The sequence below is a fragment of the Acomys russatus genome, chromosome 25 (assembly GCF_903995435.1).
Source record: "Acomys russatus chromosome 25, mAcoRus1.1, whole genome shotgun sequence".
In the NCBI taxonomy this organism is placed as follows: Eukaryota; Metazoa; Chordata; class Mammalia; order Rodentia; family Muridae; genus Acomys; species Acomys russatus.
The window spans coordinates 14,361,374-14,432,793 of NC_067161.1; the positions used below are offsets into that span (position 1 = coordinate 14,361,374).

General features: G+C 49.8%; 1 protein-coding gene across 1 annotated transcript; it reads left to right on the plus strand.

The window, feature by feature from the left end:
- Positions 1–22,440: 22,440 nt before the first annotated feature.
- Stc2 (stanniocalcin 2) lies at positions 22,441–33,221 on the plus strand. The gene is made up of 4 exons (XM_051167389.1): positions 22,441–23,019; positions 24,876–25,018; positions 27,255–27,466; positions 32,312–33,221. The coding sequence occupies exons 1-4, from the start codon at positions 22,869–22,871 to the stop codon at positions 32,697–32,699; spliced, it is 894 nt and encodes a 297-aa protein (XP_051023346.1). The 5' UTR covers positions 22,441–22,868; the 3' UTR covers positions 32,700–33,221.
- Positions 33,222–71,420: the final 38,199 nt, after the last annotated feature.

The window sequence follows — 71,420 nt, forward strand, 5'->3', positions numbered from 1 at the left end:
AAATAAGACAGAGGGCGATTAAGGAAGACACCTTACATATCTCTAGCCTCCGCCTATATGCATACACACACACACACACACACACGCCTATATGCACACACACACACGCCTATATGCATACACACACACGCCTATATGCATACACACACACACGCCTATATGCACACACACACACGCCTATATGCACACACACACACGCCTATATGCATACACACACACGCCTATATGCATACACACACACGCCTATATGCACACACACACACACACGCCTATATGCACACACACACACGCCTATATGCATACACACACACGCCTATATGCATACACACACACGCCTATATGCACACACACACACACACACGCCTATATGCATACACACACACGCCTATATGCATACACACACACACGCCTATATGCACACACACACACACGCCTATATGCATACACACACACACACCTATATGCATACACACACACACGCCTATATGCACACACACACACGCCTATATGCACACACACACACGCCTATATGCACACACACACGCCTATATGCATACACACACACGCCTATATGCACACACACACATGCCTATATGCATACACACACACACACCTATATGCATACACACACACACACACACACACCATTTTAAAACGTCCTGGATACATGGGTATTAGGAGTTGGGTGAGGCTGGGGGACCATATACAAAAAAGGATGTATAGGGCGGTACCTGTTCTGTGCTAACATATGTGCGGACTCATTCTTAAACTGGAAACACACACCCCCAAGTCTGCCAGGCTAACTTTCCTCCTCCCCAAGGACCCTTGGTACATTTGCACTGCGTTTGAAATAAGCACAGGAAATAAGGGTAATTTTTTAAAAGGTACTAGTCTGTAAGAAATTAAGACATCTGCAATGCCAACAAAGGTATTTCTGTACATCAGCCTATGTTTGAGGAGGTTGCTAAGGAACCATGTACTGCAAGTTTTGAGTACTCCCTGTTCCAGCTTACAAGGTAGAAAGAAGGTTGCATGCGTCTTCCAGGCTGACCAAGGCCACAGCTGGGAGGAACACTCCATAGGTACCAGTGATGCTGCCTCCCTTCTTCCCTTGCACACAAAGGAAATATTTGTCCCTGGGCACAGTGTCTGCACAGGGACAGATGGGTACAAAAGGATGAAGGCCCAAGGTAGCCAAGAGCCTCCAGAGAATGGGGGATGCCTAAGTAAGTTAATAGTCACCAATATTTACATGATACTAGGTGCCAAGCCCGGGTGCACAGTTGGTTAATTCTCATGGCCTGCCAAAAAGACAATGCTGCTATCACCCACCTTTTACAGACAAAAAATTTGTGCCTCAAAGAGTTAGGTAACTCGGGGACAGAGAGATGGTCCCATGTTTAAGAGCAGGTTCGGTTTCCGGGAGCCACATGACATCTTACTTTCTTCTATAACTTTCTTCTGACCTCTGGCACCAGGCACTCATGTAGTGTGCACACATATTTGAAGGCTAAACATCCACACACATAAATTCATTTCTAAAAAAAAGTGTCTTGCTGCAGACCCGATTGCCTGTCTGAGTTGGCCTATGAACCCAGACAACTCCAATGATTTCAAGCTAGTGGCCCAAGAGAGCCATTCTAGAGTCAGGCTAGTGGTCGAATAGGAGGAAAAGCAGTTTTTGTTGTCAAAGCAAAATAGAGACACTAGATGTCTTTTCTCAAAGCCAAATGCCAAGCAGAGATGGGGGAAGGTGACAGGTATGTACTGGAGCAGCATCAGGAGAGGAGAGCAAGGGTGAGGCACTGTCTCTCTAACTAGGATGCTGAGGTTTGTATGTGTCTGATTGAGGGAAGACATGGTGTGTGCCCATGTGTGTATGTGTATGTGGAGGCTTGTGCATGATTGCACAAACTTGTGAGTGTATTCACATGTGTGTGTGTGTGTGTGTGTGTGTACATGCCAGAAGTGAGCATGGGTGTGCAAGCATGGTAGACAGCCGCGCCCATAGAAACCTGACCATCCCAACAGTCCCCAAACAGTCTTATGTTTTCCCATTGGCAGCCCAACTTTCTTGCCAAAAGAATTCCTCATCGGAAATAAACAGCCTCCAGGGAGCAAATGTCCCCTCCTCTGTCTCCCCGTGCACCCACAGGGCCCCACAGACAGAAGGGCTTAGTCCAACTTGTTGACCAACTGACAGCAAGCTGGGCTGTGGCTCCTGCAATCGCCGGAGGTGCAGTTAGTGGCCACTCTCTGCTAGGCAGACAGCTCGCCTTTCACACATTCCTTGGAGACTTAAAAGAAGAGGGCTTGTTTATTCCCACTCTGTACAAACGCTCAGGGTGTGCGCGGCCACTGTCGTGGGCTTGCCAGTAGCAAAGGCAGCGCAGCAGTGGCCTGCCATGCTGGCACCAAGGGACACTACAGCTCCGTTTCTCCTCCGGCCAAGTTAGCCCACATGCATGCTCCTTTCTTCACGCAAGTGACACTCAGGGCCAGGATGCATTTGCCTAGCCTGTGAGAAGCCCTGGGTTCTATCCCCCAACACCACAAAAGGGAGAGAGGGAGGAGGGAGGGGGAAGGGGGAGGGAGGGAGGGATGTTGACCTAGTGTATTCATTCATGTGTGAAGTACCATGATTTTGCCTCTCTTGGCCTTCCTTCTACCTGTTCCAGCCTCTGTGCACTACAGCTCCACTCTTGACTTCTGAAATCAACCTTTTAGCTTCTACCTCTGAGCAGGAAGATGTCTCCACTCTCACGTTCACTGCAACGCTGTTTAAAGGAGCCGAGACACAGAGCCAACCTAAGTGTCTATTAACACGTGGATGGGTGAAGACAACATGGAGCTGTTGGAATTTTACCCAGCCGTAAAAATTAATAGAACCATCCTGTCATTTCTGGCAATACAGATGAGCCTGAAGGATGCCATGTTAAATGAGAGAAGCCAGACACAGGAAGACAGCCCACGCATTCTTGAGCCAGCCTCTCGCTGCTGTGATGATGGCCAAGTCTCAAGCCTGTCCTTCAAGTGGTTCAATTTATAACCCTCTGGGAAGATTCCTCTCTTAGAGATCTATTTGAAACCAAAGTACCCAAAAGTGAACTTTAATAAAACTCCTTAGTAAACGGCGGGGGGGTGGGGGGGGGCGGCTATCCTTACCCGGTCCTACTAACCTCAGAGATATTGCTAACACTAAAAGAACTCAGGGTAGCAATTGCATGCTTCCTTAGGGCAGCTCTGGGAGGCACTGTCTCACTGTGAGTGCGAAGGCATGGACCCAGAGCGACCTGTCCACAGGGAACAAGGCTGCATAGACACTGCATGCCCTGCAGGGAGAAGACCTTTGTGTAAGCCAAGGAGCCCTGGGGCCATTTCTAAGGCAATGGGGTAAGGTACAAGAAACAGCAAGTCACAGGAGTCACAAGTCTGTAAAGGATCCCAAAGAAAGACACCCATGCCCTATGACAGACACCTGAGGTTGATGAGGATCGGCCAGGGTTGGTTATTGAAGCCAAGGAAAGACTGTCGCACTCAAAGTCACTGAGGACTGATGTCATTTCTTCACAGACACATCCCTGGTGTCTGCTCAGGACCGGGCACTAGACTGCACATTTTCTAAAGGTAAAACAGGGGTGACAACAGCTACAGCAGTGAATGCCGTCTCCCATCACACTTCTGAGGTAAGGCCTGTCCACAGCCACCTAGGCCTCACTCATCCCACAGAAATCTGTGTGTACCAGCATTTTCATTTCAGAGATGAAGAATTCTGGGGGAATCAGTCCTACTACAAAACCAGGGACAGAGGAAGGACTAGAGCCCAGGCCTCTCACAAGCAGCCCATCTCTCACACAGGTACCACCCTAAGCAAGCGTTTGAAGCAGGGACACTTTCCAGAGCCTGATGGTCCTTGAACCGTATACTATAAAAGCTCCCATCTAAGTGGGGCGGCACAGCAGGCTGGAGTGGAGGCTTTTCTTACCAGGCAAATAGACCTGAGTCCCTGACCTCCGCCCCTCAGCCGTGCACAACCATAGCCTCAAGCCCAAGCACTTCCTGGGGCCTAGGTGCCAAACGAAAATGTTTTGAAGGCCAGGAGTACTAAGCTAGTGAGGCCAAGCTTTGACCTAGAGGAGTCCTGTGTGGGATGGAGCTAGGCCAGATGGGATTGGAGTTCCAAATGGATACTGGGGGGTTGGGGCAGAGGGGACTCTCCAGGGCCATGATTCGGACTAGGACAGACACAGAAAGTCCAGCCACCCACTCATCAGAGCTGATTTCAGAGATGTGTTCATATTCAGACCGAGTTTTCTGAGGCGGTGCTGTGAACTGACTCCCATCAAACTGCACAGCTCAAAGGTGGTGAACGTGGTGAACTTGATGTTCCACATATAAAAAAATAAATAGATAAATAAAGCCTTCCTTCACCAACTAACGCTCTCAGTTGCCAAAAGGATGAAGGGTGTAAATGGTAGAACCCTCTCTTGGTTCCAAACCCCATGGAGAAGCAAGAAGAGTGACGTAGACTGTGATAGGTGCTCGTGGGTTATGGTAGGTCCCTTTACAGCAGCCATTTTACAGACAGGGGGCTGAGCACAGGCAGAACTTGCAGAGCCAGGAGTGGCCGCAGGTGGCCAGGCTTCAGAGCCACATGCTCCATGTGGCAATGAGCTTCTCCACCTAGGCAGAGGTTGGCCATCTAGACACAGCAAAAGAGGTCCTCCACTGACTAGTTCACCCCACTGTTGGATCATGGATCATCTCTCTCTGCAGAGAGAGAGAGAGAGAGAGAGAGAGAGAAGAGAGAGAGAGAGAAAGGAGAGAGAGAGAGAGAGAAGAGGACGAGAGGGAGAGAGAGAGAGAGAGAGGAGAGAGAGAGAGAGAGAGAAGGAGAGAGAGAGAGAGAGAGAGAGAGAGATCCAGACAGCTGACTGGATTCTGCTCCCACGTGCATCCAGATGTTGGACATCACGTAAACAAGACAATGTGCCCGTGAGTAGAAGCCACTCAGGAATTAAAACCCTGTCACAGTAGACACACTGTCTCAGCCCACGGTTGTCATCTCTTGACTCATGTCCTGCCCAGAGCTGCCTGCTTAACTTACCAAACAGCTTGGCTTTTCAAGGCTTCCCAGCGATTGTCGCTGATCAGCTGTGTGCATGGGAGTGCTAGGGAGCATCCTCGGGGCTCTCACTCTCTGTCTAGCCTCAGCGCAAGGCCCAGGGACGCTTTTTATCACAAATAACAGAAACCACGCATATTTTAACTTCAACTCTAGGATTAAAGTAAATACATAATTTTGGCAAATTACTTGGAATTATGGGCTAGCAGCATCTGGTTCGGATATTCTCAACTAAGTTATTGGCACAGTCACTGCCACATTTTTAATTTTAACCAAAATGTTCTCGGAAACATGTGTTTTCTGTCCTGTTTGCATGTAATCGGTTGGAGATGGGGTCAGAGTTTAAACAGGGGGTTGAGCGGTCAGCTATGATACCTGGGTAATGCCTGTTGTCTGCAACGGCTGTGTCTTCCCAGGGCCAGCAGCCTTGGCTTTAGTTCCTGTGAAAGGCCTGCAGGTATTGTGTGCCAGTCCTCGTGGCCCCCCTCTCAATGCCAGAATCCCATCCTCGCCAACGGGTGCCCTTCCTCCAAACCTCTCCATCACTCTTCTAAAGACTCAAAATGCCTCCTCACCAGGTCTCATCCTAATCCACATCAAGGGCGGCCAGCTACTTTTATAAATACTTGTTTTAAAAATATCACAGTGGCTTCCTGCCGCTTTGAGTTCTGACTAGTTACGTGGGATTTTAGGCTCATAAATCTTTCAAACAGCTCGTATTTTATCTACAAAGTGTGCTCTCTTTTCTTTGTGGACCCTAAGTGTGACCACTCATGGAGAACATTTTGTTAATTATTTGACCTTTCCATTAAAAAAAAAAAAAAAAAAAAAAAAGATAAAATGAAAGGAATGTTCGTGTCATTTTGAAGTCCTTTGCAAAGCCATCCTCATGACTATTGGTCCCACCTTGTGTCCATTAATTGCCAGCCCGATGGAAAGGGCAGGGCTCATTCACTGAAAGGAGAAAGCACGAATATTTGTCAGTTCCCAGAATGTCCAGCAGAGGTTAGGTGCCCATCTTTAGAAGAAAATTCCGGGAAGGCCTTGGCTTTTCTTACAAACCAGAAGTTCTCCAGCGCATGGCAGAGACTTCCGAAGTAAATTTTCACTGTGGTCAACTGCACTGGGACTTAGGGAGCTGGCTGTACAGTTCTCAGGTTGGTTGCCTCTGCCCAGCACTGTCTACTGAGCTGGGTGGATTTTTATGGGCTTGTCTGGTTGGTTTTCCACTTGAAATAATTGGAGACACCGCGGGCTGGCCACTTAGGATGTAAGCCCTGGAACAATGGCAGGCAAGAGACCGAGATTCAGTTCCCAGCATGGCAACAGTCAAGCAGTGGCCCATCAGATGGGCCCGGGGAAGTTTAGGACCATTTGTCAGACCTGGACCATTCCCGCAGGCGAAAGAAAGCGCCTGAGATTGAATAGTCGATAGATAAACAACAGAAATAGTCTGTTCAGTTCCAGAGGTTGGAGATTCCAAGTTCTAGATTATCAGCAGATCCAGGGCCTATTGCCAGGATGTCACCTGTGACTGTGTCCTTATGCGTCACCAAGATGAGAGGCAAAAGGAAGAGCCACTGTCCTCCCACAGTGGAAGGGACAAAGAAAAGGAGTGAATGCTTTCCCTTAGTGTTGTTTGTTTGTTTGTTACTACGTGTATTTATGTACGTGTATTCACAATCATGACCATGTGTGCTCATGACCACAGAGCTTCTGTGACAAGCACCTGACGAGTGTGTGATTGATTTTCCAGAAGACATAGACAGACAAACAGAAACAGAAAGAGTCTTGAAAGAAACTGGTTCAAACAACTGTGAGGCTTTTGGGCCCAGCACACTGTAGGCCTCACCAACAGCTGGGCCTTCTAGCAAACGTCAGTGCTGCCATCTTGAAACAGTATTTCTTCTCCCCTGCCCGAGCCCCACCCACCCACCCCCGAGTGACCTCAGCTTTGCTCCCAAGGCCTGCAGGGGCCTCCCCCATTACTGAAGGTCACGGTCCTTGCTGAAAGTCAATTGACCACAGATGCTAACTGCAGCTGTAAAATACCTTCTCAGCAACCCTGAGATTCATGTGTGACTAAAGAGCTGAGCAAACGACAGAGGCCACTTAATACATAAAACTGACTGACATAGGAGGTGTCCAACAGGGATCAAGGAAGAACAGAAGAGGGACATGGGCTGTCCAGGAGAACCCTGAGTCATGGGAGTGCTGAAGGTAAAGTAGAAAGGGGTCCATACATAGGAAAGGCTGTGGGAAAGTGGGCCTGAGGGCGCAGGCTTGCAGAGGGATGGACTCTGGGCTCCCTCCCAAGGGCTTGTGGCCCGGTTGCCCCTCTGAAAGTTGTTAATCATTTCCCATCAGATAGGCAGCACCACATTCTGGTCCTCAGGGTGGCTTGGAAAGAACAGCACGTGGGCAGAAGCAGCTGCAGGAACTGAAGGAAAGAGCAGAGCCCAGAGGGCAAGGAAAGCATGAGAGGAAAGAGACACAGCTGGGGAGAGTTCGAGCCAGCTCGGTACAGACGGCAGAACAAGCAGAAGAGCCAGCTTAAGGGAAAGACAGAGAAATGGCTAAAAATACTGGGTACCCACAGAAGGCTGGGGATGACCTCAGAGATTTAAAAAAAAAAAAAAAAAGAGCCACCCCTGGAGGCTGCTCCCAGGCTCAAGAGAATCTAAGAGGTTACAGTCTGCTATCTGGGGAGATGGAGCCAAGGGGAAGGCCAGAGGCTAAGGTATCCAGAGCGGACGGGGTGGACCTGAGGCCAATGTATGTGGAAGTCCCGAACACCCAGGAAAATGGGGACATTGCACATGGGTGTGGCTAAAAGCTGAGGAGTTATTGCTGGAGATGAAAATGGCAGAAGGTTACAAGGACCATGACCGTGGAGCGGGAGGTGAGTAGGCAAAACACTGTTACTTTGGGGGCTAATGAAGGAGGGCTTTGGGGTTATCCATCCACAGCAATGAAGTTATGCAAATGGTTAGGCTCACTCCCATGCCTAGACCACACTGTTGAAGAAGAATCCAAGAAACGGAGCACAGACACGCAAGGAACAGTGTTCGGCCATAAATGGATGGAGTCCCATGTCCAGAGACAACATGGATGGAATAGTTGGCACTAAAGTGCGAGTAGCACGTCCTCTCACTTACAGCCCCTCTCGGTCCTTCGTCATGTACAACTCACTGTAGACACTGGTCCCTAATCAGGACAGCTTTATGGACAAGGCCAGAGGTCCAAACGACAAGGCTCCAAGCTCAGGCGGCATCAGGCTGAGCTACCAGAGGCCCCTAGGAACCACCTGGTTGCCAGGCAACAAGATGATGTGCCAGCAGGTTCGCCTTGGTTCGATGGATGGAACCCAAGGGGTAGGGCCTGATGTACCAACTCTCATCAGGAGAGGCAGTTAATGTAGTTCTCATGAGTCCTGGCTAGTTCCCACGCAGGGGAGGGGACCAGGGATGGTGTAAAAAGCCCCTGCCTGTCTTATTATGTGATAGAGACCTCTCTCTCCTCTCTCCCACTTCTTCCTTCCCTCTCCCTCGCTCTGTCCAACACCTTTGCCCCGCCCCACAGTATAAAGATCATCTATAATGCCATCCTCCACATTGCAAGGTGGCCTGGCTAGTTCTTGCCAAGTGAATGCCAGCATGACGCTCTAGAGTCTCCAGAACTACTTCAAGCCAAATAAACTTTATAAAATACCTTTTAAGGGCTGAAGAGATGGCTCAGAGGTTAAGAGCATTGCTTGCTCTTTCAAAGGTCCTGAGTTCAAAACCCAGCAACCACATGGTGGCTCACAACCATCCATAATGAAATCTGGTACCCTCTTTTGACCTGCAGGTGTACATGCAGGCAAAATATTGTATACATAATAAATAAATAAATCTTCTTAAAATACCTTTTATAAATATTCTTTATAAACTACCCTGCCCTCAGTATTTTGTTACAGTAAATAAAATAAACTAAAGCAGTGCTTCACAGAAAGGCTACTGCATGCTATAAAATGCCCTGTACCATGACACAGCAGATGAGGAGTTCTAAGGCTTATTGATGATCCACTGTGTCACTTGATTTCTCTTTTTTTTAATATAATGTTTTTAGTTAATTCTTTGAGAGTTACATACAATGTATTTGATCATACTCACCCTCCCACTTCTCCCTCTAACTCCACTCAGATCCATCCCCAAGCCTACCCGCCCAACTTTATGACTTTTTAAAATAACCCTTGGACTCCAGTTTGTGCAGCCCATATATCCATGGATATCAGGCACTAGAATGTGGTCAACCCATCAGCGGCTGTATCCTTAAAGAAAACTGACTATTCTGCCAGAAACTGCTTGGCGAGGGTGCGGAGAGGGGGCTCCACCTCCTGCCTCCACACAAGGATGCTGGCAAACCTGACCTCATACAGACATTCACAGCGCTCTGAGTCTGCGGGTGCGGCTTTCTGTCATGCCCAGAAGCCACTGTTCCGCTCTGGTCCTCCTGACCAGCCTCTGGCTTTGACACTCTTCAGCCCCCTCTTTAAGATGGTCCCTGAGCCTTGATGTAGGAGGATTACATCTGTGCCCCGTTTGTGACTGGGCATCCTACTAACACATACACTCTGCACTTTGACCAGTTGTGGGTTTCTGCACCACTGTGCACTCACTGCACAAAAGAAATTTCTCTAATGAGGCCTGAGAGCTGCAGTAATCTTTGGATACAGAGATCCAGATTTAAGGAACAGTTCGATGTTCTGCCCATTTGGCCAAATTATAATAGCAGGTTCACAGCTGGGTTTATGGAATTCCCAACCAAGAGTTTTTGGCCATCTTTAACTGTCTATGAAATGGGCCTTACATCCAATCGGAAAGTAGGTGGTTACCCTAAAATATTTGTGCCACTATTGAACCATGGACACATATCTTGCCACACCAAATCAATCATTTACTGTAATTCACAGGACTCACAGATTGATAAAACTATTGATAAATGCCCCACCCCCATCTTGATACCCAGCAGCCTGCATAGCACCCTCCAATGTAGGGAGCAGAGGAAGCCCTGAGTGAGTGAAGTCCCCAATAAATGTGTATTTTGACACGGGCGTGTCGGGGACTCAAAGTCCAACTGAACCATAGGACAGGTGCAGGAGGAATGGCAATGCTTTCCGCAGGAGTCCTAGTATGAGTGTTTATGGATGATGTACATGCAGAGACTGGCGACTGCAGCTTCCTGCTCCTGAATGCTCACAGTCTGAGACTGCTCACTTACAGAGATCTCCTACCAAGACGACTCAACCCCTACCCCTTGTGTTGGACCTAATAATCATCTCGAGGTTCCAGGTTGTGGCAGTAGTGTCAGCAGAACACCATCCGACCCCAACTTCACTGTACGGGTGTCTGTGAACCTGTCCTCTATTGTTTCACCGCCCCTAACCAGGGTTTGGAGACCCAAGCCGCACAGATCTTGGCAAATGGCACCTGGACAGAAGAAGCAGCCAGAATGGGAAAAGCTCCTCGGTTAGTACAACCTGACTTTCCAGTGTCCTCGCCCAACATGTCTTCAGCAAGAGGGTCTTACCATCAAGTTCTGGTGAGCAGCCAAGAGCCATGGCAACAGTCTGTATTGTTTGGTTGGGGGGGGGCGCAGTGGAAGAGGGTTTCTCTAGGACACCTCTGACCAACAAGTAGAGAGGAGGTATCCTACACGGGCGCTGAGATTTTTATTTGGCAACCTATGGCTTCCTGAGAGACCATTAGTCCCTGTGTAAGGAACACCAATTAAACCCTTTAAATGTACATGTGTGTATAAAGATTATATATGTGTGTGTGTGCATATATACATATATATGGCTTTTACAAACACCCTAGGTGTTAGTCACCCCACCCCCATCCTCTGTTCTGCTCTACCCTCCCACCCCTCCCCCCATTAACGCTCCTCCCCTTATTCCCCCTCCTCCCCTCACATCACCAGGGAACAATGAAGGGAAGGGGAAGAGAGACTATCTTAACTCTTAGCTGTCTGGCATCCAAACTGATAAGTTAAATCCAAAGAGCTAAGAGGGAGGAAGGGGAAGAAGCTGTGGTGGTCTGGAATGGCCCCCATAGGCGCATTTGTTTGAAGACTTAGACCCCAGTTGGTGGAACTGCTTGGGGAGAATTAGGAGGCGTGGTCTTATTGGAGGGGGCGGGGCTTGGTGAGGTTTCAAAAGACTCCTGCCATTCCTTGCAGATGTGAGCTCGAAGCTGTTCCCGCTGCCACACCTTTGCTCCGCCTTCATGGACTCTGGCCCTCTGAACATATCAGGCCAATTAAATACACCTTGTATACATTTCCTGGTCGTGGTGTCTTGTCCCAGCAACAGAGAATTAACTAAGACAGGGAGATTTGACATCAATAATACTCATGCATGCTTGCACTTTCTTTCCAGCCCTAAAACCTCTCACCACATATTAGAACCATCCACAGGCGTAACTGGCCTGAGCACAGACAGCATTCATGGCTCAGTATGCAAAGACTCCCTGCTATCTGTACCACCACCTCTGTCAAGCCCACGGAGCTCACTGTGACAGGTCTCAAGGCTGTTTCCACAATTCTCTCCTCATCCCGTCTGCATCTCTTACGTCTCTTTCTGCCTCTGCTCCTCAGGCCTGGCCCCTCCAGGCCCTTCTGTCTACCTCCCCTCTGATGAGCAGCTTGTAGAAAAGTGTTTGAAGAGGGACCAGAGGACACAAGGAGGGCTCAGGGACCAAACCTTAGACTCTCTTCCGCCCTCTGGCTGGTCACCTCCACTGTCCCCTCAGGGAAACCCAAGGAGAGTAGCAATAAGGAAAGCTACCCAAGATGCAGCAGTGCCTCAGAGATGGCTGTCCTCCTAAGCGCATCCTCATGGGGTAGGAATCCAAGTTCCCTGAGTGTGGGACGCATTTTATTGGAGCCCCAAGGATGATTCAGGGGGCAATGACACATGCTTCCTATTTAAGAGTTTGGGGTTTAATTTCAGGGTCACCTTCTATTTATGGAAAAAGATGCTAGATTCCATGTGTGGTCACGGTATAAAGTTTCCTGCTAGAATACACTTTCTAAGTGAAAAATTGGAGCCGAGTTAAGGGCAAGTAAGAAGTAAGTAGCTGTCTTGGTGAGGTGGGAGTGTGCTAGGACTACGGGGGTGGCAATGTGCGATTGAAGGCTGACCGCCTGTGATAGAGCCATCCTGTAGATGGGCACCTGTTCATGGAGCCCAGATTAAACTCACACACCTATTAGATTCAGTAAGCACCTATTGGGTGAGAGCCTGCAGGGCCCAGGACTGTAAAAGTCACACCAAAGAGAGCCTAGGAGTTTTGCACTCTCGAGGAGGCCCCCAAAGATGAAGTAAAGGATGTGTAAAACCAAGGTTGTGGGAAGGGCAGGGATGGAGGGTGCCCTGGGAGAGAACCTCTGGAGCTTCGGGGTGGGTGGGGGAGCACCCTGAAACAGGCCTTTGGCTCTGACTTGGTTCCCTGCATTTAAGGAAATGGCGGCTCGGGGCCAGGAATCTCTAAAGTCTTTTCTGATTGGCCCACACTGGCCAAGGCTCACTCTGCTCCCTGTCTTCCTGTGTCCACTGAACTCCTGGCCCTTTCCTCACTGGCAGAGGCTGCCTTCTCCTTCCCAGAGGCTGACCAGCGACCCTAGCCCTGGGGGGTCAGGGAGAGGGAGGGGCGGGCGGTGGGGAGCCTGCGCACAAACAGAGCCCAGCATACAGAACTGCATCCTTTTGCTCCAGAACTTGAGAGTGAACCTTTGGCGCCCTGTGCACCATGACACCTGTCTTAGGGAGATAATGTCCCCACATTACCTACAGGGTCCCAAGCAGACAACAGTACACAGCCTTGCCCTTGGCCAAAAGGCATGAAGAGATCTAAGCTGATGAGAGGCTCCCCTGAAGAAGGAACTGTCAGGAACTTGAGCTAGATCTGCCCATCCAGTCCACGCAGGGCTTGTATTCATACAGAGGAGGGGCTTGTATCCATACAGAGGAGGGGCTTGTATCCATACAGAGGAAGGGCTTGTATTCATAGAGAGGAGGGGCTTGTATTCATAGATAGGAGGGGCTTGTATCCATACGGAGGAGGTATTACTTCTAGAGTTGGGGTAGACACGTCTCTGCTGCTGTAGTTTTCTCTCACTGGCACAGAACACCTGACTTAACAATGTCTACGGAGGAAAGGCTTCTTTGAACCTGTGGCTTCAGAAGCTTCACTTGGCCGGGAGGGGAAGATGTCACAGTGGGATCCCGGGGCTGAGGCGTGTTCACTTTGTGCAGACGGGAAGGCGAGGAAGGTGCTACTGGTTTGTGTCTGGCTGCTCTGGTCCAAGAGGCCTCTTCTGATTACTCTGCCTAGGCCTGGGTCATAGCCACTTGGTTCCTGTAAGAGACCAGCCACCCACCCATCTGATTGACACTCCACCCCTCCCACCCCCACCTCCTTGGCTGCCGGTATTGAGCGCAACACGTATCAAAGGAGCCCATCAGATATGTGCTGGGTTAGTGCTGGTTGAAGAGCCAAGAGGATGGGAGAGGATGGCAGCAGGGGTGCTGCCCCTGCGGCCTGGGTTTAGCCCTTTCCCAGTCAGGGAGTCACTACCCCCAGGAAACCTAAGGCAAGGAAGAGTTTGGCGAGCGACTCCCAGGCTGCTGAAGACAGTCACACTCGAAAATATAGACAGGCAGATTTTGCACACCACCCTTATGGAAGCATTATTCAAGAACATTATGAACGCACGAAAATAAACCTTTAAAAATACCATTTGGACAACAGAGACACACAAATGAAGGATTTCTCCTTCTACTACGGCAGCCCACGGAGGCGTTTTAAAGACGTGAATGCGGCAAGCTTACAGCACATAGGGACCTGCAGAGATGGACGCATGCATCCACTCTGGTCCATATCAGCTCCTGACCCAGGGAGCCCATCTCCCCGTGTAGACAGAACTGCCAGACCCACAGTGCAGGAAGGCAGCAACCCACTGACTCTGTGTCCCACCTTCTGAGGGTGTGGCCCAGGGCCCAGGGCAGCTTAGCTGCCCCTCAGAGAACAGTCACAACCACCTCTCCTGCTCTGTCCAGAGGAAACAATGTTCCAAGCATGAAGGACGAGATTCTCACACTTTACCTCACAGAACCCCACAACATCCCTGTGGAGTACTATGCTCATGCTGAACAAGCTAAAGCCTAGAAAGGCTAAGTAGTCCGGCCATTGTTACCCGGCTGACAGTGTCAGACTCAGAGTAGACCCATTTGGACAGTACCCACAAGGGCAGGGACACGGGAAGGGACAGAGAGAGCAAGCAAACAAAATGGAGGCACCTGGATCAGCTCTGCAGCACTGGGGATCAGGATATAGGAATAATGAGAAGAGAATGGGCCGGGCAGGCATTCTGGAATCGGAAATGAGACGTGGTGATGGACTTCCTGCCGAGGCACAACGGACAGGACAATACCAAAGATGAGACTCCTGGCGCTGATGGAGCAAACACAAGGGTAGCATTCTGAGACAGCGGGAGGATGGAAATGCCACATAAGAGGGGAGAGGGGGGAACATCTGGTAAAAGGGATGCTTCCCCTTCCATCTGGACCACTCACTCGCCCTCCTATGCAGAAGCCACCCCCACATCTCCCACTTGCCACCTGACCACTCGAGGAGTTTTGCTTTCCTGTCTTCAACACCTCCACCTGCTGTTGCCTCAGCAGTGCGTCCTCCAGACTTCCGGGAAGGGAGCCACGCTCATCTCTCATTGCTTTTAGTTAGAACATTTAGTGCTGGTTAAGAAAAAAAAAAAAAAAGACCGAGAGACTCCCCCGGCCATGTGGGGTCGGAAAGAGACCTTAAGGGAGGAAGATAGTAGAATACATGGGACATGAAAGTGGAAGGGGAGGGGACCGGGAGTGGGAAGGTTTAAGCAGGGAGGGCGTGATAGGATAGGGACTGGGAGAAAGGAGGAGGTGTAACCAAACCCAAGAATATATGGAAAAGCCATATGGAAACCGGGAAATTAAATGGAGGTACCCTCCATGGATGGATAATGCTCCTACCGGAAGTCGGAGACTATTAAATGAGAATCTCAGTGCCAAGTGTGGGATCCATCCCCTTTAAGCTGCTATCCAGGGAGTTCCTAGAGGCCCCAAGCAATTAAGGCTACTTCCATTGCTCTTGGCTGACACCAGAACTAGATCCTATTGATCCAAAATACTAATATTTTGCTCACAAGACCCAGAGAAATGAAGCCGGAAGTGATCTGGAAGCTTCTTCACTACCGACTAGCCTTCAGGTGCCAGAAGGTGCTGCGCAGGCCACTGGGGAGGGGTGTCATTGACAGCCTTACCCAGCTGTGAACCTTGCAAGTCACAGTAATGACCTTCCAGACAAGACACTCCTGTGGTGCAATAATGGCAGGACTGTTATGGGAGGAACAAACCACTCCACAGGGAAGAACTTATGCCTGGCTCTGTAGCCTGATCATGAGGAAAGTCATGGGCCTCTACCAGTATTGTTTTGCCAAATGGTCATGTTGTCAAAGTATCTTCTAGGCAGTCATGTGTACACTCATAGATGAATGCTGTGCCCAGCCTCCATCAGAAAGGCTTCCTTTTTATTTTTAAAGATTTTTATTTAATATATATATACAGTGCTCTGCCTGCATGTACACCTGCAGGCCAGAAGAAGGCATCAGATCACATTATAGATGCTTGTGAGCCACCATGTGGTTTCTGGGAATTGAACTCAGGACCTTTAGAAGAGCAGACAGTGCTCTTAACCTCTGAGCCATCTCTCCAGCACCCAGAAAGGCTTCTTATCGACGCAGGCACCAATTATCACAGAAACCCACAACTGACCAAAGTGCTGAGAATAAATAAATGTTGGTGGAGGGTTCTGGCCTTGTCACCCCCTCCAATGCTCACAGAACACCATGGAGGAGGGGGCAGACATGATAGAAGAGCCAGAGGCTGAGAAGATGTACAGCAAAGAGATTGCTTCTGAACTTGGAGTACCTGATGCATTCATGAACTCAATACAGTTGTGGCTATCTGCCCAAGACCTGTACACAATTAGGCCCTTCACCGGTTCATCGTGGGTGGGGACAGGACCCATGAGGCCTTCTCTCTCTCTCTCTCTCTCTCTCTCTCTCTCTGAAGAATAAAGAATTACTGGTCATTATCAGGTGTTGGGGGTGGAGGTATCATTTTCTTCAGACAACAAGCCTTGTGCTAGTAGGCAACCCTCCTCCACCCATTCTCACGCAAAGAACTCTGCTTAGATTCAGTGGGCCACTCACAAAAAGGAAAATAGGAGGAGGTCCTGTTGAGACGAAGTGATCCATCAGGGGAGGGTGAAAAAGAGGAATGGAGGGAGAGTGAAAAGGGAATGAAATTTATGTTATTGATGCATAGAACTGTCAAACAGCAAAGAAGTTTAACACAGAGAAGAAAAGATTTCCGGCAGTTAAATAAATAAGTGCATGCCAAAGAAAAAAATAAGCAGTGGCCACTAGACAAGGGCTGCAAAGGCTGCAAAGATGGTGCCATCTGTCTGCCACACCTTCCTGAGAACACAGGAAGCAGCAGAGCCCTCTGTCTCCCCTCCTGCATCATCCTTCCAGATGATTCCATCATCCTCCCATGACTTCCCACTTCCCAATCTTACCATGATTGACAATAATTGGTGAATAATGATTAAATAGTCCCTAGGATGATAAATTTTTAAAGATATAAAAAATGTAAATCACCAGCCATGGTGGCACAGGCCTTTAATCCCAGAACTCAGGAGGCAGAGACAGGTGGATTGTTGTGTGTTTGGGGCTAGCCTTGTCTACAAAGTGAGTCTAGGACAGCCAAGGCTACACAGGGAAACCCTGTCTTGAAAAACAAAAACAAAAAAAAAGTAAATCAAGATCCTATGGTTTTTGCATAAAGCCATAGATTTTTCAAAGGTCCTACCAAATAATTTTAAAATAGGATAAATTTTACTTTGTCTTATTTTTTTCTAATGTTGTCTTTGGAAGACTTTTTAAAATGAATAAAAGTCATGCACAAAATAGCACTCTTTGTAAACAGAACTGCTGAGAGAGGAGGAAGAACAGAAGGAGGAGGAGGAAGGAAGGAAGAGGAGGAGGAGGAGAAAGAGGAGAAAAAGCCCCTTGAAGGCTCCCAAAGGCACAATGAAGGCTAAATCCCATTAACAGATTTCATCATTTACTGAAGGCTTCTAAAGTTGGGTTCATTTGGAAACCAACTCCCACAAAAGACTTTTCCTTCATTCATCCAAAATTTAGCATTTCTCAGCCAAAGTTTCAAAGCCAGCCAGAAGGAGTGCCACCTCATCCCAGCACAGTGTGTCCCTTCCGGCCTCAGCTGTAGAAGCCAGGCAGCCCCTTGATTGAGATATTTTTTCCTGGAGTTTGTCTCAGCACACAAGAAGGAGAAAAGATGACTTCCCAAGTTAAACAGCAAGGGCTCTGGGTCCTGTTGAGGCTTCGAGATGAAGCCTCAACATAGCTCAGCCCACCGCAGACACTTGATGGCCACTGTCTTCTCACATTATTCCAGTCAATGAATCTATTGTAAAGGATACAATGTCCTTATTCTTCGAGATTTAAAAAAAAAAAAAATCTGTATCATTTGGAGTTCTGGCCAATGAGTGAATGAGTTGACTATTGGCTCACAGGTGTGCTGTATTCCAGTTAGGGAACTCGGGATACACTCTCCTCACAGTGCTGTGCAGGCTGGCTATGAACCCCTGATGAAAGCCATCTTCCTGTCTCAGCCACTCAACTAGCTGAGAATAAGGGCATCATACCCAGCTTTAGATAGATGATAGATAGATAGATAGATAGATAGATAGATAGATAGATAGATAGATAGATATGTTGGTTTCCAAGCCAGACCCAAAAGCCTTCTCCACTCAGATGCTGTAGAGCTGAGCTTTTACAGGGTTTCTCTGTGTAGACTTAGCTGTCCAGTGCTCACTTTGTAGACCAGGCTGGCCTCAAACTCATAGAGATCTGCCTGCCTCTGACTCCCTAAGTGCTGGGATTACAGGTGTGTGCCCAGCAAGGAAACATCTTGAAGATGAATTAATAAATAAAACCAGATGTGAAAGACTTAGTCTCCTTTTATCCTGAAGTCTAATCAACAGAGCAACCAATGAAAGAAGACGAAAGGGAGGATCGAGATGTTTTAGGGGAAACTTCTGCTTAAGAGAATTTTGGGAGCCTGTGGCAGCAATTTGACATACTTTTTCCAGTTTTACCTCTAACCCTCTTTTTTCCATTTTTCTTCCTACAAGTATGAAACAAACAGGGCACACAGTAGAAGGCAGTAAAAGGTGGAGGAAAGATGAAAAATAAAAATGTTTGAAAGAGGTGCCCTTCCTTGTGGGTGTGGAGTTAACTCGTAGCCTATAGCCCTATGAGAACTGGTTGTAAAAATATGAAGAAATTGAGGAGACAGTGGGACAGCCAGGGCTAGCAACCAGACAGAAGAAATGAGTCCACCAGTCGCTCGGACAATACCCCTTCTGGCCATAAGGTGGTGCCATAAGCCCAGCCAGTCTGCCCCAATAGGCTGTGGCATGCAGTGGGTGGAGCTCCCCATTGTAAGCCATGTTCCACTCAGGCTCTGGAGCCTTTAAGGAAGCCTGAACGACAATTATGTGTCAAATTCTCAGTGCCCCAGCGGGCTAGAATGATCCCACCTGTTCACCCCGGAGCAAGGATACCCTTTGTCCTGCTAGATGCTACAACCCACATGGAGAGCTCAAGCTATTCCTTTCCACTGGCTGCATCTTGTTCCAAAATGTCAGCGCCCATCCCAGAGCTTTCTCTGGATCCTAAAGAGAATCCAATGAAAGAGCATCCTTCGTCATATCCTTAGATACCTATCGAGACAATAGATCTTCCATGGTAAACAGATTTGGCACCATGGTTCAACCTTGCCACATGGCTAGCCATTTAGCCAGCCTCACTCCCGACACAAAACCCAGTGGCCCTATCCTTGTGTTTTGCTTCCATGGAAACATCCTTTTCCTTCCCTCCTCTTGGCAACACTCTCCCTGAGCTTTCGTTTCTTTCTTTCTTTTTATTTAATGTTTTTGTTTTTCGAGACAGGGTTTCTCTGTGTAGCCTTGGCTGGCCTGGACTCACTTTGTAGACCAGGCTGGCCTCAAACTCACAGAGATCCACCTGCCTCTGCCTCTGCCTCCTGAGTGCTGGGATTAAAGGTGTGTGCCACCATGGCCAGCCCTTAATGTTTAATTTTATCTTATATGCATGAGTATTTTACCTGCATGCATGTCTGTATGTCACTTGCATTCAGGACCCACTGAAGTCAGAAGAGGCCATCGGGTTCCTGGAACTGGCGTTAGAGACGGTTGTGAGCTGCCATGCGGGTGCTGGGAATTGAACCTGAGAGACATCTAGAAGAGGCGCCAGGGCGCTTAACCTCTGAGCCATCTCTCCAGCCTCTAGTCCTCTTGGAGCTTTCAAGCCAGCGCTTCTCTCTCCAAAACCTTTGTTCTTGGATTTGACTGAAGGTAATTGATAAAGAGAAAGCAGGAATCTCATACCACTGGTCTGGATGCCCCACACAGCCCAGATCTGCCTCAGCAGTTATATGTCCCGCTGGGCCTGTCTGCAGACACTGGAAGCCCCGCAGCACGGGCTGGCCCATCCTTGCTCCCCTAAGTCTTTGTCTCCATTTAGGGTGGATGTTAGGGTTAAAGAGACACCAGATTTTCAACCATGGTATGTGGTGCAGTGCCTGTGCCCAGTTCATGCCAGCTTTATAAGTGTCATCTATGGTCTCCCAGCTCACCCCACCTGTCTGCCAAACTCAGCCCCAGGGGGCCGAGCTAAAGGATTCTACTGAGAAAAGAAGGGAATCACACCTCCTCGAATGGTAGGGAACAGTGGGGCACATCTTTAATCCCAGCAGGCAGACCACTGTGAATTTGAGGCCAGCCTGGTATACAAAGTGAGTCCAGGACAGACAAGGCTACACAGGGAAACCCTGTCTCAAGAAAAGAAACTTCAAAAAGAGGTGCTGCTATGTGTGCTAACAGCACCATGCATCTAGCTACTGTGCATTCTTTCCAAAGCAGTGGTTGGCTTGGATAGGGAACCATGAGATTCCTTTGAAAGTTGGAGTAAAAGCCTCAAGATATTTTGGTTTTGTTGTTGTGTTTGTTTGTTTCTTTGTTAACCCTCTGAGGGAAGGTCCAGGACCTCATTACAATGGAGCAAGGCAGAATGGTTTCCCTCTGCCTCCCTGAATATCCAGATTTCGCTGCTAACACTTCTGTTCATGAAAGAGGCCACAAGAGAGGTGTACCTAGCTCTAAAGTTAAGTAAGGCTGAGAGCCCCTTGACTCTCCCAGGAACATTTCAGCCTTAAAGGGTAGGAGCAGACCAAAACGCCTTTGTTTTGTTTTTAAAGGGTATGCAGGAGAGTTGTTTTGTTTTGTTTCCCTTAAACTATGAAAGAAGCTAAACTGAGTGTTTAAACAAGCAAGGATAACCATCACTGCACCCAATGCCCACCACCTTCCTCAAAATAGAAACGAGGAAGTCGCTGCTATTAGATCCAGGGGCAGTTTCTTCCCACCATCAGAAACTAAGGCTTTTTCAAAGTGACCGTTTCCTGGGGCCCAAGAGCTGGACAGGTACTATGGGCAGAAGCTCCAAGAAGTCCTGAGCCTGAAAAGTCCAGTCCGAAGGCACCTTCCCACCTCCTCCCCTCCTTCCTCCAGTGCGAAGCAGCCGTCACCCTGACACCCAGCTTGTGCGTTTCCCTCGCTGGAGGGCACTGGCAGCCAGGGAAGCTGAGCAGCCTCCCTCAGAAAGACAACCTGTGTGCGTCCATCTCTGTACCCCTCCCCCAAGCGTGTCACACGTAGGCGCAGAGGAGGCAGAGAGTGCGCCTCGCTGCTGCGGAGGCCCAGGGTTGCAGTCGCCCGCAGGCGATGGGTGATGAAACCTCCCAGGCGCATTACTGCAGAGTGCGCGGGCGAGCAGGGAGTCGGGCAAGGACAGGGGTTGAGAGCTGGTACCCAGGCTCACCTGTTCTCCAAGACTAGGGTGGAGAATGCGGAGGAGGGGCAAGGAGTGTTAAAGACCGGATGGGGGCCAGGTGGCGCTAGGTGGCAGCGCTCGCCTCTCCACCCTCCCCCAACCAAGCTAGCCCCCCAAACTCTGCCCTCGGGTTAAGGAGGCCAAGAGCAGCAGTTCCTGTCCCGGGCCCGGCAAGAGGGAGACGTGAGCGTGCACACGTACACAAACAGCAGGGGGGAGAGGCGCTCTCAGCGGCGCCCAACTTTCTCCCGGCTCCCTCCAGCAGCGGAGATTGCAGCTGAAGGCGATCTGACTCCCAGGTTGTTTAATGAGGGAGCGCCAAGAGAGGGAGAGTAGATAGAATGTCCCCGGATTTTTTTTTTTTTTTTTGGTAGGTTTCCTGTTTTTGGTTTGTTGTTGTTGTTGTTGTTGTTGTTTTTTTTTTTTTTTTTTTTTTTTTTTTTTTTTTTTTTTTTTTTTTTTTTTGCTTTTATTTTTACACCACAGGGCTGCAGAGTAAAGAGAACCCGTAGCTGGGTGGAGCGGCGTTTGAAAAAATTTGAAGAGTGTGTTTGGAGACGCCTAAAGTTGCCTGTCAAGCTCCGGCCTCTGGAGCACGCGATGCTCCCAGGCCGCCTGACCCAAGGCTGCCTGGGCCTCCTAGCCACCCGCCAGGAAATGATGCAAGTCTAGATTGTCACCTGGATCCCTGAAGCCCAGACAGGAATCCGTCTGGATTGGGGGAGGGGCAAGACGAGACGCCCCAGGTGTTGCTGGACCCACTAAATCTGAGCAGAAAGAAAGTAGGGTGGGTAGTTGCTCGGGCCAAGTGTTTCAGGGCTTCGCGTCTGTCTTCAAGCTCCTGCTTTTGTTTTTGTTTTTAATGCCAAGTGTCACAACGCGTAGGAATTCCCATCAGAGCTCAATTTGCTCGCACCATCTCTGTGCCCAGGTATCTGTTCCAATCTGTTCAGTCCTCGGGCCTGAGAATGTCACTGTGTTCCAAATAGGAAACTTTCTCAGCCGGATGCGAACCCTGGGGACACTGCTCCTGTGAAGACAGACCACTCCCGCCCCAGCCCCCCTTTTTTTAGTTTTTAGTTACAACTAGAGCGGGCATCTGCTTTGGAGACCTTTTTTCTCTCAGTCCATTCGGCCATTGCCCCGAAGTACCCGCACACGAGCACGCGTCCCGGGCCGCGCTCACACACAAACACGCACACACGCAAACGAGTGGCCGACTCCAGGTTTGCAACTTTGTGGGGCGCTCGCTGCGGCGCTCCGCTTCCTGAAGTAGTAGTTGGCGCAGGCCCCGCCTCCCGGCTGTGTTGTCAAACGGGCCGGGGTCTCCGATTGGTCCAGCCTCCGGGACAACACCTGCTCGACTCCTTCATTCAAGTGACACCGGAGCTTCCAGGGATATTTGAGGCACCGTCTCAGCCATCGCCAGGCACTCGCGGCGCTGCTAACGGCCTGGTCACATGCTTTCCAGAGAGCTACGGGAGGGCGCTGGGTAACCTCTATCCGCGCCGCTGCGAGGAGGAGGGAAGGGGCCAGCGAGGAGGAAGAGTGGGAGGAGGGGGAAAGCGGCGGAGGAGGAAGAGGAGGAGGAGGGGCGCACAAAGAATCCAGGTCTCCCGGCGGGAGGGGGATACCCAGAACCATGTGTGCGGAACGGCTGGGCCAGTTCGTGACCCTGGCTTTGGTGTTTGCCACCTTGGACCCGGCGCGGGGGACTGACGCCACGAACCCACCGGAAAGTCCCCAAGACAGGGGCTCCCAGCAGAAAGGCCGCCTGTCCCTGCAGAACACAGGTAAACGCGTGCGCCCTGCTGCCGGGGGGGAGAGACTACCGTGCATGCCCGCAGCGCGCCGGGTGCGTTTAGTCCCAACCGGGCGACCCGAGCTTACCCCGGGCCACGCAAACTCTTGGTAGCTCGGGACGTGCAGAAGGAAGAGTGAGGCGAAGCTGGGTCTGGGCCGGGCTCCGAGAGCCGGGAATCTGCACGTGCTAGCAGGGTGATGAAATGGCTGGGGCAGGACTTGTTGCTATCCTCCCCCGGGGCTGAGGGGAAACCAGGCAGCGCTTGATGCTGCCAGCTCCAGCTAGAGTCCCGGGCCCGGAGCAAGGCGCACTCTGCCCTAGCTGGCCGGTGCGAGGCACTGAGGGTCGCCGGAACTGGGCTCGCCCTGCACCCAGAGAACTTCGCTTCCAAGCCGGCCAGCTTGGCATGGACTGTCTCCCCTTCCCCCAAAGATGCCGGACATCCCAGAACTTTGCTGGCCAGTTAAATGGCATCAAGAACTTTTCCTTTGGGGGGAGGGGTTTCGCAAAGCGTACCTCTGGTGCTGCCGCTGTCCCTTGCTCCTAGCCAGGTCACCAAAGGAAGAATTGTTGACACTATCCGAGTCGTGCGCCGACCCCGCTCACCGGCAAGCTGCAGCGCAGAGCCTGGCGTGTGGCACACGGGGCTGGCCTTCCCAGCTCCCGGGAGAGAAGGAAACGTGTCTGCCGCTGGGTTCCTTGCTCACGCCCCCACCCCCGCTATTCCTCCTGGGCCGTGTGAACGCGGTGGCCGTGGCGTGCGTGCGTGCGTGCGCTCCTTGCCTGAGCCGGAATGCACAAATGTGGGTCAGGGACGCCCGAGTGATCACTGCCCTATCCACTGTCACACGTGGTGGAGTCAGTTCAGCCTCTCGCCCCGGCTGCCAAGGAGCTAAGTCAAGGGTCCCTAGTCCGCCCTGCCCCCTCTCGGGTATAGGTGTCCCCTCCACAAACACACGCCCCTCATCTCTCCTTGGATTTCATCTGATACGGATTCTTCGACTCGAGCCCCGCCCTTCTTCCAAAATACACTTTCCTCATGTAATTTTGCGGTTGGTTTAAATCGTGGAACTGAGTGAGCCGAGGAAGGCATGAGACTGCACTACCGCAGCCTGACAGCGCCTAGTCTGTCCTTTCAGGCTGACGAATTAGGGCATCTTGGAAGAGTAAGCAGGCTCAGGGCCTCAGGGATTCTAGGGGAGTAAGTGATATCTCACACCGGATCCCTAATTAAAAGGAACCTCCGAAGGGAATGGTGGCCGGCAGGCCCGTGGTAAGGCCAACCCCCACCTGCCTCCACTCTCAGGCTATTCCCTGGTCCAGCCTCCTTGGCCTGGCATTTTTAATGCGAGTGGTTTGGAGGCTCGGCTTTAATAGGAATCTTGTTTTGATTTTTAGGTGTTGAATCATAAAGCTGAATTGAGGTTGCTTTCTGGGGTCAGGAAGGAAATGGCCGGATCTTAACAGCAGTTGGCTTCTGCAGCCTCAAATAGAGAAGGCCATTTAATTCATGAAATGTGGTCTTGTTCTAATCGTATTTTCCCTGTAGTTGAAGCTGAAGTGTTTTCTGCTATTGAACGGAATAATCCCACAAATACCTTCATAGAGTGGAAAAGATGGGGGAGGGAGAAAAGCTCAGACTAACTTCTGTTATACTTGTTTATTTTGGCTAATTTTATAAAAATTTACAAGTGCCAATACTCCTCGTACATAGTAAATAATGACATTTTATTTCCAGTCCTTAGATTCTGAAATTGACACAGCTTTTTCCTCCTTAAATTTAACCTTAGTCCCTACTAACTTCTAGCATGGCTGAAAACTTTGCATGTAATTTTTTCATTTTAGCGGAGATCCAGCACTGTTTGGTCAACGCTGGGGATGTGGGGTGTGGCGTGTTTGAGTGTTTCGAGAACAACTCTTGTGAAATCCGGGGCTTACATGGGATTTGCATGACATTTCTGCACAACGCTGGAAAATTCGATGCCCAGGTAAAAAGAGCATATAGTGCGAAAAGCATTCTGGGTTGGTGTAGCATGGTTCAAATGTTGGCTGGAAAGGTTTTGTCAACAGATCTCCCAGACTGCTATTGGAGAGTGTGGTGTTTGTGGGTGTACAGCAGGGCACCAGTGTGTCTGCTCCGCACTGTCGTTCTGCATTCTGGAGCTGCCATTAGGACAAATCCTCCTGCATATCCTTATGCAGTCACTGCAGAGGCAGTGCAGGCTAGACACCGAAGTCATACCCAGTGACACACACACCATGTCAGGACAAGTAGCACCCAGTCCCCAGACCCCATAAAATTGGGAGGAGAGGGCTGAAGTGACAGGGACCCTGGCTATAGGTAGCAAAGGCTCTCTTAGTGTATATATGGGTAGGCAGGCTACGTGATTAACAGCCTCCAAACAACATGGAACCAGTCTCCCCTCCCAGTCTGAAACGTCGAAACCCTGACTGACTCTCGCTTGTCTTAACAGTCAGAGCTAACCTGCCTCAGATATCCCAAGGTAGATGCTGACTTGATGCTCAGGGCAGAAAACCATTAAGCAAGCTGATAGTCACAGAGGGCCCAAATGTGTGTTTAGATGGCACGTGGCATTGGGGTCACCTTTGGTTTGTGCCCTGTCTCTCAGCCCTGTTGAAACACCCCGTTGTTCTAGCTCACACACTTCCTCTCCTATCTCACTGGGGCGTGAGGACTCTGTTCGGAAGAGGCCAGCAACTGAGGTATGATTTATACAAGTCACCAGTCACCGTCCGCTGGCACCCTCTGTGGGTCAGCCTGACAAAGCAAGGCCTGGGAAACCAGAAAGGGATGTGACAGGGCTGGCAGAGGATATGAGGTAGCAGAGGGGGAAACAGAAACCAGGAGGAAAGACGGAGAACTTTGAACTCCTCAAGGCTCCTTAAGAAAGTGCCCCCCACCCCCCACCCCCAAAGAACTGACTAGAGCTAGGACACACGCAATAGGAAATCCGGAAGAGAGGAGTGTGTGGAGGGCCTTCCCACCGGATGTCAGAGAAGAATGCCAAAGACAGACTGCCACGGCCCTCACATAAATCCATCTTCCTTGTTTTGTCAACCAATAGGAATATGTTCTCAAGCTAGAGGCCTCCCTTTCAACTCACTTCTCAGCACACAACTACATAAAAAATGTGCCGAGCCCTGCCCTCCATCCCATTTGGCTCCAGCTAGAAAATCAAAGAAACAGGGGCCACAGGGAGGCTATGTGTGCCGTGGGTTTTCAACCATCAGCCACTATCTGTAGACATTTCTAAATGGGAAAACCAAAATAAATATACTGGCTGGCTTCCCACTTCCAACCTAAACTGATTTGCTTCCTCGACTCAGTGACTTCCAGACCTGCCTCTTAAAAAACAAAAGACAAGAAACAAAAAAAAAAACAAAAACAAAAAAAAAAAAACAGGGGTCACCTCTTCAGACAACTTTTTCCCATAGTAACTTGAAGGAAGATTCCTGCATAGATACCCACCAATGCCTCCAGTCCAGGTTGAGAGGAGTGAAAAAGTGGGAGCTCACCCCTACATCCTGACAGCTGTCTCCTTTCTGGCCTTGGCACGGTCTGCTGGGGTTGCTAGGAAAGAGAGCTGGGGGCCACACATATGGCTGGCTGCCTCACCCCTCTGGGGCAGAGGGAGGAGGATGCTCTTCGAAGCTCCTGTCCCACTCACATGCTGGCACACACTAGATGCCGGGTGGGCCTTTTAAAAACCATAATCCTAACCATTGAAAAGTAAAGAATGTTTCTCCTGGAAACATGAGGAAAACACAAGACCATGAGCTGGAGATCTGGAACAGAAATGAGAGGCTCCAAGAACACTGCCTCGCATGGAAGGAGAGAGAAAGACAAGTGTGCTCTTGCCTCTAATGGCAAAGGAGTTATGGCCCAATCCCCTGGTGTTCCCGAGAATTTGCTTCTGGGCAGGGCAGTCACCACCCAGCTGCCTGGAGGAAGCTGTAGATCCAGGGAAACTACAAGAGCAACTGGGGTGGGAAGAGGCAGATCCACTCTGCCAGGGGAGTCATGTCACCCTTGGCCGTGCTTCCCATAATAGTCTCTCGCCTAGAAACACATCCATCTGAGTGGAACCTTGGGACTCTGAGATCAAAAACCCCTGTGCAAACCTGACTCCGGCACCTGTCATTCCTGGCTAGTGACAACATCTCCTTTGCCCCTCCCCTCCCTTTCATGTCCTCCATCCTCAGGGCAAGTCGTTCATCAAGGATGCCCTGAGGTGCAAAGCCCACGCCCTGAGGCACAGATTTGGCTGCATCAGCAGGAAGTGCCCGGCAATAAAGGAAATGGTTTTCCAGCTGCAGAGGGAGTGCTACCTCAAGCACGACCTGTGCTCGGCGGCGCAGGAGAACGTCGGTGTGATCGTGGAGATGATCCATTTCAAGGACCTCCTGCTGCATGAGTGAGTAGCACCCCGTCCCTCAGAAGAAGAACGAACGAGAGAAAGGGGTGCCTGGCAAGGACGGGGCGGGGGGAGTGGTCCTGAGGGCTGGAAGTCTGTTCGAGGATGCTATTTGGGGAAGTGAACTGCTTTCCGGTGGATACATTTGTGGTGTGCCCCATAAAGCCCCAGAAAAATCATCAGATTTGACATCCCCACAGACAGAAACAGCCCATTATTTTTACTAAGCACAAAATAGCTACAGTCAGAAGCACGCTCTATCCTGCCTATAGGCAAGTCCCCAACTGAATGGTCCAAGTGACTCACGGACGTCTGTACAGATAGCTGGTACATACTAACATATACCTGACTTTAGGCACTGAGTGAATTTTTAAAAATGTCTACCCAGGCCCCACAACAATTCTTTATATCTCCAATTTCACAGATGAGACAACTGAGGCCTGCTGAGGCGAAAGACACACAGTTAAGGAGAAGCAAAGCTAGGGCTGAGGTCCAGCCAGTATGGCTACAACACCTACACTCTTAAATGCGCCAGTCTCATCGGCAGCTTTTTTTTTTTTTTTCTCCAGAGCCTCCCTTTCTAGCTCTGCAGAAAACACAAAGCAAACGTCAGGAACTGTAGTCAGCTAAACATGCATGCTACACTGGACTTGGAGAGTCACGATTCAGTGAGAAAGCCAAAACATCTCGTTCCTTGAAACTCACCCCAGCTGCAGGATCCTGGACTTTGCAGAGCATTTAAAGCATGCTGATAGACCATTGTTTCTAACATGCAATATGGTCGTCAGGCCCCAAAGACAGAGATACAGAGTCAAAAAAAAGGGAGCCGCCAGTTCAACAGACCAGAGCCAATCACTGCCCCATTTATGTCCACCTTTCCATGGTGGCTCATTAGGCCAGGTCAGCACAATTTTAGGGAATTTCACCCCTCAGATCATTACACAGTCTTCTCTCAGTTATGTCACCACGCTCCCTACCTTCACCAGACTAATGCCCAGATTCTGGAGGCAGCCACCTCCTGTCTCTGCTCACTCAGTTATATGGCCTTTGGTAGCTTGCAACACCTTGGTACAGTATTAAATTATTCATGGTGAAATTCTCCAAGCCACCCTTTCCAAAAGCGAAATTGTTTTGTTTGGATCTTGAGCCATACTAATACTTTACAACATATTTTTTTACTCTTTCAAATACCTACAAAGGAGCAACAGCATCAACAACAGCAATTGTCTTATTTCTCTTTGGTGGGACCTTGGCTATAGGATATCCATGGATCACCACCACTGTCTTTCCCAGCCAACTACAAGATTAGCGTCTCCATTTCATAGAGAAGTTAGTAAAGCTGCGAGCTTCAGTTTCTTACTCGTGAGATTTGATGGGTACCTTGCAGCCCAGCGATTGCAGTCTTCTCTCGAGATCCACAGGGGATGGTGCAAGGACCTCCCCTACAGATCAATACCCATGAATGAGAAAGTCTCAGGTATACTGATGGACTGTTTGCACATGACTTAGGGCCGCCCCACCTACTCTGGACGAGTCCTAGTACCTGGAGACAAGGCAACTGCAGTTTGAGGCTGCGTCAGGATGGAGGCGGGCTGTTTATGAACACGGATCTCTGATTGGCTAGTCGAATCCACAAGCACAGAGCTGACTGTGTATACCTAAAACAGCATAGGCCAGCTGTGAGGATGCCAACAGCCCTGCTCCTCCCTGGCCTGTTCCTGCTAGACCTGCAAGGCTTCATGATGTACAACCAGGGTTCTTCCTTTTCTTAATTAATCACTCCCTCGTTGTGACCTGAGGGCACTGTGGGAGCCTTTTTCCTTCGAGGTGCTCTCAAAAGAGCCACATGTTTACGGCTGAGGAACCTCTGAAGGCTATCTTGGTGACATGTTTAAGATGGCTTCTTGGCCTTGAGAGTGAGAGGTTGGGAGCCCATTGTATGTCCATGATATATCCCTGGAGTGTGTGACGTGTTAGTATTTTCTGGGGGGAAAAAAGGGCCCTTGGGAAAGCTCACTATTTTTAGGTTTGGGGAACATACACCCCACCCTAGAATTTAGGAAGAGTTGCAGCACCATGGTGTTTTAGTGTCTCTTCTATGGGAGCACGGCCTCTATACCAGGGACTTGTTTCCAAGGAGCCCCCAAACCAGTGAGAATAAGCAATGGCAGCCAACACTGGCCTGCTCTGGAGAAGCAGGTGGCCTGCCCTGAGCAGAGGCGTGGGTGTCTTAGGAACACTGCCAGGAGACCACGTGCAGGGCTCCCTTCTCCTGCTAAGCCAGCCCTGCTGGGCAGTGGGTTGTGCCAAACTCTAGCTCCCTGAAACTGTCCGCTCCCTGTCGCAACGCAGCGATGCTGTGTCCCGGCTTCAACTTCGAACTGAAATTGCCTGAACTCTTCCAGATTTTTCAACCAGCTTAACTGATGGATGAACACGTTCGGCCCCGAGATACCAGGATTGTTGCCGTCTCAGAATCTGTGGCAACAGTCACAAACAAGAGGACGGGAGCCAGATTTGCCTTTTTCCTCCTCCAAGAGGAGGAAATCAGTCGCTGCAGAATCCAAACCGCTCCATTCCTCTACTAGGCTTATGCTAGGAGTAGGGGCAGCAGCAGTGTCCCCTCTACTGCCAGCTTGCCCCGTCACCGCCATCTGTCCACCTCACTCTCTCCTTATCGTCTGCCTCCCCCTAGCTGTGGCCAGTCTCCCTTGGCCTCTGCACACCCTGTTCATCAGGTGCTGGCAAGCCACCTAGGGTTTGGAGACTCAGGCACAAACCCCTCTACCCTCCTTCAGCCTTGCTGATACTCAGTTGAGTGCTTGGTTCTGTCATCAGACAGGCTCAGCCTGCAGCCTAAGAAGGCACCTTGCCAACCCAAAGTGAGGCTTAGATTAACTTACTTGGCCACACACATACACACACACACACACACACACACACACACACACACACACACACCCTCCCTCCCCACAAGGGCTCAGCTTCCTCCCTGAGAGAGAAGACAGAGGAAGCTGAGGAGAGGGGAAACTATTGCTGCCTCAGGAGGTCAGTGTCGGTCTTACAGGGCCAGGGTTCAATGGCAGATACACACAGTAGAGATGGCCCCAGAGATAGCTGGGTTCCCGGGAGAGTTTCTTTTAAGGATAGAAGCTTAGATGGAAGGATCGGTTCAGGAGCCCTGATAGAGCCAGCAAGTGACCGAACATCTTCCTCCCACTTTCAGATGGACTCAGTAGACTTGAGCTTCATAAGATGATATTTGTTTCCAAAAGGTGAAAGAGTGTGGGCAGCTCTCAGCATCCCTTTCTATGTGCTCAAGGAGACCGTGTCAAACTGTCCCTCCCACTTGCAGAGGCCTGCTTGAGAGCACCTCAGGACCTTGCCCACCAGCCATGCACAGATACCAAAAGAATGAAGAAGGCCTCAAAACTCAGTTCCAGAACATTCCTTCTTGCTGTCCCCAAGCCAGGCCTTCCTTGCCTGGGCACTCCCAAAAGGGACTTTCCTTCTCCCTCTTCCCGTTTGAGGAAGAACCAGCAGAAGCAGCAGTGACTATGGGACACATCTTAGAACATATGCTGCCTTTTCTGCAGAGCAACAGTTGCCAACTTACAGGGGAAAGACTACAAGGAACCTGGGGTAGCCACCCAAGAGTCAGGTCAAGTCTCTGGGAGAAGAGAGCCTTTGCTCCTTATAAGGAGCTGCACATCCCACAGTGATTTCCCTACAGAGGGTGGCAGAGTCGAGGGTGGGAGTGGAGGGTGTATGTCAGGGGCAGATATGTCCAGGACTTTTACTTGCTACAGACTGCCTAAATCTAGATAGCCACACAGTCACGTGACGCATCCCACATCCTTCTTGGAATCTTAAGAGGCCATGAGAGTTAAGAAAGGCTCAGTGAATAGGCCCTGAGAACTCACTGGTGGACATTTGCTTTGCCAGATAGGCCCATAAATAATTCAAAGAACGGGCACACCTCCTCTGTACCCCGAGGTGAAGTCCTCCATCAATTTGACTAAAGAACAACTCGGGGTACAGGTGGGGAGCAAAGCTCTGAGCCCAGAACAGACCGTGTTTGTTTCCCAGACAGCTGTCTCGCTCTGGACATGGGCTGACTGTGAGGTCTCTGGACAGTAATCCCAACTCCCTGCTACCTGCAGAGGGAGGTGACACCACAGAGAAGAGGTCTTCCACGGCACAGCTCAGTCCATTCCTGACTCCCCCAGACAAAGGCACACCCAGCAGCTTTCCGAAAAGCCCTCCTTTTGAAAGCCTAAACGAGGGGCACACGGATACCTCCAGGAGAGCCTCGGAGACGCCACCTACATAGGGCAAGGATGGAGGCTCCTGCAAGCTGCTCAGGAACTCCTTCTTAGTCCAACACTTGCTGGATTCTTCACTGAAAGCACAGATATGCGCACGCGCACGCGCACACCAATTTGATGTTGAAGGCCCTTTAACGTTTGCCACTCCAGTCAAAACTCACCAGTTCCTGCAGCCTGGACGTGCCCAGAGCGCCGCTGCTCTCCTGTTTACACACCTGGCTCACCTGAAATGCCTACCTTAGTGCCCTAGCCCTTAGCTTTCCTTCTGCGTAGTCATACACAGCCAGTGGCCCCTTGTCCTGGGGCTCTCCGCCTATTTGAGGATCAAGAACCTCCCTTAATACTCTCCGTTGCCTGCCATGGAACCTAGTCCACAAAGATCACCCGCTGAACCCAAGTTAAGCACTGGCTTCTTCTTGGTGTAGTCACAACCCTCCCCCCACCCCCACCCCCCGCCCGGGACTCCCTTTTGGACGTGTTCCATTCTTAGTCTTTCCCCCTCTGTTCCCATCTCTAGGCCCTATGTGGACCTTGTGAATCTGCTGTTAACCTGCGGGGAAGAGGTGAAGGAGGCGGTCACCCGCAGCGTCCAGGCTCAGTGTGAACAGAACTGGGGAGGCCTGTGCTCCATCCTGAGCTTCTGCACGTCCAACATACAGAGACCGCCCACCACAGCCCCTGAGCGCCAGCCCCTGGGAGACAGGGCCCAACTCTCCAGGCCTCACCACGGCAACATAGGCCACTATCTAACAGAAGGCAGCAGAGGCGCCAAGGGTGAGCGAGGGAGCAAAAGCCACCCGAATGCGCATGCCCGAGGCGGAGCAGGTGGCCAGAGCGCCCAGGGACCCTCGGGAAGCAGCGAGTGGGAAGAAGAACAGTCTGAGTATTCCGACATCCGGAGGTGAAATGAAAACCCAGCCACGATAGCTTTCCTCCGGGCCGTCCATTTTCTTATCTATGGACATTCCAAAACATTTACATTAAAAGAGGGGGGAATGTCACACGCAGGATGTGTGCGAATTGTGGACTTCGTGCAGGTGTCTGAACAGGTGAGCTAGAGATTCCAGGGCAGCAAAGTCTCAGGTGCCCAATGGATTGGCATCTACGGAAGCTTATTGGAGGGAGTGTTGCCCTGAGCCGGCCTTGTAACTTTGTCCGGTTCAGTCTGTGGAGCTAGTGGGTTGTCTAAGGTGAGCTCTGTTGGGGGGAGGTCAGACAGGAGGGAAGAGGCCACACATGCGAGCCAGGCCTTCCTCCACAGTTTCCACTGCTATCTGCAGGGGGCAGGGCAGCTGGGTTCCGGGGGCAAGAGTGAGTGGGAAGTGTAGCCAAAAAGGCAGAGGGAAAACCAGACAGGATGAAGGGGCTTAGCCGTGCTCAGTGCCAAACTGAAGTTGGGTGCCGTGTGTGGGACTTGTATTTCAAGACTGCTGAAAAGGACACGACGTAGTACATTTACTGGGTGTCGTTTCTGAGCCATTGTTCTGTCTGAGGGACACTGAAGGAGTGGCCCCCGTCTGTTTATTTTGACCACTGTTTCAGATCTCAATTTTACCTTTTTTTTTTTTTAATCTATTGACATCTTCATGTCTGTCATCAAAATAAATGGCCTTTCAACCCAAATAACTGGGTCACAAAACCAGCTCAGAGGAGGAATAAAATTGACCCCAGCCCATCTCTGGAGGGTAAATTTTTGTGAGTTCTATTAAAAAAAAAAAAAAAAAAAAAAAAAAAAAAAAAAAAAGCTCAAACAGCACTGTGCCTATATGGGCTTCTAGCCCCAGAACAGACTGACAGCTACAGGGGGAAAGAACACACCAGGAGTCCTTCCCTTCGCTAAGCTTTCCCTGGAGTTTTGCTATCTCAACATGACCTCAGCCAAGGTCCATGAGCCTGTATATTGAATCTGTGTGGCCAAGTTGATGCCATGCGATGCCAGAGAGAGAGAGAGAAGAGAAAAAGACATCAAGACCGCTAAGTAAATTGCCTTTTGGGAATGTCACCCTCCGCTTACTTGGGTGAATAGCTTAATCTCTAAGAGACAGGGCTTTCCACAGCCAAAGTGGAAATTTAGCAACAAGGAGAGAAGCGGGTGGACAAAAGAAAGGCCAAAGGGGAGCGAAGCAACGGCAACTGCCCGGCACTAGCATCTCCCCCTCTGTAGCTGTCACAGTTGTCCCTCTAGCAGCCGGAGCACACAGAGCCAGTGCTGCTGGACTGGATGGTATCCTGGGCCAGGTCTCTTAGAGCAAGGCTCAGCCAACTTCTTCTATGAAGAGCCAAATAGTAATTAGAGAGTTTCAGTTCGGCAGGCCACATGGCTTCTGCTGCCACCAGCCAGCTCTGCCATCACAGCACAAAAGCACCCTCTGCCACACAAATGGGAGGGCTTGGCTCTCTTCCACTAAGATTGTCTTCAACAGGCACCCAGCTGGGCTTGGCCCACAGACCATACACAGCATACTCCCTGTTTTAGGGAGCAGGGTGAAAAGCATGCATTCTGCCTTACCTAACCACTCTAGTTCTCCCTGGAAAGCCCCTGAGGCCAGAGGCAGCCATATTTCTCTGAGCACATACCCAAACTCAGCTGGTGTCTCTATGTGCAGAAGCCAACCTCAGTCGCTCATAGGCTATGCTTTAAAAAAAAAAAAAAAAAAAAAAAATTAAAAATCATTTGGGGAGGGGTGGGCCGGTGAAGTGCTGGGAAACCCCCAGAAAAGTGGGGGGCTGCAGAGAGCAAAGGAGTTATGCCCGGAAGCAAGGAGGCCCAGCATGCCAGGCTCTGCCACCGGAAGTAAATGTCGATTATGGCACTCTCATGCCATGCGTCTGTGTGGCACCTTGACTGTTTCTGCTTATATCGTTCACAAACATTCGCCTTCATTCCTGGCTCAGCTGCTCATTTGTCCCCAGCGTCTGGAATGGGTTTGTCGGTGTCCTGTGTTCACTTACTGATGTCCCCTTTGTTGTTTCTACTGTAAATATTTGTTGTTTGTATTTATTATCTCAGTGTCCCCCACCCCCCCCCCCCCCCCCCCAAAGGCATAAAATCACTTCCTATTTTCATTTGAATCCACTGACTGATCTCTGCTGTGTATTTTCTGTGCCTCGGTCACGCCTTCACACTCCAAAAAAACTTTTTAAATCATTTCATAGTTCCTTATGTGCTTAGAAACATAGAATGTATTTCTCTCTCAGGTCCTTTGGCTCAAGACTGTCCAAATTCTTATGTGCCTGGTGGGGGCCTTTGCACAGCCTCAAATGCAAGCAAGGCAGCTGCTGAAAACAGCCCCGGCCTAGGTCTCAGGCTTCACACACGTTGACTCGGTAGCTTTCCTGTGAGGAAGGATATGGGTGTCCAAATAAAGATACAGTGTTTATTTTGAGCTTCAGATCTTAACAAGATGATCTGAACATCTCTCCTTTGTATCAATAAATAGCCCTGTTATTCTAAAATGAGAGGGCCAAAGACAGCAGAACACTGACAACTCAAAACCCAATAGACAGGTGACACTAGCCCAGTCGTCCTTACACACACACACACACACACACACACACACACACACACACACACACACGCTGAAACTCTGAAGCTGGCCAGTGGTGTCACTGAAACAGCACGGGAACACTGTTCCTGGCACCCACTTCCTAAGGAAGCACTGTACCGTGTGGGCCTACTAAGTCAGAGAGAGACGATGGGCCCTGGATGCTGTCACACTGCGTGGTTTTCCTTTGAGCATTAATAAAGGTGTTAAATAAATGGCCCTGCACTTGAGCAGTGTTGCTTCTGGGCAGCTTTGATGTGAGGTGTGAAGGGAGATAACCGAACAGGAGGGATGTTGACGTTGCGTTGCGTATACCCCTTACTTGTAGGGGGGAAGCCAGGTGAAGAAGCCCCACCCCACCCCCTCTCAGGACTTCCTCGTCCCAGGGACTCTGGCCAAGGCCCCACAGGAGCCACCAAAACAAAGAGGAAGAGGAATTCTCTGCCACTGACCTGGAAATACCACCCATAGCCCAACCAGCTCTCAAAGCTCGCTCACTCCACTGTTGCCTTCCAATGCCACACCTTCCTTCAGCCGTGCCATCAGCCTACCCACTCAGGGCCTTAGGATCTGCTGGGTGGCTCGCCAGCTCCTTCCCAGCTCTTGGCTACCACTGCCAAGCAAAGCTTGAGCTGTTCTTCACTTGCAGCTTGCATGGCCACAGTGCCCACGCTGTATGCCAGGCATCCTGGTGGACATCAAGCAAGCGTTATCCCATCCTGAGTCCCACAGTCTCGACAACTGTCCCCCGTTTGACAGGCAAAGAAGGCCAGGCGGGCCAGTGAATCATCTCAAGGAGTAAAAGGCTCTTGCTGTCAAGCCCTGGTGTCCTGAGTTCATTCCCTCAGGACCTTCCTAGTGGAAGGAGAGAAACAGCTCCTAAAAGTTGCCCTCTGACCTCCACATGCTCACTGTGACGTGGGGTGGCAGGGGCAGGAGGGGGGGCAGAGGGGGAGGAAGTACTTCCTCGGGTACATACACATGTAGATAATAAATACAAATAAATGAATGAATGAGTAAGCAAATAAACAAATGAATAGATAAATAAGGTCCCTATTTGGCATGAGGCCTGGGGAAAGAGGAAGTCTACACTTGTACATTCTGCTGTGGAGCAGAGAAGAGAATAGATGGGTGCCCTCACTTTTGCTTCCACAGAGCCTGAAAGGGCTGGCTGACACAGACAGACATGAGGGAGTGGGTGCAGCGGCTGCTCCACTTATCCAGATGTGGATGACTTTGCAAATGTTTTCCCCCCCTTAGGCCATTGAGGAAAGCACCTTGGGACCAGCTGACTGGTATGAACCCACCGTGAATACTTCCTTCATCAAACTCACCCCAAGGCCAGCCCTATCTGAGGATCAAGGTGGACTGTGCTGTCCGCGACAGTCATGGGCAGCGTGGCAGCTGCCAAGGCTTGAGGGCCAGTGGTGTGCCCCTGTTTCTGCTGGTGTTTAACAGATGGCATTTCCAAACCCCGATTTACAGGTAAAGAAAGCGAGGCTCAAAGGCATCTCAGTCTCAGTGACAAAGCGACCCAGCTCCTGAAGTGACAAGCAGCTGCCCAGTGACTCCTCTGACACTTCTCTCATCCCGGGTCTGAGCACACGGGCTTAATGCACACAAGTGAATTCAGACAGGCAGCTGCCTCCCCAAACTCTCTCGTGGCTAGATTATTAGGATTGGGAAGACAGAAAGCAGAAAGGCCTCAAATATGCTGGGTCTAAACGAAGTTTCCCAAGGGATATGGAGACACACCCCAAAATCTGGAGAAAGAAATCTGAGTTTGTGCTGAAGTCAACAAAAAAAAAAAAAAAAAAGAAAGAAAGAAAGCAAAGAAAAGAAAAGAAAAGAAAGTCCCCTGCTGAGGAGGGGACAAGCCTTGGCCAGAGAACAGCTTTTATGTGAATTATTTTTTGTGGGTGAAGAAGAGAAGGAACCAGCTTTGGCCTGGAGTCCCATGTTGCTGCTTGCATAAGCCGTTCAGTTTTATCACTCCTCCAAACAGGGGAGTGCGGGAGGGGCGGGGGGAGTCCTCTCCAAAGAGAAGAAAAGTCACAGGGCCAACTTGAATTCATGCCTGAAATAGATGCCAACACAGTGTACCCTGTCACTTGACAGGACCCAGACTTCACGACTCCTTTGGGTCTGCACTCAGCCATCACTGAACATCACATGCGCCCAGATGAGCTACAGTGATGTAGTGGGAATGGGATAGGCAAGAAAAGTTCCACCGAGGAACTCGCAAGGGGTGGCGGCTTCTGAACAGGTGGTAAACAGAGTCATCAGTGGGTCCTGTTTCCCAATACACGGGGTCCAAAAATGGTTATAACTCTGAAACTGAGTCAGGGGAAGGCCATACAAAATAAAAAATAAAAAGAGCTATGCTAAAGGGCACTGGGACCACTTGTTTGCCCTCCTGGTTAGCAGTGATTGCAAGAGGGGCTGAGCGTGCAGACAGCATCATGCCGACGGACGGAGCAGCGTCCCTCTGCCTTAGCAGTGTTTGTCCGGCAGCTGGTCTAACCGGCTCACCTTTCTGTGGGTCAGAAACTTGGAAAGAGTTCCTCCAGGTGATTATTCTTCCCCGACATTTCCTGGGTAACAAGTGACCAACCGGAGGCTCCACTCCCAAGATTCCAGCATCCTCTACAAGATGGCGCCTCCATGCTCCCATCCCATCCCTTCCTCTGTTCCTCATCCTCCAAGACCTCTCAGAACATGGCTGCCTGTGGGTAATTTTCCTTTGCCATAGTAACTGGCTCTTCCCAAGACAGGCTAGTGGACATTACAGCATTTTCTTCAAATCCAAACTGTGGTTTGAGTTTACTCGGGACCTAAATAAAATATATTCAGAGCAAGATAGACTTCACTTTTTTCTTTTTTCTTTCTTTCTTTTTTTTTCAGTTACTTGTATGAAAGAGTGAATGATACAGTTTTCCTAAAACTGCCAAAATTTTCAATCAAAAAAGTTTCAGTTCCAAGCCGGATACGGTGGCACATGCCTTTAATCCCAGCACCTGGGAGGCAGAGCAGGCAGATCTCTGAGGTCGAGGCCAGCTGGTCTACAAAGAGAGTTCCAGGACAGCCAGGGCAACACAGAAAACCCCTGTCTCAAAAAAAAAACAAAAACAAAACAAAAAGATTCAGTTCCTAACACAATGCCACAGTGCTTTCTGGTAGTCTGGCTTTGCTAAGTTAGGATTTTTCAAATGCAACAGAAAGAGATGGAGACACAGCCCCGTAGTGGAAAGGTGTCCAATGTCAAGCCAGATGACCTGAGTTCAATGTCCAGGCCCCACAACGTGAAGGGCGAGAACTTAACCCTCGAAAGCTGTCCTCTAACTGCCACATGTATTTATTTATATGTGCATGCACACGCGCAACAAATAAGCAAATCATGTAACTAATTAAATAAATTAAATTACTAGGAAACTTAACTTTGGAATCGGGAGTCATGGGCAAGGAAGGGTACCAGTCCACCCCCTCACTCACCCTGTGCCCTCTGCACCTGCTCTGAACAGACAGTAGAAAAAGAAATACGAACTTGAGCAAGTGAGGATGGTGAGACTGCCCCTGACGAACCAAGCTTAACTTTCTGAGTCTGTTCCCTCAACTGCTCCCATCTTCCTGCTTCCCTCAGAAGGCAGCATGGCCGTAAATGACCACAGCTATAAGAAGAGTCACAGTGCACAGGACATGCTTTTGACTCAGTGGAACTGCACATAAGGAATGGCTTGGAAGGCTGAGGCCTAAAGCTCGGGAAACCCACAGGGTGTGCTGGCCTTCCCTTTAACTCTGTCCTCCTGCCCATTTTCTGCCCTAGCATCCCTTTTCAAAGGTGAGCTACAAAGTCTTTGAGAGACAGAAGGAAGGAGCGGTGTGAACAGTGGGAACTCACCGAAACTCCTATGAAGGATTGAGGACTTACAGGGTGGGCCCTGACGGAGTCCCTGGCTCACTCTAAGGCAGCAAGCAGTCCCAGAGGACTTCCCCCGTGCTGGGGGTTCACAGGCCACTAAAGAGATTTGTGGAAGCTCAATTGGTCAGTGGGAGACCTTGCTAGGAGTGAAACCTTCCTGCCAGGCACTCCCCGAAAATCTCAAGGCAGGGTCCTCCCGGCCCAGCCAGCTTGCAGGTCTTCTCTATGAGGCAGGAGAGACTGGAGGGAAGAGATTAGGGTCCAGGACCCACTCTGCCCCAGGCCAAGGTTCCTAAGTGTTTGACATTTGGAAAAGATCTGGTCTGGATGAGCCAAGGATTTGGGCAGGGCTCCTTCCAGCTCCTGGGAGTGTCAGGAGGAGGAGGAGGAAAGTGACTCAGCTGAAATGGGAAGAAATATATTTTTAAAAAGCTAACGGATAAAGGCACAATGGTACAAAACGTAACCCAGGATGTGGTCCAAATACTTCCTTAGAGAAAGCAGGTGAATTTCCAAAAAACCAGAGAACTTGCTCAGGTTTCTAAACCAAGAATAACACCAGGCACTGGAGACAGTCTTCTGGGCTGGGCGGGTCCCCGGCCCCCAGAAGCCTCCTCAGCCCTGGCTCCCTAAGAACTGGTGCCATCTCAGATGGAGAATTGCTGAGTACCACCAGGCCATAGGCCATGCTGCCCAATGTGAAGAAAAAAAAAAAAAAAAAAAAAAAAAAAAAAAAAAAACAGTCCCCAACAACTACTGCAACAAGCAGAAAGTGACCCACACTCTTCCCACAGGACAAAGACAGTAATGGACTCATTGGAGACAATGTAACTGTCAGAGGAGCTGGGAAGAAAGGAACAGCTTGGTCCCCTTGAGCCCAGGTAAGGTGACCTTGAGTAGCAGAGAAAAAGAAGGAGGAGAAGGAGGAGGAGGAGGAGGAGGAGGAGGAGGAGGAGGAGGAGGAAGAAGAAGAAGAAGAAGAAGAAGAAGAAGAAGAAGAAGAAGAAGAAGAAGAAGAAGAAGAAGAAGAAAAAGAAAAAGAAGAAGGAGGAGGAGGAGAAGGCGGCAGCAAAACGTCCTACCGTGCTCCCTACAGGCTGACAGAAAATGGGAACTTACAGAGATCTCCCAGTGCCTAGACTCTGTCTGAGTCGCCCAAGTGCCAAAAGAGGGACACCATCGTGATGACCAGTGGCTCCTTCACAGGCGTCAGGACCCAGCAGGGGCTCGCCCTCATGACTGTGGCAGCTATGAAGAAGGGACAGGTCTGGTCACCCTTGAGGCCCCTTCCTGCCAGTCTTGAATGTCTTAAGCTCTTTTGCCGGATACTTCACACAGACACCCTTAGAGAGAGGCAGGGTGACCTCCATAACGCTACATGATGTTGGAGCCCCCCCCCCCCCCCCCCCCCGCCCCAGGTTGTAAGATTAGAGGCCGCCGACTGTATTACTCACCGTTCTCATTCCTGTAGCAATTTATGTAACAAAATCACCCTAAGGAGGCAAGGGTTGGCTTTGGCTCACAGTCTGAGGGGATACAGTCCATCCGGTTGGAGAAGCCCGTGGCCACAGAAGCGTGGAATGGCTGCTCACATTGCCTCCATAGTAATGAGGCAAAGATGGGGGAGTGGCGATGGCCCGTGCTTTCTCTACACTTATTCAGTCCAGGACCACAGCCAAAGGAAAGTACAAGGCGAGTCGTCCGTCTTCCATTAAACCACTCGAGAGATGGCTTCACTGGTGCGCCAGGAAGTGTGTCTCTGTCTCCTACTCGATTCTAATCAAGTGGAACTGAAGATTTACCCAGGAAACAGAGAATCGATCCATATGTGTGAGATTTCTTGGGGGAAGCCTGGGAAGGGTCTCCTGAAGAGCGGGTGTAAGCACAGGGCCATCTGACACCTATAAAGAGACCGTGAGAAGGAAGCAGGGTCACTCAGGAGGAGGCACAGCTCTCAAGTCCCAACCACAAGGATGAGAAGCTGCAGAGCAGAGGGTGGCCACCAGAGGAGCCCAGGAGCGGCAGGCACAGCACCTCTCCACTATCCAGGCTTGCTCAGTCCTTTCTGGGAGTGGTTCTCTCCATTGGTTCCGGTATCCATCGCTAAAATGAAATGTCTGGGCATTTATAAAGAAAATGTGTTCACTTAGCTCAAGCTGCAGAGGCTGAAAATCTAAACGGATGGCACAGGCCTGGCTGCCTCACCCCCGTAGAGGGTGGCATCCCTTGGGAGCACAGGGGAGGGAAGGATCACAGGGTAAGGCTAAACGCTAAAGGGGTGGAGCAATAACAGCCTCCCACTTAGCCCCACCTCTTAAAGGTACCACTACATCTTACTATTGCTACTCCAGAGATCAAACTTCCTGACTCCTTAGGGATAAGCCACATGCAAAACAAAGTAGACCCTAAAGATGGGACAGCTGGGGATTTGTCAGCTCCCTCTCCTCCTCCCAGTGTGAATATCTGAACTCCATACACCCATAGATACCTAATTGCCAATATTTTCTTGGTAAAAATACTTCAAGGAGCACTTCACTTAGTCTTTTCCGATTTCCTTTTAATTTTTGGGACACTCTTTCCCTATACATCCAGTATCTTAATTTCAATCCTATTGCTGTGAAGAGACACCATGACCAAGGCAACATATAAAAGGAAAACATTTCATTGAGGACCTGCTTAAGTTCCAGAGAGTCAGTCCGTGACCATTGTGGTGGGGAACACAGTAGCAGGCAAGCAGCCATGGCTCTGGAGCACTAGCTGAGAGCTTTCATCTTATCCTCAAGGCAGAGGCAGAGAGAGCAAGACACTGGACCCGGAGTGGGCTTTTGAAACTTCAAAGTTCACCCCCAGTGCCATACCTTCTCCAATAAGGCCACACCTCCTCCAATAAGGCCACACCTCCTCCAATAAGGCCACACCTCCCAATCCTTCCCAAACAGTTCCACTTACATGGGAACCAAACATTCAAATATATGAACCTACCGGGGCCTTTTCACTCAAACCATCACAGCCCAGGTGATGGGATTTCAAGGCTGCACTGCCACACCAGATTGTGTTTAGTTCTTGTGATGGGATCTACCCGTGATCTCTTCTTAGCACGAGCCTTCTTCACAAGGCTGGTATGAGAAATGAATTAAGAGAATAATGTAGGAGTGATTTGCTAACTGTGAGGCTGGTAGAGGCCTATGGAAAGGCAGCTCACAGGCAAACTGCCAAAAGGCATGCTTTGCATGACTACCATGCTGGTTTTGGTGGTGGTGGTGGTTTGGTTTAGGGTCTTTTGAGGGTGGGGTAGTTTCTTTTAAGACAATATCTTACTCTGTAACCTAAGCTGACCTAGAATACTATATAGCCCAGGCTAGCTTCAAACTCATGGCAATCTTCTTTGCTCACCTTCTCAAGGACTACGATGACCGGCACAAGACACCATGCCCAGTTTATAAGCTGATTTTTTTTTTTAATGCCACGTTGGCTGCTGACATGATAAGCCTTTAATATCTACATTTTCCACTTCTCTCCAAAAATAAAAACACCCATTCCACCTTCCAGCTCCCCATAGTCCCCTGTGCTTTCTGTTGTCACACTCTGCATGTCCCACCACCCCAGCCTCTGTAGGTCTCCTGTCTACAACCATGGGCATATCCCAGTCATTCGCAGCCATTCCAGTCTTCGCTGGTGTCATGGACTCTTTTAGAAAACCTAACAAAGGCTCCCAGTAGTTCAGCTAAGAGGGATAAAGATGAATTCCTTATTAAACCTGGATTAAAAAAAAATAAGAAGCCTCATTAGAAGTTGGTAGATACAGAGCTGGGGAGATGGCTCAGAGCATAAAGCACTTGCAGGCAGGTGTAAGGGCCAATAGCCACATAAATACTAGGAAGGTGTGTCCCACCTGTGACCGCAATCCTTAGGAGGTGGAGGCAGGATAGGCCCCGCCCTCCTCGAGCAAGATGGCAAGCTAGGCTAGCTGAATTGGCAACCTCTGGGTTAAATGAGAGAGCCTGACTCAATCTGTATGATGGAGAACAATTGAGAAAGACACTCAACATGGACCACTGGCCTCTGCGGGGGCGCATGCGCACACACACATGCACGTACACGTATACAAGCACACACTAGCATATAGCACACCACACACACATTTTTTTTAAATAGAAAAAATAAAGAAACATCCAGACTGCAGCAGGTTGGCACTGAGCTGGAGAATAGGCCTAGAGGGGGCCCAGGCCAGGCCATGGAAAATCCCCACACTTGGGAAATTCTGAGACTCCTACAGATAAAGTGAAACCCTGAATGCTTCCTGCGAGAAAAGAACATCACATGGGCAGGACCAGGGCCAGAGTGAGGCAAAGGGCCAACCCTTCCCGCATCATAAGTGAAAGACAGTTTAAACCCAGCTGGATCCCAGCTCCCCCATGAGGCCGAGTGCCATAAAGGTGCTTCTCAGCCATGCATATTCTGTCAGATGCTTCCCAAGAAGCTTCTGGGGTCAGTTTCGTCAAAATGAGGAGATAACTAAAGAGATGGCAGAAGAGAGCTTCAGTCAAAAGAGCGGGAAGGATCCAGGCAGCCTGATTGAGCACCAGCTCAGGGGGGAGATAGCAGGTGGTCATTTCAGTTCTGTCACAGGGTTTTGGTGTAGGACAGTTAAGATCAAACTAGTTCTAGAAAGCCAGGTGTGGTGGTGCATGCCTTTAATCCCAGCCCTAGGGAGGCAGAGGAGGGAGGAACTCTGTGAGTGCCAGGCCAGCTTGGTCTACAAAGAGAGTTCCAGGACAGGCAAGGCTACAAAGAGAAACCATGTCTTGAAAAAACAAAAACAAAAACAAACAAACAAACAAACAAAAAACCCAAGGAAACAAAAACCAAACTAGTTCTAGAAAACTAAAGATGACACTGGAAAGATGGATCCGTGGTTAAAAAGCACTTGCTGTTCTTGCACAGGATCCAGTTTCAGTTCCTAGCACCCAAACGTGGCTCACAGTTATCAATAACTCCAATTCTAGGGGGTCTGATGCCCTTCTGTAGGCACCACACCCACATGGCGCACATAGATGCATATCTATATGCATAAACACATGCAAAACACTCGTATGCATAAAATTAAAAAGTTAAAGGATATGTTTTAAAAGAGAAAACTTAAATAAAAAAATGAGCAAAAGACTTGAACAGGCATTTCACAAAAGATGACCAATGGCCAATGAGCACAGGAAGAGATGTCAAGTCCCTAGTCACCAGGAGAAGGCAAGCAAAGGCCACAGTGGTGGCTATCGCCCAGCTTATAGGACAGAGAAAGCCAAGAATGACAATCCCAAACACCAACAAGCCAGTGACACTGCACTGCTGGAAGTTTACACTGTGGTACCACTTAGGCACAGCTGCACTGAAAACTTCCAGACTGTTCCCTTCACAGTTAAACACACTCATCCCGTGGCCCTCCAACCCTGCCCCAAACTCCGGTCAGAGTAATGTGCATTCACAAAAATGCTGACAGATGATGTCTGCAGTAGCTTTGTGAAAAGCCAGAACTAGATGAAATGTCTATAAATAGGGAATGGGGAAGCTGGCTGTAGTATGCCTGTTTCAAGGAGTACTACTCAGCAATGAAGAAGAACAAGCAACTGAGAGACATGCCAGCAAGGTGGCTCGGAGCCTTGTGAGAAGCCATGGGGAAAGGAATGTGAGGTAGGACAGTTCAGTCATACCACCTTCAGAAATGGATGGAAGTCAAAAGAGTAGTCATCTCCAGGAGCAAGGACACAATGGGACCTTCTGCGATGACATAGATGTCTTATTTCCTAATCTTGGAGCTTGTATGTTTGAGTATAATTAGTTCTCCTGTAAAGCACTGAGGAAAAGAAAACTAGACAAACCTTAGACGATGCATTATTAACTTCATAAAAAATGCAGAGTCACCAGATGTGGTGGACATGTTGTGGTTAAATTACCAATATGGCCTAATAACACTTATCATTAGGCCTATAATTATTATTACAACAGTATTTTCTAACCTGCTAGCAATCAATCAAGACACAGACACCTGTTATATTTAAAAATAGCCTTAGTTAACCTGGGGCAGGGCAGATATTAATCCTCTAAACTACTTCCCATAGGCAGGTATGGGATACCTGCCCCAATCCCAATGCCATCTGGTTCTAATAGTTTCTATCAAGCTACCTCCCACCTGTAATCCCATATATTTGCTAATGTTCTTCATCTGGGCCAAATCTCCATCCACGCCGGCCACGTGCTTCTCCCCCACCTAACCTATGATGGCGCGACCTTCTTCTCCTCTCCTCCTCCAGTCTCTCTTCTTCCCAAGATTCTCTCCATCTCCCCTCACCCAGGAACCTTAGCCACACCTCTCCCATTTGCCCTGCCCAGGTGTGATGGCCTTTTATTGGTCAAACAGGTCAGGCTCTTAGGCAAGGTGGGTCACAGAGACTACAAGCAGTAATTAGCATCAAAATACATCAGCGATGGTATCGCACACCTTTAATCCCAGCACTTGGGAAGCAGAGGCAGGTGGATCCCTGTGAGTTCGAGGACAGCCTGGTCTACAAAGCAAGTCCAAGACAGTGAAGGCTACACAGAGAAACCCTGTCTCAAAAAACCAAACAAAAAAGAAACAAAAACAAAAAAACAAAACAAAACATCAGACCAACCTCCAACAGGCACACATCTTTGATCCCAGTGCTCAGGGGGCAGAGGCAGGTGCTCAGGGGGCAGAGGCAGGTGCTCAGGGGGCAGAGGCAGGTGCTCAGGAGGCAGAGGCAGGTGGGTCTCTGTAAGGTTCAGGCCATCCTTGTCTGTATAGTGAATTCCAGGACAGCTAAGGCTACTTAGTAAGACCTTGTCTCAAAAACAAAGAAAGAAGCAAAAGTCAAGAATTATATTCCAAAAGAGAATCTAGGGCATGAGAGAAATGACTCAGTCGGCATAGGATCAGAGGTCAATCCCCAGCACCCACATAAAAACGCACAGCATCATGGCACCCCTAATCAACGTGCTAACTCCAAAAATAAGGTAGAAGCAATAGAGAAAGACGCCTTCTGGCGTCTGAATGTGCATGCACCCTTGCCTCCGGGGTGCACGCATGAGCACATGTGTGCACACATGTTGCACGGTCTGACGTGCTCCTTATGATCTGAGCTTAGTTTGTATGTGGATGATGGTATATACAGTGATGATATCCGGCTCCTGCCTTTTACTTTGCGCAAAACCTAACTCCAAATGGATCAAAGACCTAAAGCACGAAACGTGAAACCGTGAAACTGCTAGGAGGAAACGTAGCAGTACCCTACAGGATGTATAGCTTACTTACGAACTAAAACGTTTGCTAAGATGAAACACCAGGACCAAAGCAAGAAGAGAGGGTTTATTTGACTTACATTTCCCCACCATTGTTCATCACCGAAGGAAGCCAGAATAGGGCTTCAAGCAAGGCAGGAACCTGTACGCAGGAGCTGATGCAGAGGCCATGGAGGAGTGCTGATGACTGCCTTGCTCCTCATGGTCTGCTCAACCTGCTTTCTTGCTTTGTTTCTTCCTGTGTTTCTTTCTTTCTTTCAAGATTTTATTTATTTATCGTGTATGAGTGCTCTGCCTGCATGTACACCTGTATGCCAGAAGAGGGAGGGCATTATATCACACTATAGGTGGTTGTGAGCCACCATGTGGTTGCCGGGAACTGAACTCTGGAAGAGCAGACAGCGCTTTTAACTACTGATCCATCTCTCCAGCCCCTCAGCCTGCTTTCTTATAGAACCCAATACCACCTGCTCAGAATAGCACCACCCACAGAGGGCTGGGCCCTCCCCTGTCAATCAAGATGTTACAGGCTTGACTATAGCTCAATCTTACTGAAGAATTTTCTCAGCTGAGGCTCCCTTCTCTCCGATGACTCTAGTTTGCATCAAGTTGACATAAACTAGCCAGCACAATGTAGGCATAGGAAAAGATTTTCTGAATAAGACTTCAGTTGCCCAAGAATTAAGGCCAACTGGAACTTCATAAAGCTAAAAATCTTCTACACAGCTAAAAAAAAAAAAAAAAAAAAAAAGCTACCAGTACAGTGGAGAGGAAGCCACAGACTGGGAGAGAACCTTTGCCAACTACATCTGTCAGCGGATTAATACCCAGACTATATAAAGAACTCAAAAACAGTAAAAATAAATAAATAAAATAAATGACCCATTCAAAAAATTGGACAGGGATCTGAACAGAGAGTTCTCAAGAGAAAAAATAAATACGGCCAAGAAATATCTCAAAAATGTTCATTGTCTCTAGCAATTAGGAAAATGAAAATCAAAACAACTTTAAGATTTTGTCTTGCCCCAGTCAGAATGGCAAAGAGCAACAGCCTACAAGGGACACTGGAGGGAGTTCATGGAAGAGGCAGCCTTCATGCACTGGTTCGACCACTGTGGAAACCAGTGTGGAGGATTCTCAAATAGCTGAAAATAAGCCGACCATATGCCCCAGCTGTACCACTTCCCCAGACATGCCCAAAGGACACTACTTCCTGCTTCACAGACAACTGCTCAGCCTTGCTCATTTGTGCTCTATTCACAATAGCTAGGAAATGGAAACAACATAAGTGACCCTTGACCAATGAATGGATAATACAAACTAGTGAATACGATTCGGCTGGAGAGAGAGAGAGAGAGAGAGAGAGAGAGAGAGAGAGAGAGAGAGAGAGAGAGAGAGAGAGAGAGAGAGAGAGAGAGAGATATCATGGGGTTTTCAGGTAAGTGGATGGATAGAAGCAGAAAAGATCATATTGAGTGAGATAACCCAGACCTAGAAGGGCAAATGTTGAATGTCCCCTCTCATCTGAGGTCCCTAACTTCAATTCTTCAGATGAAAGAACTTCAGAAGGCAGGAAAGTAAAAAGGGGCCACTGTGGAGGAGGGGGAGGGGATAGAAAAGAGAATGGCAAGGGACAAGTGATCTGAAGGAGAAATGGGGAGATGAGAGCTTCTGAGTAGGGAGGAGAGGGAGATGAGCACAGCAGAAGGAGGGCAAAGGGGAAAATCACAGTAAAGATGACTGGAAAAAGTCATAAGTAATCATGCTACTGACTGTCTACCAAGAACCCCTCTAAGACATGGACATCGGTACATAAACACACATATGTAGTATACCATCTGGCCTGACAATGCTCCCCCGAGAACGATAGACCAAGACCGGGCATGAGAAGCCCTCTTTTGAGTTGTTGGTCGGTGTTGTTCATGAGACTCCCAAAACATCATAGGCTATTGATTACTATTGCCCTTGGTCACACACACACACCCCCACACAGAGGTTAAAGGGAAGTCTCTATTGCTGAAGACACCAGACACTTCAGAAACAGGGCCCAGAGGCCCCTGAGCTGGAACTGACCCGAATGCCCCCCTCAGGAGGACCAGTGTTCGTGGCACCATCAAACCGAGTATCAGAAGCCACCACACAAGCTTCCGAGGGAGGGAAGTGACCAACAGTCCTACCCAGCTGTGACACCCATGAACCACATCAACAGCCAGTATGACATGATAGCCCTAAAAGTACGGTAATGGCAAGCACATCTTGATGGTAACCAACAAGTCTCTAACTGAACTTGAGACCAGCTTAACAAGAGGGAAATCGTGCCTGGTACTGGAAACCTACCCGTTACCCAGGGCTCATGAAGTCAAGGATTTTGGAGGCGAACATGCAGTCACCTCTTCCTAAATAATCATAACCCTTCACTACATCCTAAAGAGTTATCCTTTTAACAGCATGCCAGCGCAGTGTTGAGCACTCATCAATGAAATGGAGACCACTACACAAAAACACAACCAATCAAAATGCAATCATATGGAACCCAGTCCCAATTTGACCCATCCACAATGTGTGACCCCTGCACCTAAGACTCGGGGATTATTGCAGAAAAGTGGGTGGAAACATTATATGAACCAGAGGAAGAGGAAGTTTGCTGTGAGATTGGCCTCTACAAGTGTCAGAAACTACACCCATGAAGTCTCACCGGCGTGGCTGCCTAAACATGACCCAAACCCGGACAACACCAGGGGACATGCTAATGTAGGAAGGAGAAAGCCCATGAGAGCTCAACCCTAGACAAAGAACTATTGACCAATAAGGAATGCAGTGAGTGGGAGAAACAGTCTTCCCCAGGGAAGAGTCTCCCAGTTGGTTACCCAATACCAAACAGTCAACCCTAACAACATATACATACATACAAATAACATTACATGGGTTGTGCAGGTTGTATTTATAGATGTAGAGTTACATACACATGTATGTTCATATATGTGTATATGAATATATGGATATATATTAAACAATGTTTTTAAAGGCCATGAATTTGAAAGCGAGCCAGGGGTGGGAGTGCAGGGAAAAGCCTGAAAGGAGGAGATGGAAGGGGGTAATAATGTAATTATAATCTCAGAAAAAAAGAAACAATTATTAAGTAAAATGTTTAAACTAGTCATGATGAAACTGAAAAAAAAAAAAAAAAAAAAAAAAACGAAGGGTGGCGTTAACATGCAGAGGAGGTAGTAAGTGAGCAAAGAAAACTAAATCCCACTGCTTTACAGGAGGAAAACAACAGATAATGTTTAAAATCAAATAAGCCAATAACCAAGAAGCGGCAGCTGGGCCTAGCAGCACGTGGAGGCCACTGACCCAGCCCAGCTGCAGAAGCATTGTCTGTCCTTGCGAGCAGGACTGATGTGGGCAGGTGCAGGGCATGACGTCACTCCTCACAATTTATGTCTCTAGAATTAGGCTCGGCAAAAAAAAAAAACAACAACAAAAAAAAAAACTAAAACCCAAACCAAAATCCCTTTGCTAAATCAGAAACATATTTCTATCTTGGGTAGAAGTCTGGCAACACCAGGCTGCCCCACAGAGTTCTCAAAGGCAGGCGGCTCCTGTCTCTTCCTCACTCACCACTGCCTTATGCATCAATAGTGCTGCCCTGGCCTCAGCCGTCAAATCCGCATCCCAGCCGGCAGGAAGGAAGATCAAAGAAGCACGGAAGAGACAGGGTGCTCAGGAGTTGTCACCTAGGCTAATTCCCCAGAGCTCCTTCAAACCTTCTTCACTCTCACAGGACAGAGTGGAGGTCACTGCCAGATGGTCCCCGTCCCACTCAGCCATCAGCCGGCCATGAGGAAGAGGCTGCCTGATGCTGATTCTTATTTAACACCCCTAATCACATGCATTGGCTTGCTAAAACTTAAATTATGAACTAAAATAAATAGCACGAGCGGCCAGCAATGTTAAGGGCAATCCTTCAGCTGGTGTTAACAAGACACTGTGCAGTGTCCCATAACACTGGCACCTGGCGTCCTATATTACACCGTGGCACCCCAAAGTAAAAGAGCCATCCCAAATATCTCACGTCTGCCATTCTAAGCTTTGCTTATGTTTTAAAGACATCAAGGGCCAAACTCAAACACAGATCAGAACCTACAAAGTTTGTGGTGTGGTCAGAAGAGACAGGGGAAGGTTCGAACTATTACCTAGAACTCAAAAGCTCCACGCGTGCATGTATGTGTAGACGTATATTAGAGAGCTTAAAAAAAAAAAAAAAAAAAAAAAAGTCAAAACAAATCTACCCAACCAGCCTGGAGATAATACAACATAGGTAGGGGCACACCGGTCAGGAGGCCTGTGTGTACACGGTACTCTGAAAGGAATGAGCTAATAAAATTCATTCCAATAGGGACTCCAGCAAGTTCTGGCAATTATATGAAATGACGTTGGTTGCCAGTGGCACCCATCCAGTCTAAACTGGTTTATGCCAAGAAGGGGAAACTCCTGGCTCATTCCGCCGAGAAGGTCGCAGATGCCAGCTTTAGATATAGTTGGGTCTAGGCTCAGACAGTGCCATGAGGACTCAGTTGCCTCTTTTCTGTGGCAGGGTTCTGTGGGCCTCTGTGCCAGCTTCATTCCAGGATGCCACGTGGCACCCCAGGAGACCGACTGCAAGTGTACAGCCTCCTCTCTGCTGGCATTCAGAGGGGGGATAAAAAGAATCTCCTCCTACTGTTCTCATTTGTGTCGTGGTCACCGTGGCCAGGATGAGGCAGACCTGTGAAGGGTGTCTGATAGAAGGGTCTGGAACTCAGAAGGCCTGGGCTGGGAACAACCTTGAAGCCCTTGTCTGAAGGTGGTGTTTGGGTAGCCCTGCTCCTTCATGACTAGCTGTGGGGTTTGGGCAGGTCATTGTCCTCAAGGAACCTCGGTTTACCATTTGTAATTGGAAATACCACTGGCTACAGAGACTCTCGTGACAACTCAAGGGTCTGGCACAGAGCACATCTGCAAATCTCAAGCCATCCCGTCTCCATTCAGTCACGACCTCTTAGTTCACCTCCCTGTCCCCTCCTGAGGGCTGCCACTGGCCCCCTCCCCTATCTTTTGCTTTGCACCCTATTTTAATTTCTTTGCAGTTAACCGCCACCTGGAATGTTAAATGGAAGATCCCAGGAATAAGCAATTGCAGGGCCTTAAGTTGCTGCACACATTCCAGGTACCATGATCAAAGCTCGCACCGTGCCCCAGGCCTGAGGCCTGCCTTCTCCCAGCGTGCCATAACTACATACCCACCCACTCGAAGAGTCTCCCTGCTACCGATTGCTCTGGTACCACAGTGCACAAGCTCAAGGAAGCGTTATTTGATTTAAAAATGGCCCAAGTACAAGGGGGGGGCAGCGGCTGCTGGCAATAAGATGTGGCAAAGAGAAGCCACGAAGAACTTACTTAAGCAAAGAAAAGTAATCCATATTATAGAGTGTGTTTATTGGGCGGGGTCAGGAATATATCCCCAAACATAAGGGGGAGCAATATACACAAGCTCTGAAGAGGAGTTGGGGCTGCTGGCAGACAACAGGCAGCATGGACACCAGCTGCCAGCTCCAAGGCTGGAACCGCAAGGGCCTGTCCCAGCTAGCTCCACCCACACCAAACGTAGAGCCTCTAAGAACGCTCCCTGGTTTGGAACCACTGGGGCAGGAATGAAGCTAGGACTGCCAGGTCAGAGGTCAGAGGGCAAAGGAAAAGAAAGAAAAGGGAAAGGGTAGGAAAATGGCTGAGTCCAAAGCGCATGAAAGTCCCAGGAAACAATCACAGGGCCACTTGGGTGCTGGCAACACTGTCCCCAATGTCCCACCTCCTCCCCAGAGATTAGCAAATGCTTTGAGTTCATAGACACTGCATCAGGACAAACCCACCCACTGTTCCCAGGAGGCTCTCAAGATGACATCAGCAGTTCTGGCCCAAATGTGAGCTGCTCCCCCTGCCTTTGGCCTAGAAGCATCCTCCAGGCCTCCCCTTGGGGCCAACATCTGAGCACTTGCAGGCAGCAGAGAGGGGGCTGTGGCCCTGCTGTAGCTGAGGCCCTCAAGCACCTGCTTTTTTTTTTTTTTTTTAATCACAAGTTGCAATCGTCTTCCTGAAGAGCTTCCCAAGGGAGCAAAGGCAACGCATGGGAAAATATCTGAAGTTCTAAAACGCAACTTAAATGTTGGTTCTGGGGCTGGAGGGATGGGTCTGCGATTAAGAGCACAAGCTGCTTTCCCAAAGGGCCGGGAGTCAATTCCCAGCACCCACATGGTGGCTAATTGTGTCTGTAACTCCAGTTCCGGGGGATCCACGAGCTCACACAGTCATACATGCATGCAAAGCAGCAGCGCACATAAAAAATAAATGTTAATGATTAATTAATTAAATGTTAGCTCTGACATTGTTTTGTGTTGTTTGTTTGTTTGTTTGTTTGTTTTGAGACAGGGTCTCTCTGTGTTAGCCTTGGCTGTCCTGGACTCGCTTTTGTAGACTGAGTTTACCAATTTGGCTTGACTGGCTTTGCCAGTCACTCTAGGGACCCTCTCCTCTCTGCCTCCCATTGATGGGATTATAGGAACATTGCTACCACCAGCTTTTCTTTCTACACTCATGCTGGGATGAAGCTCAGCTCCTCATGTTTGCAAGGTGAGGGCTTTATCAAATAAGCCTTCATTCTCCATATACCACAACCTGTTAATGTTAACCTCGGTGCATTTTTATTATTAAATTAGTATTTAATGAATCAGTAACAATGTGTACAAGGAAATTCTAGCTTCTCTTATAACACAGCAACTATTTGAGAAATATGCACAAGACACACAGCATGCATAAATGCACTTGTGAGCATACTTACATGTATGTACATGTGTGTGCACATGCACACACACACACACACACACACACACACACACACACACACACACCACTGGCTCTTCAGTAGTTTTAAATGAGTTAAGTGATCCTGAGGCCAAGATATGCAAGTTGGAGAGACCTTGAAATGGATATTGCTAAGAGCTTTGACCCATCATATTTCTTTTTGCTATAACTGCTAATACGTATTAATCATGTAAACTAATGAATGTTCCATTACATCTTTATACAGGCATTGAGCATCCGTCATGGCTGTTCATCTTTCTACAGTCCTCCCCTCCATGCGCTCCTAGGCCCAGCCCCTGCCCATCGCTAATAGTCTCTCTTCTACTTTCAGGACATCTTCCTCTCTTCAATTTTTGGCTTCCACGGTTGTGATAAGACATTCCATCTTGCTCTTCTGTGCCTGGCTGTTTTGCTTACCACCATGCCCTCGAGTTCCACCCGTTTTCCCTCAATGATGTAATTTCCTCCGTCTTCATGGATGAACAAATTCCATCATGTACCTACAGTGTGTTCTTCATCTGCCCATTGATGGTTCATTACCCAGGCTGTTTCCATAGCCTGACTATTGTGCATAGTGCCAGGGGCCGTTCTTGAAAGAGCCTCAGGCCCAGCCGGGCAGCAGCCTGACTGCATAGCTGTCTTTGCTGTTCAGTATGGCAGCAGGGCTCCCTGGGAGCACGTGTGTTTGGGGACCACCCTGCCCAGAGTCACATGTAGTTGTCTCTCAGTATCCACGGGATGGATTCCAGGAACCCTGAGGCTACCAAACCTATAGGATGCTCACGTCCCTTGTACAAAGTGGACATGGGCATAGATCTCTGCACGACTTCTGTGCATTTTACTTTTGTTTTGTTTTGTTTTGTTTTGTTTTGTTTTTTTCAAGACAGGTTTTCTCTGTGTAGCCTTGGCTATCTTTGAGTCTTGTAGACCAGGCTGGCCTCGAACTCACAGTGATCCACCTGCCTCTGCCTCCCGAGTGTTGGGATTAAAGGCGTGCACCACCTGGGCACTTTGAACCGTGTCTAGATTACTCCTTTCACCTCAGATACTGACATGCTGTGCAGACACCTGCCAGGCTGTGTTGGGGAATGGAAGGGAAGGAGAGGCTGAGAGCACTCCCAGCACTGATGCAGTTTATTTCCAATTACTCTGTTAAAGTTGCTGAGCCCTGCAGAAGGGGAGTGTATCAGTTGCTTGCTCACCACTGAAACATAGTATCTGAAAAGAGCAAGACCCAGGAGAGAAGGTTGGTTTTAACTGATGTGCGTCACTGTTCCTGTGCACTTGGGTAGAAAGAACACCGTGACTGACAATCATGGCCACCGGAGCAGGTGACTGCAGGAGTTCTTTAGCTATAAAGGACAGGAAACAGTAGACCGGCAACAGGAAGGAGCCAGGGCAAGAAACAGCCCTGAAGAAGAAGGCTTTGCGCCCAGTGACTAAGTCTTCCCACCAGGCCACACCTTCAGCAGGTCCACCACCTCTCAGTTTCTTCAGATTCTTGAATCCATCAATGGAATAAACATTGTCGTCTCAAATGCAGCCGGGAGAGCATTTTACTAACCTGGTTCTTCTCAACCTGGTCAGGTTGCTAAGCATCACAGAGAACTGTGGCTATGGAAGGCCTGCTCCTCAGGCCCCTGTTTGCTGTAACTTTTCTAGGCCTCAGTGGCTGGATGCCTATAAGATGGAGATAAACGATAATGCCTGCGCCATGCGGTTGTTGGAAGGAGTGAATGAGTGTTCTGCAACTAACACAGGAATCAGTCGCCTGATCGTGGCACCTGCTATGTTGTGGTGAGCTAAGAGGAGGAAAGGGAGCAGGGGAGGAGAGGAAGGGGAGGAGGGGAAGGGAAGAAGGGGAGGAGGGGAAGGGGAGGAGAGGAGGAGGGGAAGGGGAGGAGGGGAGTAGGGGAAGGGGAGGAGGAGGGGAAGAGGAGGAGGGGAGGAGAGGAAGGGGAGGAGGGGAGGAGGGAAAAGGGAGGAGAGGAATAGGAAGAGAGGAGGAGGGGAAGGGAGGGGAGGAGGGGAAGGGGAGGAGGGGAGGAGGGAAAAGGGAGGAGAGGAGGAGGGGAGGAGAGGAAGAGGGGAGGAGAGGAGGAGGAGAAGGGAGGGGAGGAGAGGAAGGGGAGGAGGGGAGGAGAGGAGAAGGGGAAGGGAGGGGAGGAGAGGAAGAGGAGGAGAGGAGGAGAGGAGGAGGGGAAGGGAGGGGAGGAGGGGAAGGAGAGGAGGGGAGGAGGGGAAAGGGAGGGGAGGAGGGGAAAGGGAGGAGAGGAGGAGGGGAGGAGAGGAGGAGGAGAAGGGAGGGGAGGAGGGGAAGGGGAGGAGGGGAGGAGGGGAAGGGGAGGAGGGGAGGAGGAGAAGGAAAGAAGGAGAAGGGGAGGAAGAGGAGGAGGGGAAGTGGAGAAGGGGAGGAGGGGAAGGGGAGGAGCAGAGGAGAAGAAGGGGAGGAGAGGAAGGGGAGGAGGGGAAGGGAAGAAGAAACCTCTTGCATGGTAGCAAGCAAGGTGCCCCCCTACCCGATTCTGATTTGTTTTTCCTTTCTCTCTGCTTTCTTGTCTCCTGGGCACACCCTCTTTGCAAGACCACCCACACAACTGTGCCCTGTGGAGCAGCAGTACAGAAGTGCATAGTAAAAAAAAAAAAAAAAAAAAAAAAAAAAAAAAAAAAAAATCAAGACAAGAAAATGACAAGGCTAGCAAACAGAGGCTGGGAGAGCAGACCAACACACGGAGGTCGGCCTTTGTGTTAACTGGCTGGGTGACAGCCTTTCTGAGCCCCATAGCAGCCATGATGCTCTCTGACTTGCAGCGCTCACAAACAGGAACAAGCAAGCGTCAGTTCTCCTTTGAGATCAGGGACATGTCGAAGACAGTGGTGTGTGTTGTCTTGGCCGTTTGCGGTGATGCCATCCTACACCTCGTTCTGAGCACGGCTGAGCTCATTACGTAATGGTGGAAGGCCACCTAACCAAGCCCGGCCCTAGCATCACCCAGTGCCCAGGAGGCCGCCACTTAGGAAGCGCACATGTCCCTGGAACCATGCCTTGCCCGGAGATCCGGGCTTCATATGCATCCTGCACTCAGTGGTCTCCTTACCTGCTTCTTGACTCCTTAGTCGCCGCATGCAGTTGAAGCAGATTCCCAGTTCCAGAGTCAGGGCACAGGGCACACTGATGGAGAGTGGCAAGGCCCTGCTCCATCTCTGTCCTCATCTGCACACCTCATCCTGATGGAGCCTCTAACAGCTCAGCAACCCTGACGGCAAGAAGCACCAGAGCATCTAGACAGCACTGACCACCTTGGCATCCTTCTGACCTAGGCAACAAGATCCGCTGCCCATGGCAGATGCACCCATGTCCACTGCCCACCCTGGTAGCCTCTGTATTTGGTAGCTGTCTACCAACACTGATCTCCAAGACACGCTTGATGCTGCACCTGGGTCGGGCCTCGGGGACCAAAGCACCCAGCGCCACATCTGACAGAGCTCTCCGGGGCTTCAGAGAAGATGCCCTTGTTGCCTCTCCTCCCTTCACCAGGAGACAGGAAATCCTCCTGGACTTTGTTCAGGCTGTACCCAAAGTCCCCAGGGCTCAGATGCTGACCCTTCCTTTCATGGTTGCCTGTTTTCTGGAGGCCAGCTCAAGACTTGCCTGCTCTAAAATGCTTTCTGGGACTCTTGATCCCTGTGTGCCTATATTCCTATCCCATGGTCCTCTGTGGTGTGGGGGCCATCTCAGTGCTGCCTGAAATGTATTGGGGAAAAGGAGTAGTGTGGAGAGGCCAGTCCCTGATGGACACACTAAGATTTACAGCATGGGATCTTGCATTTGGGGGCTTGGGGGGCGTAGAGGATGTGCTAAAGCCTTGGAGACAGAGGATCCAATTCTTGGGGTGTGCAAGGCTCCCAAGATGACCGGTGGCAGGCTCAGGATATAAAGTTAGATTGCTGATGACTGTAGGCAGTAGGAGCTGCTAAAGGAACAACCTCCCTCCATCCACCCCTCCCAACCCCCTATGAAGCAAGGAAGAAGGAGGCAGAGCCGTAGGATGGACAGAAACAGCAAACAGGCCTGCAGATGTGACTGTGTCATTCCAGCAGTCTTGGGTCTTGGGTGGCTCGGGGCTTGTCCCTTCCCTCACCAAGTCCGGCCATTCTTCCCGATTGGTCCTCCTGACCACCCTATTTGTGTGTGCCCTCAGTAAGGCAACCAGGGTTGGGTTTCCTCAAACAGGCTGCATTAGAACTCATCGGCGGAGGAAGGAACCACTGCCTGTAGAACATGGTGGAGATAGACTCTGCCTCAGTGAGCTCCCTTGCTCTAGCCCACAGGACTCCTCCGCCTCTGAGACGCCATGCCTTGGTTGGTTACAGGCAGGAATTCAGCCCCTCTTTTCCAGCCTCTGGGTAGCTTTTTGCTACCACTACCCTTGTGAGGCTGGACCTGAGCCCCAGCAACGCCAGAAGCCCCTATTCCCTCACCCCCTTTCCTGTCAGCTCCCCCATGTCCACCTTTTCGTTGATTTGCTACCTTCACTCCTCTGTCCACAGGGCCCTCCCCCTTCTTCCTCACCCTGAGTGGTACCTCCACTTTAAGCAGCTGTGTGTTCCTGCCTGGCATTCCTCTCTGTAGTTTCGCTCTCATACGCAGCTGGAGGATCTGTTCCCTATTCCACAGCGCCACCTGGTGGTAGCAGCAACAAAGGTCGCTGAAGGCGTGACTGAAGGAAAAAAACCAAGCCTGTCACTCAGGTGAAAACAGAGCTCTGGGTACTGGAGAGATGGCTCAGTGGTTAAAAGCACTACCTGTTCTTCCAAAGGACCAGGGTTCAACTCCCAGCACCCACACGGCAGCTCACAACTGTCTGTAACTCCAAGATCTGACACCCTCATGCCAATGCACATAAATTGAAATTAAGTAAAAATATTTAAATTAAAAAAGAAAGAAAGAAAAACCAGAAAACAGAGCTCTGAGCAACCTTTCCTGTCAGAGGTTCTTCCTTCCTGCAACCCTGGACAATGCCCTATGGAAGCTTCCTCGGAACAGCAGAGTGGTCTGGAGCCTGCTGCCCCCCCCTCTGGCCCCTGACCCCCAAAGCCCCCTCCCTAGGACTCAGGAAGATGACAGGGTCAACAGATATGCCAAGTGTTACAGCATCAGAGTTGGTGATGTGTGAGTGACAGGATTCTCTATGTGCTTTCCTACATAGCCCAACTTTTCCAGTTTTCCTGGATACTCTGAACACAAGGACACAGACATGTTTATGCTTGCTGAAAGCCAAGGCCATCTACTTACAATATGAGTCACCGCCTTAATCCCCCATCCTTTCCTCCACAAATGACAAGCAATTATGACTGCCTCACTCAACGCACTGAAGTGGCAAGGCAGCAGCAAGCCATGTTTTGTAGACTTCAGAGGTTTGATACAACCTAAGGAAAAAGAAGATACAACTTATGGTTGCTCTTCAGTTGACAATGGGGCATGTGGTTTGAATGAGAGTAGCCCGCATATGTTCATATATTAGAACACTTAGTTCCCGGTTGGTGGAACTGTTTTGGGAAGGATTAGGAGGTGTGGCCTTGTTAGGGGAAGGGTGTGTCGCTGAGGACGTGCTTGGAGGTTCCAAAAGCCCCATACCACTCCCAGTCGGCTTTCTCTGTCTCACAGTTGGGTCTCAAGATGTAAGTCCTCAACTCCCGCTCCCGCATCATGCCTGCCTGTCTGCTGCCATACTTCCCACAATAGCTATGGACTCACCCTCTGAAACTGTAAGCTCCAAATAAACTCTGTCTTCTGTAAGTTGCCTTGGTCACAGTGTCTTATCACGGAAACAGAAAAAGAAGGGCCGTATATGGGATGGTAGTCCCATAGGCATATAACGGGGGGGGGGGGGTGCGGGGGGGGACGGACTATCACCCTCTGTGGCCATGCCTCTTGTGATGCAGCCAATGCATGGTTGCACTTGGCACCTGTGCTGGTATAAACAAGCCTGCATGGCTGCCAGCCTTACAAAGAACAGCACCTGCCATTGTGGCCCCCACATAGCACTTGGTAATGGTTATGTGGCTGCCACACCACAGTACGCTCTCAGCAGCCCCAGCCATCTGGATTTACTGCACACTCCCTGAAGGCACCAAGGGGCCACGCTTAAGGACTGATCTAGATAGTCTAGGTTTGTGTGAGAGTGTGTCTCCATGGTGATTGACTTGTCTAGCTGCATGTCTCAGAACACATCACCATCACAACGTGTTGCCCATATTGAGTTATAAAATGAACTTTTCGGGCTTTGGGGCGTGGCTCGGTGGTGCCTGCTTGCTCGGTCAGTGTGTGTGAGGCCCTGGCTTCCATCTCCAGCAGAAAACGAAAACCATCAGGCTTCCCGGGGTAGCCACATCAACGTGTGCAAATGGCGTCACTGGAAATCCCTCCACGCCTATCTCAAAGCACAGGCAGCCTTTCCCACAAGAGTCCCTCAGCCCCGTTCTAGGCACTCACACAACACCACCAAATGCTCAGCCTATGAGAAGACAGCACATGCCCAGGAAAGGGCGAGGGCTACCCACCCAAACCATGCAAGTATTTGAAGTGCCTCCCAAGGGAAACAGAAAGGTCCCCAAAACACACAGTAACCAAGCACTGGGGCATACTGTCATGAGCACAAGGCCGTGCCTCCCTTAAAATGGAAATCCTAATCATTACTGTCAACCTGCAGAAAAAGCCACCGGTGGTGGGGATTGAGGACACGGGCTCTCCCTGGGGTGGAGGGGGTCACCCTGTGTGTGACCTTCATAGGCACAGTGGCTTGGAGAGCCTCCGTTCCTTCATCTGCTGAACCAGGCCAGTCAGACTCCCAGAGCTGTGTAGCAGGGGCTCATGGGAGACTAGTTCATAAGTCTGCTTTGTCCTCTTGTAGTGTGAACTCTGACTTCTCGCTTCTGACAACACCATGTATGGCAGCACACAAGGCTGAGAAAATAGGGGCTGCGGACACTATGGATTGTGTCTCCATAAGGCTTCTGGGAGCTCTTGCAAAATGCTTCTCATGTTTTTTTCAGGCTTAAAGAGAAAAAAAAGGAATTAAGTACTGATAGAGACAGTATGAATGAGCCTCGTTAGTGAGGGATGATGGCAGAGCCAGACAGTGAGGGCCACAGTGGCTGCAACCATGTCATATCGATGGCAGCAAGACCAGAGTGTCGTGGCCAGGCCTTTGTGAGGATGGGAACAGGAAATCAGGGCTTAACGGGTACAGAGGCTTCTTCTGAGGTGGCAAAAAAATGCTTGGAGGCAGCTGGCGGCTGTACCGTAAACAACACGAGTGGGCTGAAATGGCAGGGAACCGTGGGCTTTAAAATGGTTAATTTTGTGTGATGTGGATTTTACCGCAAAGTTTTATAAAGTTTAAAAAAGAAAACCCTGACAGCCAAATAAAACATCTGTGCACTGAATTGGGCCCAGTTTTCAATCCCAAACAAGCATTCCCCAGAGCCCCTTGTAACGCTGCTTACATCCCAAATCTCTGAGGACCAAAATGCCACTCCAACCAGCGGTGACCAGCCAGCCGCCACTCCCAGCAAACAGAAAAGGGCTCTGTCTGTCTCTCAAATTCAGATGCTTTGCAGCCAGGAAATAAAAGTCTGTTAGAATTGGAACTCTGCCAAGATTTTCTTTTTTCTTTTTCTTTTTCTTTTTTTTTTTTTTTTTTCTTTCTTTCTTTCTTTTTTTTCTCAACTGCCCTTTGCCACAATGAAGGGCAAAGAGCTGCCCCTGGGTGTCAGCGATTGGACTTTGTTGACACAGCCCAAGTTCAATTTTTGTGAGGTTCATAATTAAGCTGTCATCCCTCGCTCCAGTGCAATTAGGGCCTGCAGCGGGATGAATGGGCCTGTTATCATGGGAAATTATAAATAGAGGTTCTGCATAGCGTCAGGGCCGGGCCTCTCTGGGCAGAACCAGCAAGCCAGAGCGTGTCCACCCTCCCCGACTGACAGGCTGACAGCTCAGAGGCCAGCTGTCATCCAGAGTTCTCAATCCTGCCTCTGTCCTCTGAGCCTGGACTGTAGACACAAGCACACAGCAGGACACTTGAGCTGGATGTGGCCTTTGTATTCCCTCCCTCCTGGGGCTGCAGTGTCTGCACTGAGCAGAGGGATTAGGCTCCTCCTGACAGGCAGAGGTGTTGGTGACCAGAGAGACAGGCTGTGCAGCAGTCCCCAGAGCAGGGCAGGTCCCAGCCAGGTGCAGCTGTGGGCGAAGGTACCAGACCTTTTCTCTCCTGGCCTGCCGTCTGCCACACTTGCCCTCTCTGCAGACCCTTGCATCTGCCAGGATGGGTCGTTTTGGAGGGGAGTCCCATAGTCAAAAAGCAGACAGTTGTGTATCCTTAGGGTGCACATCCTAAGAAGATTGTCCTTAGCCAATTGGCTAATTTTATTATTTAATGACCTCCCTCCCCTTTCCCCCGCCCCCTTTTTATTTCTTTTTTCAGTACTGAGGAAAGAACCCAGGCCTGGCACGTGCTAGGCAAGCACTCTGGGCCCTGTAAGACTCTCCTTTCTTATGCAATCGTCATGAAGTGTGTTTACAGACTTCCATGGTGGAGTGTACTGTGGGACAGTCCTAGGCTGTATGCTGCAGCATAGAGAGAGAAGACGGATGAGGAGGAACCTACGGTCTGACCCAGGGCTGCACTTGGGCTCCAAACCTACACAGCATGTTACTGCACAGAATGCTGGGGCTGACTGTAATACAACAATAGCTGTGTGCTAAACATACCTAAGTGTGGAAAAGTACAGTAGAACTAGCGTGTAAAAATTGTTCAAAGGCCATGCATGTGGGTGCATGCCTTTAATCCTAGCACTCGAGAGGCAGAGGCAGAGGCAGGAGGATCTCTGTAAGTTCAAGGCCATCCTGATCTACATAGTGAGTTCCAGGACAGCCAGAGCTACCCAGTCTCAAAATAAATAACAACAACAACAGCAAAAAGTCAAGTGTGTCTGCATGTGCCTGTAGCCCTAGTGTTGGTGACAGAGAACACTGGCTCTTGAGAGCTTGCAGGCTGTCCAGGCAGCCTAACAAAAACACGGAACCTTCTGGTCAGTGAGAGACCTGCCTAGAGGCAATAAGACAGAAAGCAATGGGAGAAGACACACTTGTCCTGCTGTGACCTCCATGGGCACATGCATGTAACACCACACACACACACACACACACACATACACACACACACCACGCATGCACCCACAGAGAAAGTGGGGGGGTGGAAGGGAAAGAGTGGGAGAGGGAGAGGTGGTGGGGGAAGAGAAAAAGAGTGAAAGACAGAAGAGAGACAGGAGATTTTCAAACGACTGTGCACGGAGCCCAAAGGCTAGAAGCTACTACAGGTGAGTGAGTTCGTGAGTGGTAAGTGCATGGCAGGCCCGGGACTGGCTAACATGGATGCACTCTAAAAGCACTGCACATTTGCCCCACAAGGGGTACGTAAGAAGTAGGTCTCTACCAACACCATGTAGCCTTTAGCTTTTTATCTTGTAAACTTTTTAATGTTTAAAATGTCTTTATTGTTTTATAACAGCTTAAAACACAAGCTGCCCATCTGTGCAAAGGCATCCTCTTCCTTCCTGCCTTTTCTTCTACAGGCTTTTCCTCATTCTGATCTTTGGTTTTTTTGGTTTGGGTTTGGGGTGTTTGCTTTCTGTTTGCTTGGTTTGGTTGTTTTTTGTTTTGTTTTGTTTTTTAAGACAGGGTTTTGCTGTGTAGCCCTCGGTGACCTGGAGCTCACTCTGTAAACCAGGCTGGCCTCGAACTCACAGACTCTGTGAACTCTGCCTGCCTCTGTCTCCCAAGTGCTTGGGATTAAAGGCATACACCACACCCTGCCACTTTTCCTCATTTTGAATATTTGCATTTTTGTCCACCTGCTAAACTTTCTCACTGAAATCTGCACTTGCAGCTCCTGCCTTCTGCCTCCACAGAGCTCCCCTGGGCAGCTGAATGGGCAGGATCTGCCCCCACCCAATCCATCAATGCACCCTGGATGATCATCAGGGGCAGTGACGTACTTGGAGCAGCCACCTCCTGCAACAAGCTGGGGACCTGCTGAGGCTCTCCTTAGGAGTGGTCACTACAGCAAGTGTCCTCCCTGGGGTCTCTGTCCATCCTGACTTGCCTCTGATGACTGCTATCCACAGAGTGTGTGCTTCCGCACTTCTGGGGATCTCATAGCGCACGTGCAGAGCTAGCCAAGCCACTCACCAATTTTCCACCTTTCTTTAACTCTCCGCCCTGTTTTCTTTCATTACCCTCTTAGGGGGCCACTACTGCAGTCTGTCATGGACACAAACACCTGCCTGGGTCTAACTGCGCCTAACATCAGAAAACAAGCATAGTTTTGGCCCTGGGAGCAGGCCGTAGTGCTGTTTCCATTTCCCAGATTTGTAAACTCAGAGGAGAGTCAGCCAATCGGCCACATCACATAGCCAGGGGGTGAAGAGCAAATGGGAACACTCTGGCTGGGCACTCTGTGCTGTTTCTATTTCACCTCTGCACATCACAGTGAAGCTCTCCAGAGATCAGACAGAAGGGAGTGTCTGGAGGCCATAAACTGAGGGATGGCTGTCTGCCAGTGGGTCGCCTTACAGAAATGAGGGCTCCGCCTGAATTTAACCTGCCTTCATCCATTTTATGATGCTAACGCTGAGAGGCTTAGACCTTGTAACTGGTGAATAGAGGTGTATTCAGCTCCTGGCTCTGGAGGCTGGGAAGCCCAGAAGCATAGGGCTAGCCTCTGGCAAGGGCCTGCTTTAGGTAACCGTAGCAGAGGTCATCACACAGTGAGGCTAGTATGTGTGCCACAGAAAGCAGCTTTTGAACAAAGTTATCCATACTTTGATCCATTCCCAAGGGACCTAGCCACCTCTTGAAGGCGACTGAATTCGAGGCTAGCCTGGACTACATAGTGAGTTCCAGGGCAGCCAGGGCTACGTAGTGAAACATTTCCTTGAAGACAAACAGACAAAAATAGGAGTAGACCAACCAAATCCCTGGGGACCCGAGTTTGTATCTCTGACGAGCTGGGATACTCCCAGCCCTGCCTCTAGCCTCCCTGGGTTTGAGCTGGAGCCCAGATCATCCGTCTTCTCAAGTATCCGTGACCACAGAAAGACCTGGGCTCAAAGACTGGGCTCAGGCATCAACTGTGTGACTCTGAACAAGTCACTTCCCCACTCTGGGCTCTAGTTTTTCCTCATTTGTTAAGTAAAGGTGATAATTCCTACGTCACAAGCTCCTCAGGAGCCTGGGTGAGGAGTACACAGGCCTCGGTAGCCTGCTGACTGACTTTCAGACACGAAGTCGCCTTGTGCAGATGGCCTCAAACCTACAGTCTGCTAAGACAAACAGAAAGAGGTAGGAGGAGCTGCGCACGCCTGTAATCCCAGTCATCTGGGAGGCAGAGGCAGGTGGGTCTCTGTGAGTTCAAGGACAGTCGGGCTACACAGAGAATCCCTGTCACAAAAAAAAAAAAAAAAAAAAAAAAAAAAAAAGGAAGCAGGATCCCAGTTTCATGTAGCCAAGTATCCATGTCACTTCCACACATGCCTCTTTCACACTCCAGAACCTGCACTGACGCTCCAGGTGTCTTCTCCAGATCCTCACTGCGCCCCAAGAAAGAGGACGGCCATACGGTCCAGCAGACACTGCAGGGCAGCCTTCTGTAGTTCTACAGGATTCCCAGGTTCAAAACCTGAGGTGGGTCCACACTGGCAGCCCCACCTACAGATCAGTGCAAACGCAGCTGACTCCTTGTCCTCTGCACCAAGGGGAGTTCATGGTATTTTTTTATGGGGCAGGAGTCCGATGCACCCACACCTATTTCCTGTACTTCCTTCGGTATGGAAGGCTCTGTTTGCAACATTAGCTGGGCCTTGTGGCATAGGCGTATAATCCCAGGTGCTCTGGAGTCTAAGGCACGAGGATCTCAAGTTCAAGGCCAGCCTGGGAAACTTAGTAAGACTCTGTCCCAAAATGTACAAAGTAACAAGACCAAAAAAAATAAAAATAAAAATAAAAAGCTGGGAACATATTTCATTGGTAGGAAGTTTGCCTAGCATGCTTAGGACCCTGGGTTCAATTGTCATTATGGCAAAGAAAAATAACATAAATAAAACAAAACAAAAATCAAAAACAAAAAAACCAAGCAAACAAACAAAAAACCCACACTAGGTGAACATTGATCCTCCTCCCCCCTTTTTTTTCTGCCACCAGCAGGACCCTCGAGAGCATCCCTGTGCCTAGGATTTGGGGCACCTGGGGCTCTGGCTTTCTCTGTTCATTTTTAGGGGAAGAGGTACTGAGTCTGAAGAGCTGAAGGCACTGGGTTTCCTTTTCTGAGGGTTTTTTTTAAAACCTAATACAGTTAGACTGCACTCAGGGGGTGATGGTTCCTACCTGGCACACGTAGGGCAGGGGAGTGGAATCTCTGTGCAGCCTGGTGTTGCACTTTATTCCGGGGACCCTGAGAAAGCTATCCCCTCCACACTCCAAGTGCTGCACCTGGTGCCCTAGGACCCAGATACCGACTGTAGCTCCTCCCTCTGTGAGGCCCGAGTCCCCACAGGGCGCTCTCTCAGAGGCTCCCCAGCCCTTCTCTCTCTCTACAGGCTGGAGGCTTTGCCCCAGCCTTCTTCCTCAGTCTCTGACTAGCAATCTGCCCCCTGCACCAAGCCCCCTCCCCATGTCTCTGCCTCCCCGACCCCAGCCTGCCCAGATGTAGGTGCCCTACCCCCAGCTAACTGTCACCCTTCAAGTGACGACTCATGGGGACACAGAGCTGTACTGAGGGCTTGAGCTCAGGGTTCCTTGTGATTTGTGCAGATTGCTTTGATTTTAAAGAGTTGTGTAAGGGGAGCGGGAGAGGCGACTCCAAGGTTGAAAGGACTTGCCGCTCTTGCAGAGGACCCTGGTTTGGTTCCCAGCATCCACGTGGCTCACAGTGGCCTGTAAACTCCAGTTCCAAGGACTCTGACATGCTCCTCTGGCCTCCAAGGAACCCGGGATGCACATGGCACCCAGAATGCATGCAGCAAATAACTCCTACACATAAAATTAAAACAAATCAAATGCCTTGAAAGAGTTATTCTCCAGCAGGCAAGGCAGTGTAGGAAGCTGTCCCCACCAATTCTCAGGGGTTGTCTCACGGAGGTACCGGTTTACTCAACAGATTTGAGGGCTGGGAACACCTGGGCTTAGGTTCAGGTTACCCCTGAGGAGAAGGACACTTAAGACCTTCCTGGTGGAAGGTTGGCTCAGGCCAACATGGAAGACTCCGGGATAAGAAAGTAGTTCTTATGAGGTCTGTGATGGAGTAATCCTGGGCAAGTCCTATACCCTCTCTGACCTTCACACTTTTCCTTAAAACTGTGTCGTCCCACCTCACAGGCACATGACCAATACAATATTTAATAATCGCTGGAAAGTTGAACGTGCTTAATTGTTTCAGCTGGAATCTTTGAATGCTCGTTTGCAATCATTTTGGTACAGTGGTTCTCAACCTTCCTAATGCTGCGACCCTGTAATACAGTTCCACATGTTGTGGTGACCATTGAGGTAGCCAGAGTTGAGTTGAAACCCTGAAGGGCTGGGGCGCTCGAGGCGATCCCTCGAACCGATCCCTGAACCGGCCACGAGGGGGCAACAGTCTTCAGGGCCAGGATCTGAAGCGACTTTTGCTCGGTCTCGCACCGCTGCTTAGGACCCACGAGCGAGCAGAGGGAGGGAGTATTGGCGAACGCTGAAAAAAATGGGGGAGAAAACCAATGTGGCCCGCTATCCGAGGCAGCTGTGCTAGGGCAAGGACCCCACAAACGTCACAGGAGGAAAAGCAAAGGCACGAGGTGTGCCCAGTGCAGTCCAACTGTCCTGTTCTAAATGTTTTCGCAGCTGAAAAAAATCTGGAAGGACTCCCAGGAAGTCACTTCTTATTCCTGTTTGCTGCGTTGTTGAGGTAACTGTTCTGTCATTTAAATGCATCCTATCATTTATTATTTGTGATGATGACGATGGTGGTGGTGGTGGTGGTAGTGGAGGTGGTGATGATGATGGTAAGTATATGGAGATTTTGTTTGCTTTTCCTTTGCTTACTTTCTGATGTTTGTTTGTTTTGTAAGACACATATTGCTGGAGAATAGCTCAGTATTAGGGTAGGAGGCACAGCTGAGCCACAGGACATCAGGCACCTTGTGGTTGCCTGATACTGCCTTTTAGGAGGCGGATGCACGGGGAGCTGGCCGCCTTGGTACCCGGTGCCAACCGGTAGGGTCAGGGAACAGAGTTCTAGGGACAGTAACCAGAGTCCTGGCATCACAAAGGATATGCCAGTCATCCCGGGCTCAGGTCCCCATTGGTCCGGCAGCCTAGTTGGAGATGGGCATGGCGCAGCAAAATGGGCAAGGTTAGAACATACCGAGGCTCCATTCAAATCATCTGCATCTAACACTGGGTGACTTCGGGCAAATGACTGAGTATCTTTGGGCCTTAGCGTTTTCGTTCGCTAGGCAGCAGTTACGAGATCCTTGCTGTGAAAGTTAGCACTGACCCATGTAAACCATCCCGACAAAGACAGGCATATTTAACTAAATATGGTGGCTGCGCACTAACCTTCCCCCTTTCCTCCCGACCCCAGCTCCTCCTCCCACCCCTCCCTGTCTGCTGAAGGAAAAAAAAAAATTAGATAGCTGGGTGGAATTTTTTTAAAAACGAAACTAAAGAGAGACCATCTGCAGCCTGGTGACTGCTGCCTAGCGGGTCCCAGGCAGCGCAAACAGCGGTGTCTCCTCACCCCACCCCCACCCCCCACCCCAAGAGGTTGGCTCAAGCCCCGCCTCCCAGCCCTGCAGTTCCTACAAACTTTCACTTGAAGGCGACATTGAGCTTTGGATGGCAACCTGTCTTGGTTCTCTTAGCCTGGACTGCCAAATCCTAGACAACTGAGCCAACAACTCCTGACCCTCGAAGGACAATTCTAGAGGAAGGAAACGCGCGCGCACACACGACACCTCCCTCATTGCAAAACAAAGGTGGAAAATTCCCCGGGCCTTGAGAATGACATTGGCTGGAAACAAGCAGGGTCCTGGAAATAAACTAGTAAACTGCCAAAGACTAAGGCAGAGGCTACTTGAGGGAGCAGTGTGGCGGGCAGAGGGAAGGTTACAAGCGGCTGGAGATGTAGTTCTTTGGGTATCTCGCTCGCAGCTCGCAGGAAGCCCTGGCTTTGATCTCCAGTACCACGTGAACCGGGTCATTGGGGGGAGGGGGTACGCAGGAAGCTCACACAAGAAGATCATCCTTCACAATATAGTAAGTTGGAGGCTAGCCTCGGCTACACAAGACCCCGTTTCAGAAATAAATAGAATAAATGACAAAGGTAGGTAAGTCAAGCATGGTCTACCTGAATATCTAAAGCTATAATGATAAAGAGATAGAGAACACTGAAAAAATAGAATAAATGGAAGAGGGAAATACACACACACACACACACACACACACACACACACACACACACACACGAGAAATCTTACAGAAATAAATAGGCTAGATAGCAATAAAAACTGAATTGCTGGCCAGGCAGTGGCAGTACATGCCTTTAATCCCAGCACTTGGGAGGCAGAGAGGCAGACAGATATCCGTGAGTTCGATGCCAGTGAGGTACAGAGTGAGTTCCAGGACAGTCAGGGCTACACAGAGAAGCCCTATCTCAGAAAACAACCAGCAAACAAACTGAGTTGCTGAGGGAAGCAGCGGGGCTTTCCCCTTTAGATTCAGCTTTAAGTTCACAGTGTCCTTCAGTGCCCAGGCTGTCTGGAGGGAATGTGGGGAACACCAGTGCTGTTCCTGCCCTATCCGGCCCCACTGCACTGCCTGGCTCTGCTGCACTGGCAGCAGTGTCCCTGTGTGTGAAGCAGACGCCCCTGTGGGTCCCCTGCACTGGCAGCAGGGCCCTGTGTGTGAAGCACATGCCCCTGTGGGTCCCCTGCACTGGCAGCAGTGTCCCTGTGTGTGAAGCAGATGCCCCTGTGAGTCCCCTGCACTGGCAGCAGTGTCCCTACGTGTGGAGCAAGATGCCCCTGTGGGTCCCCTGCACTGGCAGCAGTGTCCCTGTGTGTGAAGCAGATGCCCCTGTGAGTCCCCTGCACTGGCAGCAGTGTCCCTGCGTGTGGAGCAAGATGCCCCTGTGGGTCCCCTGCACTGGCAGCAGTGTCCCTGTGTGTGAAGCAGATGCCCCTGTGGGTCGGGATCCATTAAATGGTCTCCAGAGGCTCCTAAGAGAATGAAATGACTGGGTAAAATACAACAGGAAATCTGAATTTCAAAGGGAGGGGGAAGAATTGGGAAAATGACCAGAGAGAGAGAGATGATTTCACGGTGGCAGTCCCTCAATTGTATAGCCTTGTGTCTGATGGCAACTGTTTGTCATGTACGAGGCAGTACAGTTAAGTAGGTGCTGAGCATAGCCTGGGACACACAGTGTCACCCCGCTGAATTAGCCTAGCCCCTAGACAGTGGCAGGTGGCCATCCTTGCCTTTCATACAAGAACCCCGAGGCTGCACGGAACAATTTTTCAGAAGTTGCATGACTTATTAGTGCCCGGGACAACACTGGCACCCAAGTGCAACTTAATCCAGCACCCTTAAAACTCCCTGCCTCCGCTTAAACTGCAAATGGGCACCCTGGCTGCCTGGCTTGTTCCACCATGAAGACTTTCACAATTAGAAACGGCTTCCCAAAGTGTTTGGCCAAATCCAGCTCCTGGGACACCCGTCCTCCCCTGGGGCTATTTCCGCCCTTGGCCTCCCTTCTCTCTGACATCCCTGAGGCATTGTATCCTCCCTTTCCTGGCCCTCGTTCCCCCATGCCACTCAGCATAGCCAGGGAGGACACAGGCCTCCAGCTGGGCCAGGCCACTATCCCTGACCTGGACTGCTAGGAACGGAAAATTAATCCTCTATCATCTTACAGAGACAGAACATGGGACAAAGTGAAAAGATATAAAAGTCTGTGTTGAAAGTCAGTAGTGGGGTTGGGGATTTAGCTCAGTGGTAGAACGCTTGTCTAGCAAGTGCAAGGCCCCGGGTTGGGGCCTCAGCTGCGTGGTGGGGGGGGGGGGGGGGGGCCGGGAGACAAAATGAAAGTCAGTGGTAGTACAGGCCCAGAATCCCATGACACTTGACGGGTAGAGGCAGGAGGACCCCAAATTCAAGGCTATTCTTGGCTACATAGTATAACCCATCTCAAATAAACAAACAAGTAAGTAAGGTGAGTTTGAAACATTTTTGTAATGCGATGAACCTCAGCTGCTGACATTTCTTAACTCTGTCCCCTAGACTCATTAGCCTTGGCTTTCACATGTCTGGTCCTGGTTTCTGTCCTCAGGGCTTCTTGGCCAAGCTGACCTCTTCCAGAACACTCAGACCCTAAGAATGACCCGGGGGAAAAACGGCTGGGCCCAAACACTCCCACGTGAGCCTGTCTTGAAGGTTGAGCCGGGTTTTTGCAGAATTGTGGCCATGCCACAGACAAAGCCAGGCACTGGGCCAATGGCCCAACGAAGTCCAGCCCATCCCTCACGGACCCCAGAGAGGCAGCTCCGCACCAGAACTCATGACAGTGTGGTCACTTTTCTCTCTGAACTTATCGGGGTTCTTGGATAAAGTTTCTGAAGAACTCAGCTCGCCCAAGCCTGAGCTAAGTGCTCCCAGCTCAGCTCCCTTACTCTCTGATCCTCAATATTATCAGTCATCTTTCTGAGCTAGAGGTCCCACGTCTGCGAACCAAACCAATACCTGCAGATTCACAAGCATGGGTCTGTACTGAGTATGCACAAGGCTGGCCAACACAGTGCAGCAAGTATCTACGCAGCGTTTCCAAGCAACAGAGAGATGCTGCACAGTGCATTGC

What these genes read in the sequence shown, in the direction of transcription:
- Stc2 (XM_051167389.1), top strand. Translation starts at nt 22,869, where the DNA reads ATGTGTGCGGAACGGCTGGGCCAGTTCGTGACCCTGGCTTTGGTGTTT. An exon ending in CCTGTCCCTGCAGAACACAG is followed by an intron (nt 23,020 to 24,875) that starts GTAAACGCGTGC and finishes TTTTCATTTTAG; the next exon opens with CGGAGATCCAGCACTGTTTG. An exon ending in AAGGACCTCCTGCTGCATGA is followed by an intron (nt 27,467 to 32,311) that starts GTGAGTAGCACC and finishes TCCCATCTCTAG; the next exon opens with GCCCTATGTGGACCTTGTGA.